This window comes from Apodemus sylvaticus, chromosome 18 (assembly GCF_947179515.1).
Source record: "Apodemus sylvaticus chromosome 18, mApoSyl1.1, whole genome shotgun sequence".
In the NCBI taxonomy this organism is placed as follows: Eukaryota; Metazoa; Chordata; class Mammalia; order Rodentia; family Muridae; genus Apodemus; species Apodemus sylvaticus.
In genome coordinates this window covers 53,562,504-53,634,592 of record NC_067489.1, presented here as the reverse complement: position 1 = coordinate 53,634,592, position 72,089 = coordinate 53,562,504, and the positions used below count along the sequence as shown (strand labels likewise).

Genomic DNA, 72,089 nt, shown 5'->3' with positions numbered 1-72,089 from the left:
AGGAAGGTATTCTGCCTGCTAGCAAAAGGACAAAGGTAAACGTGAACACAGCAATAAAATCTTTGATCTACAAGGCTGTCCTACCAGCAAGATAGGATAGTGCAATTGTGGCACAAAGCTTGTGGGAGTAACTAACCAATATCTGATATGACTGTAAGCTTACTCCGTGAGATAGTACTCATATCCAGCACTGCGTGGATGACCAAGAACCTGAAACTAGATAGTTCAGGAACTTAGAGTTAAACCAGATACTATTGTTTTATAAAAACAAACATAGGGACCTATCATGACGGCACTCCGGAAGACCCAACAAGCAGCTGAAAGAGTCAGGTACAGATATTTGCAGCCAACCAGAGGACAGAAGCTCCTAACCCCTGTGGCTGAATTAGGGAAAGGCTGGAAAAAAATTGAGGAGGAGGGAAACCCTGTGGGAAAACCAGCAGTCTCAATTAACCTGGAACACCAAGGCCTCTCAGATCACCAACCAGGTAGCATATACCAGCTGATGTGGGACTCCCAATGTTTATACTGCAAAGGACTATTGGATCTGGGTTCAGTCAAAGAAGATGCAGCTAATGCTGAAAAGACTGGAAGTTCCAGGGAGTTTAGAGATCTGGTTGGATGTGGGGTGAGGAGTGGGGGTAGGGGGGTGGGGGATACCCTAATGGAGACAGGGGGTTGGGGAGGAGTTATAGGGTATGGAACAATTGGAAGATGGACTGGAAGAGGGGAATAAAATCTGGAATGTAAATAAATAAATAAATAAATAAATAAATAAATAATGACAAAGTAAATATCTTGGCAAAGTGATAAAAATCTTTTTATTTTTATCTCATTTTCTCAAGCAGTCTCTCTCTCTCTCTCTCTCTCTCTCTCTCTCTCTCTCTCTCTCTCTCTCTCTCTCTCTCTCTCTCCCCCTCTATATGTCCTTTGTATATATCTTAAAGCTTCCAGTTTAGTGTCTTTATGGGATTGGTGAGTGATTGAACTAGTGGGTATCTGTTTCTTATACCTTTTCTTAGGCTCATGCCTTCTGTTTATTCGTCCATTTTCTATGTGTTAGTTTTTGTTTTATCTTATTTATCTTTATTATTATTCTTTAGAAGCCTGTTTGTTTCCTAATGAATGTCAGAAAGGGGTTTATCTGGAGAGAAGAAGTAGGGAGGAACTGGGAGGAGCAGAGGGAGAGGAGTACATAATTATGATATATTTTGAGAAAAATATCTATTTTCAATAAGAATTTAAAGAGATCATAGCCATTAATTTAACCTTTACTGTAGTCTATTATTCTTTTGCTGCATAGAAATAGCTTGCCAGATATTTACCTATTAGCAACACTGTATTTGTTGCAATTAACCGACCTCTAATCAAACTACCATAAATGATAATTCAAATTTATCATTTTCCATGCATGAAAAATCCACCCACCCTTAGACTAGGTCAGATTTGCAGTCCTCTTTGTTGTACTCTTTTGGTTGTGACCTTCTCTGAATTCTTTTGTTCTTCTATATCCATCTTTGTGTCAACTACTATCATATACACATAATGGTTGTTAATTATAGCTAACAAGAGCAACATTTTCTACAAACAATGAGCCATATTTTCTGAGAGTTAACTCTAACTGGGACAATTGCCGTGCCTGGAAACAAAGCCTATGTGGATTAATCTGGGGTGGGACAAACTACAGAACTATTGTGTTTTAAGTAGGAGAAATGTACAAGGTTAAAGCTGGGATAGAGTTGATCCTTGCAAGACTTCACGGCTATAGTACAACCGGGATGCTATAGTACAACAGGGAAGGTTCATCGTTAAAGGAAAATCTGGTAGAATAAACTCTGAGAATATAACCAACTATTATTCACAAGGTTCTTTGTAGTAGAGTCCATCCTTTGAAATTCTGAATAGTTGAATGAAAGACAGGTATAAAGTTCACTGTTTACCAAACAGGAAAAAATATGTCTGACTAATATATGGCAAATAGAATTCCTCCATCCTCTCTAAAAGTCAACATTTCATTCATTTTATAGAACTAGATATACAGACTTAAATTATGAATTAAGTTATACCATTTAAATACTACTTAATATATAATAAATGGTACGTCCAACTCCCAGTTCTATGGGGGAAATTCTGAGAAGCCTTGTAAAACTAATTCAAGAGGAAAGAAATCAAGATTATATCCAAACCAAGTTTTTGCAATGTTTATCCCGAGATTAAGATTGGGGTATATGTAAGCACACGTTTGACAATAATAAAATTAATTATCTTTGCCATTTTTCTAGATTCTATTCAGAGTCCTTTTCAGATCATCTAAGTCATTGGCTTTCTAGGTTCTCCTGCTTCCACGTATTCTAACATTCAAGGGCTATCATTCTTAGCTGAACAGCCATCTTTTATTTGTCTTTAGACTTTGTTACACTGCATGTCTTCAAATACCTATTAAAAGCATTTCCAGCTAAGAAATATGCAAATTGGATTCTGGTGTCAAACTTAGGAAATGACATATCTGCCTCTTGTTTTTCTAATCGTGGTCATGTGGTGTTTTTCCTACATACATACTATAATGTCCATATTTTGAAATGAGGAAACAACTATGAACTTTATTTGCTGAGTAGAAAGGGCAAATATAAATTTCATTTATATGGAGAATGTATGCATAGAAGAGCAAGGTCTTCCCTTTATTATAAAGACATGTAAGAAGCAAGATCATGACAAAGAGCTAGCCTTTGCCTCAGAAATATCTGAAGTCTGAACTGTTTTAAAGTGAATAATATTTCGCAAAAATTGATGTTTGTATTCAGCCTGGATTGATTTCTCCTCATTTTATCTCATTATATTACATTTTAACACAAGCCAGTGTGTGTGTGTGTATGAGAGAGAGAGAGAGAGAGAGAGAGAGAGAGAGAGAGAGAGAGAAAGAGAGAGAGAGAGAAAGAGAGAGAAGGAGGGGGGAAGAGGAGGAGGAAGGGAAAGGAAGAGGGAAAGGGAGGGAGGGGAAGGGGGAGAGAAGGGGGAAAAGGAGGGAGAAGTAGGGGAGAGGGGGGAGGGGGAGTAAGGAGAGGGAGGAGTTCTCTGGTGTGTTATTCCATGTGCTTTATTTTCTTATCTTCAGGACTTGAATGATTAACTGCAGTGACACAGATAGAATTGATGAATATTTAACATTTTCGTTAGTCATTTTCATTAGTCACCCATTCCAATCTGAGTTACCAAAAAGAAAGTTCATAGGGAGCTGAGACCCATCAGTGCTCTGAAATTATATTATAGAATGGAATCTGCCCATCTTCTTGGAGGGCTGACTTGGAAGGTTTTAGAACACGAGAAGAAAGAGCTGTCTGGAGATGATGACAATGCTTTTTCAGACTATGACTATTGAACTTCTTCCTTCACAGTCCAGATCAACTCACAAATCACATGCATTGCTGTATGCCACGATAGGACAAGGCTTCATCATGGGGAGGCCTGCTTCTCCTTCTCAAGTGCTATGATTATAGTTTGAAAAACATTCTTTGTTTCATTGAATATGAATCAACAGTGATTATGAAAATCTGTGTGCAGAGAATTGAATTCAAAAATCTATTCCTTATGCTTTTATGCTAGACTAAATTGTAAGTGCACATTTCTTTGACAAATGTCGAACTTTCCTCCTAGTATCTCTGCTTTAGAACCTATGCACCCATCTTACTCCACCGCCATTTTAATATTCTTCCATATGAAAGAATTTTATCCCCATTGCCCAGCTTCAACACATGGAAAATGGAATTATGAATACATGGGCAAAGGAAATAGCCCATGGACAAAAGCCAGAATACAGGGTGAGAAGCATGCCATTTGATAAGGGGTGGCTCTGACACGGACAAGACACTTACCTGTGAGCCGACTGGGGATGTCTGGCATGTCAGGCTAGAGGGCCCAGTTTCACACTTCTGGAAATAGCAGACAAGATTGTGAGTTGAGAAACTACCAAATGATAGGGGTAAGATAAATCACCTCAATAACAGTATTTGGAGGTTAATTAACTGTGGTAAAAACTATAGGCTTGAGATTTATTACAAGAAATGAGTATACAATGTTACAAAGCTTGACTTTGCACAGTGGATGTGGGTCAGAGAAAAAAATATTAGAAAAGTAATTAAGAGTCTAGTCCAAAAAGATTACTTTTTCTGACTTGATGGCCTCATAAACCTCAGTTGCATCATGTTCACCCCCATAAAATCCTAGGTGTCTGTGTTATTCCCATAAATGTACACTACTCCCTTACTGATTAAGATACAGGAAGAGGAAAAACATAACCATGTTTTTACATAACAGGTTGGTGACCACCAGATAAGGACAATGAAATTTGTTTAAGAAAATTGATACTCCAAACAAGCTCGCTGATAGAAACCTTCCTGTCTCCATACTTCCCGTGGAAAGAATCAGTGGAGCAGTCAGGATTTTATAGCTCTCACCATAAAAAAGATTTGTGTTATATTAATCTAAATTTAGATGGCTACTATGACTCATTAGAAAGGTTTTAGCCAGAGTGTGTCTAGAGAATTAGACACCTACATGGCCTTTATCACAGGGCTGCCTCAGTGAAAGTAACGTCATGCAATTCATAAGATAGCCTACCAAAACAATTCAGATTGCGAAAACATTGGAGACAAGTAACACTATGTTTGTAAAAAGGAAAGCAAAGTAGAATAACAATTCTAGAGCCAATCATTTGGGATTCAAAACATAATAAAGGTATAATTGTAAATGACTTTTACTTTGTATAAACCAGCAAAGTCATTGTTCTGTGTTGTAAATAGCATGTTTTAAAAATGCATTAAAAGTCATTTGAACTTACTCCTTGCTTATAGAGGAATACAAGAACCTAATCAGTGGTTTACTTTCATCAATTGAATCATCTCAATTATTAGTGAGTTTCCTGCTTGGGAACCACATGCTTTTAAATTAGGTACCATAATTCTGATGGTACTTCATGATGCATCCTTTTTACATGCACTAGTTCATAAACCCTTCCTAGAGCACAACTATAACTAGTCTCTCTTTTGTATGGCAATTCCACATAGAGTGGCTGAAATGTTGATTTACAGTAATAGATATGGAAGCCAAAATGGGAAAACAGCAGCACAGTCATGATAACCTTAGAAATACATGGTAAGAGAGACTTTTATGAGAGAGGAAATGTTAGGCATACTTGAGTTTCAGAGAAACTAGTAAAACCACTATAATCAGAAAAGAGAGGAAAGAAAGGAGATACTAGGGAAGAAAACTGTACATTACATGCTGAAAGCAGTCATTGGTGCTAGATCAGTGGGCAGAATGATCACCACACAACAAGATTATTTATGCCGCCAGAGATACACCTCAAACTTTCAGTGGAGTTACATGTTGATGAATATACCCAAGTTAAAATTACAGAAGTTGAAGTGGAGTGAGTATGCCTATCTACTGTGTAAAGTCCTGTAGTGTAATATAGTGTAACATCCATTTGAAGGTACTGCTTTCTTATGCTTATTAGTGTGTGATGAAATAGGAGTTGTGATTGCTTGTTGTTTCATACTCATAAGAGAATGTAGTATTATCATGCACATTGGCACAATCTGAAAAATATTAAAACTCAAAGTTCAATATATTGTTTTAGTTGGCTGTGTATTGTCAGGATGCCCCCAAAGCTTCTGGGCCAGCATAGGAAACTCAGTGACAGGTGAAGAATGAAAGTTGAGACAGGGCCCTCTTTTTCAGACACTGGGTCCTGGCCTCCAGGGATTGACATCATGGTTTATTCTTTTACATGCTTAAACACAGTGGAACTTCCAACTTACAACCTTTACCTATAAAAAGAATGAATTTCATTGGCTGATAAACAGAGCTCAGATCTAGGGCCTAAGAAGGATCTATAACAGAAAGGAGTGATTGTATGGGTGGAGGATGGAAAGCTCATGGGGCTTCTCTCATAGGAACATGTTCCATTCACTGCAGGCATAGGGTCTGAACAATGGTCAGAATATTGGGTGGATTCAGCTGTAGGATAGCTCCTAAAGGGCTAGCAAAGAATCACCAGGTTTATTGGTCACTTTTCAATCTGGCATTCCAGATGAATAGGTGACATTCATTTCCTTCTGTTGAAGAAAATAGGCCAGTGTGGTTGAAAAGCATCATTTCTCCAATGCTTATTCTCAGTTGTGCAAGTTACAATGTATAACTCTTTGGCCATCATAAAGCTAAAAACTGTTCATTGAAAGATGATAAGTCAAGAACTGTTTGTTTTTGGTCGTCCTACCTGTAACTTTTTCTTTACTTCTAATGAACTTATCTACTAAAGGTCCTAATAGTATCAGGAGCTACAATCTATGCTACAAGCTATGTATTAAAAGCTACATCTATGAAGTCTTACCAATTTGACTGCCTACATATGAGAAATTCAACTTAAACAAGGGAAATACCAGTAGACATACTTATATGTATAGGGAAAGCTCATGAGGCCTTTGACCCTAGACAAAGAACTATAGGTAATTTAGGAGTACTGAAAGAAAGAAAAACAGGATTCCTTGGGCAAGGACATAACAATTGGTTATCCAATTTTCTCTCTATACAAACACACACACTACCACCTTCACCACCACCCACAATATCAATAATGAAAGGAACAGAGGCCATGCATTCAAAAGAGCAAGGGGGATGGGGCAAAATGTGGAAATTTTTCAAAGGAGGAAAGGGAAGAGGGAAATGGTTATCATCTCCAACAGACAAACAGACAGACAAATAAAAGCATAAATATTTAAAATAGAGCCCTTACAGGTTCTAAGAGAACTAAGATTTATAGGATTCATAAAGCCCCTCCCCAAGGTTATAGACTCAGTAAAAATTGCAGGGGCAGGAGTCTCTGACCAGCCAAGCTATTTAGAGGAGACTCCCCTGAGGAGAACGGCCTAGAAAACACTCCTCTACCTGTTGAGGTGAGCAAGCCAAGTGCAGCATGCCAGAGCCCCAGGTTTCATGAGTCATCTCCCTGCTTCAATAGTTTTCCAGTGATGCAGCTGCCTTGGAATCATCCCTGCTTCTGTGAGTAACTTATCACCCATATTCCTGGAAACAGAACCAACACACTCGTTGGTCCACCAAGTCCTACCCTTGTGTAATAATTACTTCTGTCTGTAATGAATTGATATGTGTTTCATTTTTCCCCAGCAAGCATCTCATGCCAAACGTGTATATGTGTTTCTGGATAGGACGGTCTGAAACTATCCGAGAAACTATTTTAGAATGACTGGTTGAAAGGTTTAAATGTGCTAGTATAGGAAAATGCTGCCAAAGACTAGTAGATCTTTAGGAAGAGGAAATGGATGCAGCAAGTTACATTGTTTTATATTAAGAGACTTTCACACCCATTCTCATTCTTCGGTAACTAATACTGCAATCCACCTTACTATCTCTTTTTAGTAAATCTGCTGTTTTTACTAAGAATTGAAGGTGAACAGGTAAGATGGCTACCTAGCAGCCATGTTGGAACTAGTTAGTGATTATAGTTGGAAAAATAAAGGGAACAGGAATATTCTATCGCCCCAGCAGCTGCTTCTCCAGTCTTTAAGATGCAATTGCTCCACACTCCACTAAGCTTCCTCTGAATATTTTCTCCTACTTGGAACTGCACCATGGCAGCACCCACAAGAGCTGCAGCATCTAGTGAACTCTCGGGCAGCTGAGCTGTGGGCTAAAAGACCTCTTCTAAGAAATTTACAAAGCTGCACCGATGTGGATTTCATCAAAAGGCATGGAACCCCATGTATAGCAAAGGAAACAAAAGTCAATTAAGAGATGACAAAACCTAAATAATGTGAGATAATCTTTACCAGCAATATATCTGACCAAGGATTAATATGAGGAATAAAAATGAATTAAAAAAGTCAAAAAACAAAAACAACCAACCAAGATCTAAACATTGTAAATAAACACTTTTAAGTTGGTTTTTTTTTTCCAGGTGTTTGCAACATCAAGAAAAAGCTAATGTAAAGTACCCACATTACAGTGATTTAAACTAGTATTATATTTAAACTTAAAGACGAGAGAGGAAATTCAGATACTTTAGCTCTTCCCTTAAACCAATGCCTCATATTCTCTTTCCAAATGTAGCCTTGTTGCTCTAAAGTGAGTTTGCAAGTAGGGATCACGTTTCAAAACAATATACCATGCCACCTTTGCTTGTAGGTGGGGCCGTTTGAGTAGCCTTGAAACTTACTCTACTATAGAATGAAGTAGATATGAAACAGGTGTGCCTTGGTCATATCTGAATAATAGGTAAGACTTTGAACCATGGTGGAGCTATGAACACTACGTGATATGAACCCTTGAACCATTACCTTGAATGCTGCCTACAGTATACCTACATTGAATACTTTTCTTCAAAATAGTTACCATCCTGTTTTGTGAAGGCCCTGAGATGTGAGAATGCATTTCCTACAGTACAGTAGTCCTACATTATCCATGGCTTTAGTGATCTGAACATATTAAAAAATTTCAGAAATAAACAATTCATAACTATTAAGTTAGGGCCAGTTTATGTAGCATGAAAAAAAAAAAAAAACATTGGGTCTTCTCTCTCTTTTTTTTTTCTTGCTTGAGACATGGATAATGTTGTTCAGCATGTCCACGTTATATATGTAACAGACTCATTATTACTCATTAGCCATATTGGTTATCAGATAGGCAGTCATGGTATCTCAATGTTTGTGTTCATGTAATACTTATTTTATTTAATGTTTTTTATTTGAGAAAAATTAGGGTGGCCAAAAATTTCAATTTTTTTCTCAAGTCCTCAATTTATTTTCATGAGTTTGTATTAGTATGTTCTCTGTTCTGAAAAACCTAATTCCACTTATAGGGAAAGCTATTTTAAATAGTTAAAATTACATATAAATTATATAAGGATTTTCACTGAAAAATACAATTAAGGAAACAAAGACCCCCTACTCTGTATTCAATGTAACTATTTTTCAACTATTATATAGAGTTATGATATTAAAGAATTATCTAAAATGAAAAGGGAGACATAACAACAGATACTGAGGAAATTGAAAAAAACTACAAGATTCTACTACAAAGGCATATACTCAACAAAACTGGAAAATCTAGCTGAAATGGACAATTTTCTGGACAGATACCAGATACCAAATTTAAATCAGGATCAGATAAACGATCTAAGCAATCCCATAACCCCTAAAGAAATAGAAGCAGTCATTAATAGTCTCCCAACCAAAAAAACCCAGGAGCTGATAGGTTTAATTTAGAGTTCTAGTAGACCTTTAAAGAAGACCTAATACTGACACTCTTCAAATTATTCCACAAAATAGAAAGAGAAGGAACACTACTGAATGTGTTCTATGAAGCCACAATTACACTGATACCTAAAGCACACAAAGACAAAAGAAAGAGAACAATAGACCAATTTCTCTTTTTAATATTGATGTAAAAATACTCAATAAAATTCTTGCCAACTGAATCCAAGGACACATCCAAACAATCATCTACCACAATCAAGTAGGATTCATCCCAGGGATGCAGGGATGGTTCAATATACAGAAATCCATCAATGAAATCCACTATATAAACAAATTCAAAGAAATAAACCACATGATCATTTCATTAGATGCTAAGAAAGCACTTGACAAAATCCAACACCCCTTCATGATAAAAGTCTTGGAAAGATCAGGAATTCAAGTCCCATACCTAAACACAGTAAAAGAAGTATACTGCAAACCAGCAGCCAACATCAAACTAAATGGAGAGAAACTTGAAGCAATCCCACTGAAAACAGGGACTAGACAAGGATGTTCACTCTCTCCCTATCTGTTCAATATAGTACTTGAAGTCCTAGCCAGAGCAATTGGACAACTGAAGGAGGTCAAAGGGATATAAATTGGAAAGGAGGAAATCAAAGTATCACTATTTGCAGATAATATGATAGTATACTTAAGTCACCCCAAAAATTACACCAGAAAACTCCTAAACCTGATAAACAACTTCAGCAAAGTGGCTGGATTTAAAAATTAACTCAAACAAATTTGCAGCCTTCCTATACTCAAAGGATAAAGAGGCTGGGAAAGAAATTAGGGAAATAACACCCTTCACAATAGTCACAAATAATATAAAATACCTTGGTGTGACTCTAACCAAGCGAGTGAAAGATCACACCAGTCAGAATGGCTAAGGATAAAAACTCAGGAGACAGCAGGGGTTGGTGAGGATGTGGAGAAAGAAGAACACTCCTCCACTGCTGGTGAGATTGCAAGATGATACAACCACTATGGAAATCTGTCCAGCGTTTCCTCAGAAAACTGGACATGACACTTCTTTAGGACCCTGCTATACCTCTCCTGGGCATATGCCCAGAGGATTCTCTGGCATGCAATAAGAACATATGCTCCACTATGTTCATAGCAGACTTATTTATAGTAGCCAGAATCTGTAAAGAACACAGATGTCCCTCAATGGAGGAATGGATATAGAAATTGTGGTATATTTACACAATGGAATACTGCTCAGCAATTAAAAACAATGAATTCATGAAATTTTTAGGCAAATGGTTGGAACTGGAAAATATCATCCTAAGTGAGGTAACCCAATCAAAAAAGAAAACATATGGAATGCAATCACTGATAAGTGGATATTAATTGGCCCAGAAGCTCTGAATACCCAAGACACAATTAGCATATCAAATGACTCCCATGACAAAGTAAGGAGAGGGCCCTGATCCTGGAAAGGCTTGATCCAGCATTGTAGGGGATTAGCAAGACAGAGAAAAAGGAGGGAGGTGATTGGAGAATGGGTGGAGAGAAGAGGGTGTATAGGGCCTATGGGGAGGAGGAAAATGGAAAGGGGAAAGCATTTGGAATGTAAACAAAAAATTTAGAAAATAAAAAAAGAAAGAAATGTGAGATCCTTGAGTAGATTTTAAACTGCACAGAAGAGGCTGATCTACTGAGACCGTGCTGTGCTCATCCTTGGATTTGTGATAACTGGTAACAAAACAATAAAAAATAGAAATGGCAAAAAAAAAAAAAAAAAAAAAAAAAAAAGAATTTCAAGTCTCTGAAGAAAGAAATTGAATAAGATCTCAGAAGATGGAAAGATCTCCCATGCTCATGGATTGGCAGGTTTTTTTTTTTTTACTCGATATATTTTTTTATTTACATTTCAAATGATTTCCCCTTTTCTAGACCCCCACTCCCTGAAAGTCCCATCAGCCCCCTTTCCTCCCCCTGTTTTCCCACCCAACTCTTCCCACTTCCCTGTTCTGGTTTTGCCCTATACTGCTTCACTGAGTCTTTCCAGAACAAGGGGCCACTCCTCCGTTCTTCTTGTACCTCATTTGGTGTGTGGATTATGTTCTTGGTATTCCAGTTTTCTAGGTTAATAACCACTTATTAGTGAGTGCATACCATGATTCATCTTTTGAGTCTGGGTTACCTCACTTAGTATGATGTTCTCCAGCTCCATCCATTTGCCTAAGAATTTCATGAATTCATTGTTTCTAATGGCTGAATAGTACTCCATTGTGTAGATATACCACATTTTTTTGCATCCACTCTTCTGTTGAGGGATTCCTGGGTTCTTTCCAGCTTCTGGCAATTATAAATAGGGCTGCTATGAACATAGTGGAATATGTATCCTTATTACATGCTGGGGAATCTTCTGGGTATATGCCCAGGAGTGGTATAGCAAGATCTTCTGGAAGTGAGGTGCCCAGTTTTTGGAGGAACCGCCGTTGTCTAATTGATTGGCAGGGTTAATATAGTAAAAATGGCCATCTTGCCTAAAGCAATCTATATATTCAATGCCATCCCCATCAAAATTCCAACTCAATTCTTCACAGACTTAGAAAGAGTAATTTCCAAAATTATCCGGGATAGCAAAAATCCTAGGATAGCAAAAGCTCTTCTCAACAATAAAAGAACCTCTGGCAAAATCACCATCCCTGACCTCAAGCTATACTACAGAGCAATAGTGATAAAAACTGCATGGTATTGGTATAATGACAGTCAGCTAGATCAATGGAATAGAATTGAAGACCCAGAAACAAACCCATACAACTATAGTCATTTGGTCTTTTACAAAGGAGCTAAAACCATCCAGTGGAAAAAAGACAGCATTTCAACAAATGGTGCTGGATCAACTGGCAGTCAGCATGTAGAAGGATGCAAACTGATCCATTCTTATCTTCCTGTACAAAGCCCAAGTCCAAGTGGATCTAGGACCTCCACATAAAACCAGATACACTGAATCTCATAGAAGAGAAAGTGGGGAAGAACCTGGAACACATGGGTACAGGGGCAAATTTTCTGAATAGAACACCAATAGCTTATGCACTAAGATCAAGAACTGACAAATGGGACCTCATAAAATTACAAAGTTTCTGTAAGGCAAAAAATACTGTCAATAGGACAAAAGGGCAACCAACAGATTGGCAAATGATCTTTACCAATCCTACATCCAATAGAGGGCTAATATTCAATATATACAAAGAACTCAAGATAGACACCAGAGAGTCAAGTAACCCTATTAAAATTGGGGTATAGAGCTAAACAAAGAATTCTCAACTAAGGAATAATGAATGGCTGAGAAACACCTAAAGAAATGTTCAATATCCTTAATCATCAGGGAAATGCAAATCAAAACAACCCTGAGATTTCATCTCACACCAGTCAGAATGGCTAAGATCAAAAACTATAGACAGCAGATGCTAGGGAGGATGTAGAGAAAGAGGACCACTCCTCCATTGCTGGTGGGATTGCAAGTTGGTCAAAACACTCTGCAAATCAGTTTGGTGGTTCCTCAGAAAACTGGACATAGCAGTACCTGAGGACCCAGCGATACCATTCCTGGGCATATACCCAGAAGATTCTCCAACATGCAATAAGGACACATGCTCCACTATGTTCATAGCAGCCTTATCTGTAATAGCTAGAAGCTTGAAAGAACCCAGATGTTCCTCAACAGAGGAATGGATACAGAAACTATAGTACATTTACACAATGGATTACTACTCAGATATTAAAACAATGCATTCATGAAATTCTTAGGCAAATGGATGGAACTAGAAAATATCATCCTGAGTGAGGTAGCCCAATCACAAAAGAACACATGGTATGCACTTGCTGATAAGTGGATATTAGACCAAAAGCTTAGACTACCCAAGATACAACTCACAGACCATATGAAGTTCAAGGAGAAGGAAGCCCAAAGTGTGGATACTTCAATGTTTCTTAGAAGGTAGATCAAAATACCAATGGCACACAGCCAACCAATAGACTGATCATAGGGTCTCCAATGGAGGAGCTAGAGAAATGACCCAAGTAGCTGATGAGTTTTGCAGCCCATAGGAGAAATAATAATATGTACTAACTAGTACCCCCAGAGCTTCCAGGGACTAAACCAACAACCAAAGAGTACACATGGGACCATGGTTCTAGCTACATATGTAGCAGAGGATGGCCTTTTCAGACATCAATGAAAGTCTTTGGTCCTGTGAAGGCTCAATGCCCCAGTGTAGGGGAATGCCAGGTCAGGAAAGCGTGAGGGGGGTTAGTAAGCAGGGGAGGGGGATGGGATAGGGCATTTTCAGTGGGGTAATGAGGAAAGTGGATATCATTTGAAATATAAATAAAGCAAATTTCTAATAAAATAACAAAATAAAGAAAATAAAAGGAGAGCAAGACATTTAAAAAATGATTTATCTAAAGCTACTTATAGAACATAAATTTTAAGTAAATAAATGTTTAGCATAATGTCACAATATTTTGGTTTTATGTGGTATTTGATTTTAAATACATTTATAGTTAATTTGAATTTTTAATGCAAAGTATAACATACATTGGTATCTACACGTAGAAAATGTTTATCCATAAGTAAGAAGTTTAATTCGTAACTTCACTTTATAGGAAAAAATATGTAATAAGATAAGGCATACTGCATGTATGTAATAGTACTTGCTGATTGGTCACAAATGAAATATGCATATGTGTTTATATCTTTTTGTAATTCATTTTTACTAATTCTTCACAGATACTGATTTCTTGGTACATGTCAATATAGTAGGTGAAACTTCAGACATTCAAACATTCAAAGAGGATGCTGGTTCAATTCCCAGAACCCATATGGCAGCTCATAACTGTCTGTAACTTCAGTTCCCGGGCATCCAACACCCTCACACAAACATACACTCAAACAACCACCGATGCGCATTAAAAAGGGAATTAAAAAAGAGGTTAAAAAAGAACAGGGAATTTATGTCAATTAGAATACAAGAGTTTTATTGAAAGATAGGCACTTTTGAAATTGGTACAAACCAACAGAGAAATAATCTGGAAAACACATTTGTATCATTTCATAATAAGCATATACAATATATATATAAATTTACACCCACCCCCATTTTGCTATGACTTAAAAGTTTCATTCCTGAGGGTTTTGGAATTCATTACAAATTTTAAGTTAGGAAGGAAAAATAAATCATCTTCCTTGATTTGGGGCTGAACTGTGAATTTTCAGTGTTAGTAACAATGTCATACTCCCACACATCAGACTTGTCACTGGGACATGGCCACACTGGAGGACATTCCCTAACACTGTCCCACAAACACACCACTACTTCAAAGAGCTGAAATGTTGAGCTTGCAGATCATGTACAAGCTTTTATTACTAAATATTTCCATTGTAAAGGAGCTGGCCCCCTTTGAAGTGCAAACATACAAAGTGAATCATTTAAAATCTGCTTTGACTTAAATAACTATTCAAGTATCTCCTTTAAGATGACTTTCTGAAAACCATTAATATTTATGAGGCACTGTTATAAATATGTTTTCTGAAAGGCAGAATATCTCTTGAATATTCTTTGTGTTGTCTTTAAGATTATATAGGTTATAACCCAGTTTTGGTTTGCACTGCATTTTTGTTAGCTTATCAAACAGCTTTAACCATACATTCAACTAATCATTTTGAAAAATATTAACATCAGATATATGAAGGTTTCATCATATGGCATTTCATTGAAAAAGCTGTATTAGTAAAGATGCAGTCTGAGTGAGTCACTTGTGCTTATTTTCAGTTATGGCTGCTGTTTAGGAGGTTCATGGAGTTTTTACGAAGGATGGAGAGATGTCATAATCTTGAAAATGAATTCCTTTTGATGCTGTGATCTTCATAATGGCACCATTGAGAGCATCATCCTCAATGAGATTTATTAATCCATTGGCAATGGCTGATGGGCTAAAATGAAAGAGACATTTGTATTTTGAAATTAAAGAATCAAAGTAAATAACTTCACATTATTTTCTAAGACACTTCTGGTTATAAGAAAACATACTTTATTAAGGTATTGTTATCTCCAATTTTTATTCATTGAGATGATAAGTAAATTATATAATATATTTAGTGATCATTTGCGAATGTATTTGAGGTCATTAATTATATTGATAAAAAAAATCATGTTCTCTTCTGTGCTAGATTAGTGGTCATCAGACATACCAGACAGAAATACCATTGAGGGAGGAAAAGAATTGATTAATAGCATTTATGGAAGATCATTTTTTCTCATTTGTCAGTAGTTTTCAATTAGAGATAACTTCAGAATTAGGGATGGAGACTTTTGTCTACTTTCTCTCTCAGTAGTGGGACCCCATCTAGACCAGACCTGCCCAAGCCCTGTGTCTGCAGCCAGAGTCTCTGTGAGTTCGTATTTGTGCTGGTTCATCCATTCTAACTAAGACACAGTTCTTTGGATGTGTGTGTGTGTGCACGTGCGCGCGCGTGTGTGCATGTGTGTGTGTGTGTGTGTATGTGTGTGTGTATGTGTGCATGCGTGTGTGTGCGTGTGCGTGTGTGTGTGTGTGTGTGTTTGTGTGTGTGATGATTAATTGCTTTTATGAACGTGGTTGAAATTTTTGGGACTTTACAACATTTCACAGGGGTTTTATGTGCTTATTGCTTGAAGTTTAAGGATGTAAACTATACTTGCATTGGAAGGTTCCATATAGAAAGGAAATAGAATAAAGGCTCATCAAAGTAAATTCCATAATGCTTACATGTAATTCTATTCCTTGTGCCTAGTTTTCCTTTTAAAGGTGGTTCAACTCAAACTTTGAGGTATATACTATTTTCTAAAACTGAAACCTTTAAAAAACTGATTGCTTGTATAGATAATGCTTGGTTCCATTGTGGAAAGTTTTACTTACTCCAAAATCCCATAGAATTTCATCATAGCCTTGATCTGGTCCTTATATTCTATATATTGGCCCATATTTTCTTCCTTTTCAATGGATTCAAGGATGGGTGTGTTCACAAAGCCGGGACAAATAGCATTCAGTCTTACACCGCTTTTCATGAGGTTAGCAGCCATCTGCCAATCAAAAGTACACAGTCTCAGGCTTCAGCTTTTTCAAAAGTACAGAACAAGACAAACTGGAATAAAAATTCTTTAAAAGGCTAATCTAAAGCATATGAGTCAGATGTGCTCCGAAATATGGAACAGTTGCCAATGGGCAGGCACAGAAAGCATAAAGACATACCTGACGCACAGAGTTCCTTCACCATAGCTTGACTGAATTAATTGTTTGCAAAACAACACCACTAAAAAACTGCAAAACTTACAAAGTTATCTAAGGTGCTCTTTTTATTGAACTCTGTGAGGATCTGAAGCTAGGCAACTGAGGCTTTATTGAGGCAAACATCCTAAGAGAAGTTTTATTGCTTATGATTCAATATTTCTACAATATATAAAGGCAACTTTTCATTAAACAGAAATGCACATAAAACTATGTTAAATATTGAGTGTTTGACTAAAATGTTATGAACCCAGGTCTTTCATCATTTTACGGTTTATTTTTCCAGGAAATGTTAGTTCAGCACTTACTAATTCAGTATTTGCATGTAGCTGCTGTGAAAAATGAGAGCCAACTGTAGAAATATTCTGTCATAAAGTTAAATTCCTGCTTTGTAATGGTTGATCTTGTTCTAAATCATTGAAATATTTTCAAATAAAGCACTGGTCTCTAATCAATCCAAATTAAGAGTGAAGCCTGCTTTTCTTCTTGGGATGATTAGCACTGACAGTTCTCTTTATTTTTTTTCCTTGTTAATGAAAAACACTGCATCTCCCTGGCCCTTCCATCCTATCCCTCAGAGGTTTCCCAACTTTTATTTTTTCTGTGTTTATGTTTTGTAATACATTTTCTAAACAGGAGGCAAAATTCTATTTAAGTGTTCTGTTTAAGAACTCTCGACATTAATATTACAGAAACTGTATACAATTTTAAAAAGAGTATCTCTCCATTATTTATCCTGAAAATATTCATTAGTTTCATTTCTTGTCTATTTAACAATGATATATTCTTTATTTAGTCTTTTATATGATTGAAAATGTTTTTATAATAAAGATTTCAGTAAGCTGTGTTCTCCATCTTCCAGCCAGATATGTTGAATTTTGAACTTTTGTTCTTACAGTCTATAAAATTTGGGTTTCATTTATGAAAGCAAGGACGAAAAGAGTTTCTGACTATGATTTTCTCACCGCAGCTGAGCGTGTGAATCCGATTATTCCATGCTTTGAAGCACAATAAACAGGTTGCTGTGCGACAGGCATGAGCCCTGAAACAAAGAAAAAGTCTAAATAAGTTGATGTTCTGAAAAGTGAACTATATTATAAAGACTACGCAAATGGCGTTCTATGGTCACATCAATTTAAGATTAATCTTTAAAATACACTAGTGTGAAAACATACACTTCTGTACAATAGCAAAACGTAAAGCAATCTCAAACCAACATCCTCCAGAACCTTTTAACTGCAATGAAAGTTATTGTGAAGCTTCTTCCTCACAGCCATTGAAACCAAACAGACAAATTTAGTCAGTAATATATTCTGTGTCTAATGAGTTTTTTGCATTAACTTAATTTTCCCTTCGAGACCATCTTCCGGTACAACTCAGGCTGTCTTTGAACTTGTAATCCTCCTGGCTTAGCCTTGCAAGTACCAGGATTATGGATGGGTACCAACTTGCCTGGTTTAGATGATCTACTTTTAATTCTTATTAATTATGTAATTTCTCTCAGTCAATGACTAGTGACTGACCCTTTGTTACTGTGAGATTCATATCAAATGTCATATTAGTGTCAAATTATTCTGCTGAGATGTAACAGTCTCCACCCATTTAAGTAGTCACATAACACCACCACATAGTTGAGAGTGTCATGCCAAAGTTCAGCAATAAACGCAGACCTTAGCCACTCCCTGAGTGCCTTCCAGGCTTCAATTTATGAAGCATGTTTGCTCAAGAGCAGTTTAAATCCCTGAGCATGGTAGATCACACCTAGAACACAGTGATCTCAAGGGACTAGAACATGTTGGCCTTCTTGTTGTTTTGGGTCAGGAAACTTGCAAGTTAATTACTTGTATCAGTGGCAGTCAGCAAGAATTTACAATGTCACCATAGGGTACCCAGAGACGTTAGAGTATAAGATAAAAAGAATAAGTGGGCATGGCTAGATGATACTGTTTATACTCCTGCCTTACCTATTCATTAAAGGTTTATGGGACAAAGGCGACTTGTGGAGGACAGTGCTCACATCTTGTAGGAGTCAAGAAGTGCATCTTAATCACAGGTAAGCTAATCAGCACAGCCATGACAAGGATATGGATGTTGCTCATAAATATCAGTAAATGAGATGATGGATTTTTGTTAGATATGGAAAGTTGATATTATGATCTATAGTTATTTCAGAGTGTCACATATGAGTAATATATTCAATAGTGTTTTGTTGGCTGTGATCATTAGCAAGAAAAAAATACTTAATATCATTTATTTAGAAGTAGAACTATAAATGTAATCAATTTATTCCAAATAATTTGTTTGCTTTTGTATGTATGTATGTATGTATGTATGTATGTATGCATGCATGCATGCATGCATGTATGTATGTATCCATCCGCCCATCCATCTATCCATCTATCTATCTATCTATCTATCTATCTATCTATCTATCTATCTATCTATCTATCTATCTATCTATCTATCCATCCATCCATCCATCCAACCAACCAACCAACCAACCAACCAACCAACCAACCAACCAACCAACCTACTAACCAAACAACCTACTAACCAAACAACCAAGGTCTCACTATGTTCTCCAGACTGGTCTCAAATTTTCTATACAGCATAAACCTGGCCTTGAACTTTCAACTCTGCTACCTCAACCCTGCAAGTTCAAGTTTAAAAGTATGAGCTATCAAACCACAGTGGACTTCTTCCTATTTAAAAAAAAAAATAGTATTGGGTTTATGGATTTTATTTTAACATTCTTATTAAGTTTTCACTGTATCTAAGTTTTACAGCTTTACTGAGTTATTGTCATAAAATAAAACAGCGTATTCTTTTTTTCAGGTATATAATATTTGGTAAGTTTTGACATATGTATAAATAAAAGACGCTATGGTTACAATCAGGACAATGAACAAGCCCATCACCCATAATTCTTTCTGATCCCTGCCATCTGCCCTTCTCTTGTGACCCAAGAAACTACTGATATGCTTTATGGTAGTGTTTTTGCATTTTTGAGAATTTTATCTCTATGTTATCATTGAAATTTTATCTGATTATTTTGCATTTATGATAGTTAATGTTGAGATTCATTCATCATTACTATTATGATTTTCTAAAGAGAAATCCACTGAACAATATAGCATTTATCTATACTGTGCATTTACCTGGCAGTAAATATTTGGGTTCTTTCCTTTTTTATGGTAATAAAATTCAAAATAAAGAGGATTCTACTTTCCAGTTATGCACTGGTTATTTTAGATCATTTGATTAAATGGAGTAAATATTTTTCATCACCCAGTTGATATTTTTTTTTAGTTATTGCTTCTCAAGCTTTGCATGAGTAGAGTGGATTATTGATCTGCATTACTTCAGATAGATTTGTACTGGTATGGGTAAAGTGTGACCCTGGGATTCCATTCACACATTAGTTCAGTTTCTGTTTTATCTCTCTTTTTTTTTATTGAATATAATCTTCATTTACATTTCAAATGTTATACACTTTCCTGGTTCCCCTCTTCCCCAAAACCCCCAAGCCATCCTCCCACTCCCTGTCTCTAAGAACGTGCCTCTTCACCTAACCCACTCCCACCTATGCCCCCTCGATTTCCCCATGCTGGGGCATGAATTGAACCTTCATAGGACCAAGGGCCTCTCCTCCCACTGATGCCCAACAAGACATTCCTCTGCTACACTTTTGGCTGGAACCATGTGTATCACTTGGAACCCTAGGGCATCTGGTTGTCCAACATAGTCGTTCTTCCCATGGGGCTGCAAACCCCTTCAGCTCCTCCAGTCTATCCTGCAACTCCTCCATTGGGGACCCTGCCCTCAGTCCAATGGTTGGCTGCTAGCATCTGCCTCTGTATCTGTAAGGCTCTGGCAAGGCCTCTTCAGAGACAACTATAACAGGCTCCTTTTGGTATATACTTCTTGTCGTCCATAATAGTGTTGGGGTTTGGTGACTTTTTATAGGATGAATCCCCAAGTAGGACAGTCTCTGGGTGACCTTTCCTTCAGTCTCTGCTCTATACTTTGTCTCCATAATTGCTCCTGTGAATATTTTGTTCCCATTCTCAGAAAAACCAAAGCCTCCCACTTCGGTCTTCCTTCTTCTTGAGCTTCCTGTGGTCTGTGAATTGTAACTTGTTTATTTTGAGCTTTTGGGCTAACATACACTTATCAGTGAGTGCATATAATGTGTGTTCTTTTGTGATTAGGTTACCTCACTCAGAATGACACTTTCTAGTTCCATCCATTTGCCTAAGAATTTCATGAATTCATTGTTTTTAATTGCTGAATATACTGTGTAGATGTACCACAATTTCTGTATCTATTCCTCTGTTGAAGGATATCTGGGTTCTTTCCAGCTCCTGGCTGTTATAAGTAAGGCTGCTATGAACATAGTGGAGCATGTGTCCTTATTACATGTTGGAACATCTTCTAGGTATGGAGTGGTATAGCTGGGTCCTCAGGTAGTACTATGTCTAATTGTCTGAGGAACCGTGAAACTTATTTCTAGAGTGGTTTTACCAGCTTGCAATTCCACCAGCAATGAAGAAGTGTTCTCTTTCTCCACATCATCTCCAGTATCTGCTGTCTCCTGAGTTTTTCATCTTAGCCATTCTGACCCGAGTGAGGAGTGAGGTGGAATCTCAGGGTTGTTTTGAAGGAAAATGCAAATCAGTTTCTGTTTCCATTTGGCTTGATCTCTTCTTTAGTAGCAAACACAGTTGTGCTTTGCAAGCCTTTGCTCCTTCAGGCTAGGCTCCTACTCCCTCACATATACTAGTATCTGCTCCTAGCTGCTCTCCTTGGCTAGATCTGGAATCATGCCGAACAACTCCAGACTTGCCTCTGACCCTGTTTTTGTGGATGTTCCTGTTCTGGATGACTTTATCGGCTTGTACAGAAAATACAGTCTTCCAGTCTCTTTTTTAGTTTCATGTGCATGTGTCTGTGTGTATGTACACACACACACACACACACACACACAAACACACACACACGAGAGTGGGGGTGGCAATTATTCTCAAGTTTAAGCTCTAGTTTTCGAGAAAGACTTCTCATCTGTTTTGCATTCCTGACAGCTTTGTCTTAATTCCTGCCACCTCTCCTGCCAGGTTTCTTTACCTAAATTGTAGGTGTACTAATTTAAATATTTGGCTTGCCCTGAATTCATTTCCAATATATACATGAGTGAAATTAAGCCCAAACAACCATATCCAAGTTAAAAGTCTTATAACCAATGGGATAGACTAGTACTACATAAAAATGTCGCCTCTAAACTTTATTTTATTATTTAGGTATGACATCTTCTTCCTTTTTCTAGAACCTGACAACTTTCGCATAGACTGGGAGACTACATATGTATATATACACATATGCCTGCTAAAGAACTGTTAACTAAATATACTTAACAAATCTTAAAACTCAACAGAAAGAAATGAACATATATATATATATATATATATGGCAAAATATATATATATATATATATATATATATATATATATATATATATATATATATATGGCAAAGAGGTATATGAAAATATGTTCAACCTCATTTTATTATGAAACTGCAAACTACAGTGTGGTAATCTCCCATTTCCAGTGTTGTCTCTCGTCCTCTTTGTACACACTGTTGTTGAATGACATACTCTCAATTACTTTACCCTTGTCACATGTACATAGGTAGCCACAAATTATTTTCATACTTAAATTTTAGTTCCTTTGGCAGAAATAATTAAAATAGCCCAAATACAGACATTAACAGTTGTGAACACTGACGAGACAGAACAATAGGATTTCCTATTCATTGCTGACAGGAAGGTAAAATGGTATAGACACAATGGAGTGAGCCTGGCAGTTTTTGACAAGATGTATTTTTACAATACAAATGTTTCTTGGCACTGACCCAAAGTAATTAAATATTTATGTCCTCACAAAATCCTGCACCTGGATGCTTCCAGTGGTCTTATTTGCAATTGCCTAAAGTTAGACACAAATTAGATGTCTTTTCGTGAGTGAGAGAATAAATAAAGCAGTGTACAATGCACTCAGCACTAAAAGTAAATGAGGTATCAAGTCATGAGTAGACGAGGCAGAATCTAACCTGTGAAGGAACAATGCTCAACTGCAAAATTGACATACACTATGATTCAAGCTATGACTTCTTATAAAAGGCAAAATGATGGAGACTGTGAAAAGGTCAGTGTTTGCCAGTGCTGGATAGGGGAGGGATAAATGGGTAGCATGGAGGACTGCTATCAAGGCAATGAGTGGAGTATTACAATAAGGTAATAGCCAATGTAAGTCATTGTTTATCTGTTCAAGGGTAAGCCTTATAAGGAAGTCATAGTACCATTCTTTCCTTCATGATTAAGGGAATGCTAAATTTCAGTTAAACTTGGTAAAAATAAAGACTGTGCTTCTCATTCACTTCATGGGCTTCTTAATCTAATCAAACATATGTTTCCATGGTGGTGGTGGTGCTGGTGGGGGAGTAAATCCTAATATACGCTATAAACATTAAGTGATAGTGTGTGAGAATATAGTCATCTATTATAACAAATGTACCACTACAGTAAAGGTGCAGATAGTGAAGGAAACTGTTACTTAATGGTGCTAGGGATGTATGGAAATTCTCTGTATTTTGTGCCCAAGTTTGTTTTGTACCTAACACTTCTCTATACAAAGTAGCCTGCTGAAACCAATGTTCTTAGTTTCACTTAATGTGAGACAGAATCTGGCCATTGTACCCCAGTTTAGTCTGGAACTCATTTGACCCAGGCTAGCCTTGAATTCAAGACACTCCTGCTTCACCATTTTGCATGGTGGGATTATTATACAGCGCCACTTGGCCAGGTAATGATATCATTCTAATTAAGTGTATTAGGAAAGGGCTCTACGACAGTGGATTGGATCATGGGTGTCAGGCATACTGATTTTAGCTCTTCAATATAGAATTATGATCCCATGAGCCATATCAACTTTGCAGAGACAAGTGTTCCATACAGTAGTGCTTTCTTATGCAAGCCAGGATCCTAATAATAGCCACTGTCGGTCTACAATAAAGCAATGCACAGAATATGCATAATATGATGTTCCACCCAAAATAACTATCATAGTGAGGGTTAGTCTTCATTATCAACTTGACTAGACCTGGATTCATCTAGAGACATACTTCCACGTGTGTCTCTAAGGCCGAGTCAATAGAGGTGTAACTAGGAAAGTTTGAATCCTGGACTGAGTTTTGACAGAGAAAAGGGGAGAGAGAGAGTGGAAGACGGAGGAGAAGGAGGGGGTTAATGAGAAGAGTGACATGGAGGGAAGGAGGGATGGAGGGAGGGAGAGAGAGAGAAGAAAGGAGAGGGAGGAGGGAGGGGTGTGTGAAAGGTTTGGGGTGGGGGTGCGAGTGCCAGAATTCTGCTTTCATTGCCTCCTAATCTGCCCAGATGTCAAAAGGCTCTATTCTTACAAGGATGCTTCCTACCTCCATGCCATAATGATTTAGATCCCTTAACTGTGAGTTAAAGAAATCCTTCTAGACTCACATTGTTTTAAGTCAGTTATTTGGTCACAGCCATAAGAAAATTATCAAACATAATTACTGTTTGTTATCATTTTTATGTCAGTAGATGCAAACACTCATCATTTTCTCTTAAGATGAAAAGTTTGGAGCTGTTGATTTATTGACCTATTTACCCATTCATTGGCTTGCATTTTAAAACAAAACAAGTTTCTTTTTTTCTGAAGTGTTACAAACTTACTACATCATCCTAATTAGCAAACCACGGACTGAGTTAGTTCCATCCTCAGTTCCCATGTGGCTTTTCTCTTTATTGTTAGGTTTGCTGTGAGGTTATATTTGAAGGTGTGATATGGCAAAAAAAGTGACAGAGTCTTTTATAACTATTACATATTTTATAGTAAAAGATCTTTCCAAGATGATAAATCCGAGAGTACATTCTAGTGATTAATTTTCAGAAATTTGCTGTTAGAGCTTCCTAAATGTCCAGTCCCTACTCTGGTATTATTATAAGAAACAGAGATGGACTTTAAGCAGCCAGTATCTCTAGTTACACTGGAGGCTAGCTTCATGAAGTGTTTACCTGGAAATAGAGTGTCAGGATCACCCAAAGTCCTATTCCTAAGTAAAGCTTGCAGTAATGTTTATACACATTAAAACGAGAATGTATTTTAATGCACAGCTCTAGAAGAAATTTATTTCTCATACTATGAAACAGTTAATCTGATCACATCTTAAAAACATTTAAGTTTACTTACCAGTCCTTTCTCATATACGTCTTTTAATTATTTTATGACTAGCAAAATTGATTCTAGTCTTTCTGGGCTATCAGGGGGAGTTTTAGCAGTGCTGGTCAGCAAGTAGACTCATATAATCATTTTGGCAGCATTCATCTGAATGACTAAATTCCAGATAACAGGAACAGTTCATACATTTCATGACATTCACTAAAATATTGCAAGATGAATTTTCTTTTATTATCACTGATTCTTACAATGTTTTTCATGTGACATGGTTCCTTTGAGATTAGTGGTTTCACTGAATTTTAAAGCTAATTCCGTGAATTATCTGAATGACTGAATCTGAAGCTTGTTTTGGGGAAGGCTCTATGGCTAGTGAGCTATTGGAATCCTCCTATCTTTACCTTTCTACACTGGGTTTACAGGCATGGGCAGCCATACTTAGCTTCTTTGCATGAATGTTGAGGATTTAATGGTCTCACTCTCTGAGCTATCTCCCCATTCCAAGAAACCCACTTGACTTGTTGGGGTGTCTTATCCCAGCACAGTTCTCTGTTGTTCATGCCAACATTTTTTTTTTATGTGCTGAAGAATGAGTATGACAAAATGAGTCTTTGTATGCCTTGTTTAAACAAAAACTCCTATGGAAGAGTCTGCACATTCAACAAAGACCAGAGTCCCTTCCCAAGATGCAGATAAAGCACATTCGTTCCTGCAGCCAGGTTCCCCTGGCTCTGCTCCTTAGAGCCATTAACTGCATTTGAAGCTGCGTCAGTGGGAATTCCTCTCATGAGGTTCTCTACCAAGCCAGTATGACAGCTTGAGGCTTTACCATCACACTGAAAGACTCTGCAAGTCGCTAAGGAATCATCATGATGACCTGAATATGGCCGGCAACTCTGCAAGCACTAGAGTGACCAAAAAAAAAAAAAAAAAAAAAAAAAAAAAAAAAAAAAAGATCCTGTAAAGGAAACTTGCAAAACAAACAGGAAGCAAATGTTAAAGGCACTTTGAGTGGGAGAAATCATCTTCTTCCGAGAGGAGCCTTTCAATTGCTTATCCATAGCAAGTGGTCAGCCCTGATCACACAGACACAGGCAAGGCGATACAGGATGAGTAGCTTATATTTAGAAATGATATGCATGTAACAACAATTAATGGAAAAAGAGGCCATGAATTTAAAAGAGAGCGAGAAGGGGTAGATGAGAGGGAGGAAGGAAATGGAGGAAGGAAATGGAGGGAAATGTTATAATTATATTATTAATAATATAAAATTAAATTAAAGAGTATTTTCTATTTAATAATTTTTCTAAGATTTTTTTTTTTGGTTTGATGACCTCAATCTATGTACTGTGAATCAAGGTCATACAGGTTTTGATAGTTTCTGAGAAAATTATAAAGAATAAGGGCTTCTCCCTTACCTCTTATTATTCTAAAATTCTGTTTGTATGTGTGTGTGTGTGTGTGTGTGTGTATGTGTATGTGCAAGCACAGTGTGTGCATGCTTGTCTTTGTGCTTGAATATCTGCAAACACACACACATATTCACACATGTATGCAAACACACACACACATCCACACATGCATTCAAACACACACATGCACACATGCATACACACCCTCACATGCACACATGCATACACATCCTCACATGCACACATGCATACACACCCTCACATGCACACATGCATACACACACACACACATGCATCAACGCATGCACACACACACTTCTTATTCATGCCAGGAGACTGCTCCTCTACTGAGCTATATATTTAAGCCTTTCTTTAAGAGTCTCAGATGAGCTCAGACTGTCTTCAAACTGGACCTCTTCCTGACTGCTCCTCTCTCATGTTGGGATGAAGTTGTGTCAATGAAAGCTCTGGGTGGGAAGTGTGAAAGTGAGAGCAGAAGTCTGGTTAGGGAGAAGAAGAGCGTGACACCAAGCGTGGTAAGTGCGGAGGCTGCACTGTGTGTACCAAGAAAACCAACACAGCGGACAGAGAGAAGCCTAGCCCATTGCTTAGCTTTTTGAAGCAGTGTTACATGTTAGGATGAAAATCAAAGAGAGAGGAATTTCGAATGATGTGATAATCATTATGGTAATAGTGCCAGAAAGTTAATTAAAAATTCAAACTGAATTTATCACTGAATTTTTAACAATGCATAAGGAAACATGGTACTGTTGACCCATATGCCCCAAGCTCCCCTGGCTCATTTATTTTACAAAGATTCATGTGTGTGTGTGTGTGTGTGTGTGTGTGTGTGTGTGTGTGAGAGAGAGAGAGAGAGAGAGAGAGAGAGAAAGAGAGAGAGAGAGAGAGAGTGGGAGGATGAGAGGGTTGGGGGAAAGGCAGACAGAGCAGCAATCCAAAGCACATGTGTTCTTTCAGATGCCTGCAGAGGCTAAAACATCTGGAAGTGGGGTTGCCTTTGACAGTGAGTTGCCTGATGGAACTCTCCTTTTATGCAAGAGCAGCAAGGGCATTTAGGTGCTGAGTCACCTATATGTAACATTTGTTTAAAAGTAACATTTGGAACATGGTCTTGCTCATTTACATAGCAATATATTTGCTCATATACATAGCATATTTATTCTTCATCTTATTGCCTAACCCAGGCAGAACCTGAGCTTTGATCTTTCTGTCTTAAACTCTTGAGTGCTGAGATGATAGGCCTGACCCATGAGGATATACTTATAGATTATCAATCATCCCAATTGTCAATTGATCACAACCTCAGATTTCATATGTGTGCAATTTCAAGAAAATGGGAAATATCCCTTTATAATTCGCTCATCATTTACATAATTTTCTTATAGTTTCATCTCAAAAAATACTGTAAAATCAACTTTTTCAATTTGTCTTTAGGGCTTAGCCCTGCATACAACTAAGATTTGTATCCTTCTAAAGCATGCACTGCTTTGAAGTATGGTTCGTGCTCTCTCCTTTTAGTGTATCTGAAGAAGTGAACCATTGCCATTTATAGGTAGATAGCACAGGAGACAAAGTAACCCAGTTATCCTTAGTGCTTTATAGGATCAGCTTTGTAATCATGTGAGGCATGCCATTCTGATTTTAAGCAACCCAAAAAATAAGATGTCAGTCTCATTTCAGAGTTCCTAAAGAAGGCTATTTATAAATATACCAGTGGTAGCTTTATAGTGGCTCAAGGGTCACCTGATAATGACTCTTGGAGGAATTAAGAAAATTCTGATAACCAGGGGTTGACTGAGTCATAGATAGCTCCAAATACTACTGCTGGCCATTCTTGCCTCATTGATACCAGAGGTAGAAAGAATGGCTGTGATGTATGTGTGTGTGTGTGTGTGTGTGTGTGTGTGCGCGTGTGTGTATTAATAATTCTTATCCTGAAGTTACTACACTGAGACCAATCAGGTAAATTAGGTACTCCTATTTTTATAGTTTAAACTTGCTATCAATAGTAATCAGACTTCTTAAATTTTATGACTTCACTTAGACCCTTCCTTCACGAAGCATTGATAGATTTTTTTCCTTAGAATTCTAGTTGCTTGTATGTTTGAGAGGGGGCCCTGATGCTGGCTAAACTGACCTCCAACTGTCAGCTTTCCTACCTTTGCTTTACCAAGTGCTGGGGTTATGGGTTTGAAACAACATATCCATCCCCAACTGGAGTTTTTACAGTACAGTTTCTTGACTAAGTTGCATCAGATATTCCTGGCTGTTATTGAAGAACACAATGTTTAACTGATATTGAAGTATTTTGCTCTGAATAAAAAAAACACGTTTGGATTGCTTGTCAAGTGGCAAAAGACAGCTGTTAGCTGAAAGCATTTTTCTTATATGTATGACTAGAGTATATTTTCCAGATTTTCACATAGCTAGATGAACCATGGGATCTAATTCTACACTGTAATGTGAGCACAGTGTGGCCTGCCAAGGCTTGAGTGGCGTCAGGGTGGGGGTTAGAAGAACTGTAATGTGTTCTTCATGTTCCTTTCTTCCTTCTACTGTGCAGAAAGGAGTCTACTCATTACAGAGCAAATCTAGAAGCTCCATTATCAGCTTGGCCTTCCAAATTGCTCGTATAGAATAGGTACCCAGGAATTCTGCAAGAAAGCAGTCTGAGCAAGCTGATGGGCTAGCCAGTAAGCAGCAATTCTCCATGATCCTTCTTCCAGGTTCCTAATCTTTATAAGTTCCTCCCCTCACTGCTTTTGACCATGAACTGTTATATGAAAGTGTGAGCATGATAAACCATTCTTTCCCAAAAAGAATAGGCACCAGGTATAGGGATCTTGTCCTTGATAATGTACAGCTGTTGACCAAACCTATTATATTTTGAAATTAGGGTGTGCTTGGATATATTTCTTTTAACAGCTTGGCAGAAACCATCTAATACAAATGTCATGGTTTTAAATTACAGACTCCTACTAAATTCACAAGGGAGTAGAGGTCACCTCATATCACATTATTATTTTTTACTGTGTCAAAAGTTATTTTACATGTACTACTATTTGGAAATGTTAAAATTACCTTTGAAAAATAGTAAGTGGGAACACACATACACAAATACAGACACAAACACAGAGACACACACAAACACATACATACATATATACACATATACACAGAAACACACATTCACAAAACACATATGCACAGAGAGACACATATACACATATATACACAATGACATACACAGATTCACATATACACACATACACACAAACACACATATACACATATATACACATGCAAACACATAAAGACATATACAAATACACATATAGGCAAACAGATATACATATATAAATACACACACAAACATACAGAGACACACAGATATATATACACATATACATGCACACACACAGTCAGACACAGACTCACATAAATACACATACACACATACAAACATACACACACAAACACACACATATACATACATGTACACATAAAGACATGTACAAACACACACTCATGGGCAAACAGACATAAACACACACACACACACACACACACACACACACACACACACTCTAAAGCAACACCCAGGTGGGAGAACTTTGAAAAGTATCAGGTGCATTGTTCAAACTTTTTGTATTATGTATAGAAAATCTAAAGAATCATTAAGAAAATAAACAATTCAGACTCAATCCAATCTTGTCTTGATGATTCATAATATACCTCACAGATTTACTTTTGTGGTTCAGATTCAATATGAACAATTCCTGCTCAAATAGGAAATTCTTACCTGCTAGTGAAGACATATTGATGATGATGCCACCGTGACCTCCATTTTGCTTACTCATGTAATCCAAACCAAGGTAGGTCCCACTGATAACAGAAACCTAATCCAGGAGCATAAATGGAAAAAGTGACACATCTTCATCATATCATTACCACATGATAAATATGCCCCCATGCCAAAGACATTGCTAAGTCTGGCATCTAGGGAGATCTTCAACAATCAGTGAGAGCTTCCTCATGCTCTAAGGTTTTTATTTGATCACAATTTGCTTTTGGCTTGCCTGACATATGTGTAGCTTATCATATTTCTACATACTTTAACTTAGTTGCCAAATGTGATTCTTATGATAAAGATTTACTCTCGTCATGTTTTTTTCTTTTGAATCAACTCCCACCAGTCCATAAAAATTCTATTCATTCTGTTTTCTTTTCTACATGTTAAAGACAAAAAGTTTCTTCTCAGTATGTGCTTCTCATATTGAAGCAGTCTACATTCACTTACACTGTATAATTGTCATGGTTCTTGCATTGCAGAAGAATGGACAAAGTTGATTACACAGACACACACACACATATACACACACATCAGTATATAAAGAAAATGACAAGTAACATGATACTGTGTGTTTTTGTGTGTGTATTTCATTTTCTGTGTTGCTCATTGAATCTAATTTTACATTTTATTATTATTTATTATTTATTATTATATGTAAATCAATAATAACAATTTCTCATAAATATATATTTTGTATATCTTCACCCTAATTTTTCCCCTTTTTCTTCCTTCCCTTTCTGCTAATCTTCTTCCTCACGTTGCTTAATGTTTCTATGTCATATAAATATGTATATATGTATATACATATATGTGCATACAACCCCCTCACATATATTTGTGTTTCCATAAATAATCTAGGATTTCCCAATAAGAGAAAACACGGTGTTCTTTCTGAGCTTGGTGTATTTTCCTCCAAGGACATAAATTCCTTCTTTCTGAATGAATCCATTGCATTTATGTATTACATTTTCTTTGTTCATTTATCTGTTGCTGGGCACCTGTGCAGGTTAACTGGCTATTTTGAGTAATGTTGTAATAAATGGGTAGTGGCAGATATTCTTGTGATCTGTTGACTTAAGAATACTTTGTGTATACAACCAGAAGTCATAGTACTCCATCTGGTAGCTCTACGTTTAGGGTATTTTGTTTTGTTTTGTTCATTTTGAGAAATCTACATAATGATTCCCATCCTTGTTTCTTTGTTGAGTGAATAGAATAAACTTTTATTTCATCTATTTAAATTAAAAACAGTATTGTTTTTATTCAAACCAGTATGCAGGGTCTATGGATGGCTGCTTCTACTTTGGATAGGCCCTTTTACTTTCAAGTTTATGTACAAATGAAGACTATTCAATGATAACTTATTATATGTAGCAGACTACTAAAAGAGAAGGTTTCACATATTCTTAAAATCATATACCAACACACATTTTCAAATATGTTTCTGGTAGGTTATTAATTCATCAATTGGTTTGACTTTAGTAATATATGAATATTAAATATATGTATACTTTAAATATTTGAAAACAAGATAGATGATGTATTTGTATCATTATTTCATTTATTTTTGAGATTATAAGTTAATTAAAGAATTTTTCCCTTCCCCTTTTGTCTTATATACTACTATGTAACCTAGATACCCTCCCAACTCTCCTCAAACTCATGGATTTTGCTCATATTCATCTAATTTTTTTTGTACAGTGCAGTGTTAAATTGACTGTTATAGCTAACCAGGACATGTGACTCCAAAACTTGATCTGTACAATATAGTAATTCAATATTAGCAATAGTCATTTAAAAAAAGCCTGGCTTCTTTTACACTGTTATTCCACATACATTGTTTCCCTTTTATTGAAATAGACTTCTTCTCACATAATTAATCCCGACTACAATTTTCTCCTTCCTCTATTTCTCCAAGTTCCCTATCACCTTGTCCTCTATCCAGATCTACTCCTTTCTGTTTCTCATTAGAAAACACGATTCTAAGGGAATGTAATATAATTAATATAATATAATGATAAACAACCAATATATTGAAATAGGAAGAAAGAAACAGAAGAAAAACCCAAGAGACAGCACAAAAACGAGATACAGACTCAGAGACCCACTTACTCAACAGTTTATAAAAACAACTAAACTGGAAGCTATAATAAAGACTGAAAGAATCTGTAGGGTAAAAAAAGAGATGTGTATATACACACACACATACACACACACACACACAAACACACAAACACACACACCTAGAATAAAATTAAGATATAATGTAAAAAATAAAATAAAATAATAAAATAAAATAAAATAAAATAAAATAAAAGGTCTGACATGACACTGTGAGACAAGGAACCTCCGGATGCCCCTGAGTTCACTTTCTGTGGTCATCTCTATTTATGTGCATGCAGACGATCCTTACAGGTAATCATGTCTTCAGGGAGAGTGCTTTGGCAACAGAAAAAAAAAAAAAACCCTAAATTGTCCTTGAGTACGTTCTTATCAGCACAGTACAAGGGCTCCCTGTTCCCTACGTCCTTGTCAGCATTATTTTATTTGCTTTCTTTTTGACAGTCATTCTGACTGCAGCGACATGGTGGAGTCTTCGTGTACTTTTTATTTGCATTTTCCTGGTGACCAAGAGTGCTGACTCTTCATTTTCTGTCTGTGGGTTATATTTGTCCTTCATCTTTCAAGTAGTATTTGTTCATTTCATTAACCTGTTTATCGATGATGTCTTGTATTTTACTTTGTGATTGTGGTTTTCTCTTTGAGGACTTCATATATTCTGGCTCCTAATCTTCCATTAGAGCAGTGGTTTTCAAACTTCTTAATGCTGTGACACTTGAATACGGTTCCTCCTGCTGTAATGACCCTCAATCATAAAATTATTTTTGTTGCTACTTCATATCTATAATTTTCCTACTGTGATTATTCTTAATGTAAATATCTGATGTGCATGATATCTGATATGCAACGATTGTGAGAGGGTTGTTTGACCCAGACAGGGGTCATGACTCACAGGTTGAAACCACTGCATTGGATGAATAATTAGGAAAGCATTTTTCTGATTCTGAAGGCTGTCTCTTCACTCGTTTGTTTATTTTGCTCTGAAACTTTTGACTTACACATATTCTGTCACTCATTACTACTTGTTCCCAAGGAAGCCTTTTTCATCGAGTTCTTGTGTATGTGTGTATCTCAAAGAATTTATTTAGTGTCTTTCTTTTAATTAGCGTTGGAGTTTTAGGTCTTAAGGTCTCAGATGTGTTTTGCATTGGCTTTTGTACAGGGTGAAAGGCAGAAATCTAATATTACTCTTCTGCATGCATACGCCCAGTTTTCTGAATATCACTTGGTGAAAAGCCTTTTTTTCTCCATTGTTTGTCTTTAGCATCTCTATAAGAATTAAGATAGTTTCAGATATGTGGGCATAAAGTGACTTCTTTATTCTTTTCTATTGATCTACACACCCGTTCTGTGTTATTTTCATTCTGTTCTTTATTACCATAACTCAGTAGTGTAACTTGAAATCAAGTATCATGAGACCTCAACTATCATTCTCAGGACTGGGCTGGCTATCCAGGGTCTTCTGTGCTTTTCACACTAGGACCCAGGTTGGCCTAGAACTCACTGTGTAAGCCAAGCTAGCCTTGAATTCAAGTTGGGTTTCCTGCCGTGTCATCCAATGTGCTGGGACTGCAGGCATAAACTATCTATTTTACATTTGTGTGTATCTTTTTTATGTACCACAGAAGAATGTGACCTACCTAGGACTAATGTAGACACTGGCTGATATAACTGAGTCTGGGAAAATCCATTTTTCCTTATAGTGTTCTGTGAACAAGAATACAGCCCAGCTCTGGCTAAGTGAGACTAGAGATTGGAAAGTTGCAGGAAGAGGTGAAGAATTGGCTCTGGTGAAATTTTGTTTTTGTAGTTTTAAAGAAAGATATAAAGAAATGGCTACATTATCCCCTTGACATCAACACCATAAATCCAGCCATGCTATGAGCATGATAACTGGGACACCAGGATCAAACATGGCAGGTGGGTGAGGTGAAAGAGGACCGGATTGCAATGACTGCACTGATTGTCAGACCGTGTCCTTCGGTCTGGGGGCATCGGGTAACTCTTTTCTAGTTCTAGTTTGAGAGATTTTGTGCTGTGCCACGTGGACATGGTTTCTGGACATATCTAATGTTTATGTCCTTCCACGCTGAAATGGAGTCATCCTCATAGTCTAATGTTTTCCTACTCACATCCTACAGTGAAGACGCTTTCCACTTTTATTCTGACTTTTAAGAATTTACTACAACAGAAATAACTCAAGAGGAAACTGACATGTTTCCTCTTCTCTTTCAGCTCATGCTTTGAAAAACAAAAATTCACTTTTGACAGCTTAATTCTTGCTTTATACAGCAATGGATAGAAAAAGGTCAATAGTCTGAAACTGAGAGTCCAGGTTAGTGTGTGACTTCTTTTCATATTAAAGCATCCTTTGTTAGCAAGTGCTGGGGACATGCCCCCTTCCTAACAGTGTTTTACAACAGCGAAGTTGAAAATTTGACTCATTTAAGGCATTTTCCAGTGGAGTTCAAGAATGAATCAATTATCACAGTTCCCCTTTAAAGGGGAAAAAAAAAAAAGAAAAGAAAACCCTATTGGATTATAGAAGAAGGAAACAAATATGTAAATGTCTGAAATTACTGAAACAAGTTAGATTCTGTTAGTTTCTGCCTAATTCTTCAGCAAGTCTGAACCAGGTTCTAGTTTACATTTATAAATATAATGTAAACTTTATTATAATATTTAAAGCTTTTGCTGACATACTGCTTCTGTGTTTCCAAAATCTACAAGATGAAGAAAGGTAAGAAATGTATAAAAGTTTAAGTTTCAATTTTAAAGTCCTTTAAAAATATATTTATTTCATTTTGTATGTATCTGTCTACAAGTATATATATGTACCGTGGAGGTGACTGGTACCTCTGAAGGTTTGGTGGAGGGCATCACCACCAGATCCCTGGGACTGGAGGTATATAGAATGGTAAGTCTCTTGTATAATGCTGGGAACCAAACCTATATCCACTGTAAGAGCACGCCAATGCTCTTAGCTCTTGAGCTATCTCTCCAGCTCCCTAGTTTTAAATCTTACAAAAGAAGATTCATTTCCATATTTTCTAGGGAGGTTAGGGGATGGAATATTTTCCTCAACCATGTAAGTTTAAGAACTAAGTTTTTAAGCAAAAGCATTGATGGAAGAAACATCAAGTAGTACTTACTGTTTGGGCTGTACATAGATGGTATTTTACTTCAGTATGATAACAATATTTTCCTTGTTCCAGATTTTATAGACACACACAAAAATATAAAAATTTAGAAAGACCATAGAACAAAATGTTTCTTTTAAGTATTTCTTGGATTTTAGCAATAGTTTCTGTTATGTAATGAATCACTGAATCAATATCTAGATAAAGTTATATATGTCTACATTAAATAGAATATTAATTAGGTCTGTACTATTATTTAAAATATATATTGAATGTAGCTAAAATTCAGTTTTTTACTCCAAGAAAAAAAAACTCTTTAAATAAAGAAAAGAGAAAATATTTAACTGTTGAGAAAATGATTAAATTGTAATGTTAATTCAATACTTTTGGTTGCAAAGGGACAACTTTTATACATAATACTAAAATTAAAATCATAACCTATTCCAAGTGCTAGAATTTTTGGCTAATTTCAGTATTCTATAGTTTACACCAATGCTTTTCAATTCAACTGTACTGGGAATAATTCTCTATTAATAAAGAAAAATTGACAGGTGGTAATATCCTAACTGTGTGCTTCCTTTCTTACTAGCCATTGCATATTTGTACAGTATATATACATGGTACATATACATGAACACTCAGAAAGATAATTTTTTTCACTACTGAAATTCCCAATGTGTTATTTCTTTATTTCCCTTTATTGCATTTCTATCCACTCTCAGGTAGTTCATAGTCTATGGATTTTTATACAATGTAATGAGAATGTTCTGGCGTCTGAATCATGCAACTTTGCTTTTTAGGGCCCATGTATTTTCTCTAGGCCAGTTCCCAAAGAATATTTATAGAGATGATTATTTTTCTGAAATCCCCTTCATTGTTTACTTTTTAATGTCTAAGTTCTTTTTTTTTTTTTAGTCTTTCCTTGTCTTAGTGCTAAACATGTCTATCACGTTGCTAGAGATATTTGTAATTTTGCAAACTCTGCTCAATATATTTCAACAACTACTCTCATTGTTATAGAGTATCAGTGGGGGCAAGTAGATACTTGTTCCTTTGTCTGGGGCCAACAAAAGGAAACACATTAAGAACAATGCTTCTTTAAGCAAACCTAAAGAGAGATGATTAGTTCACCCTTTAATGAGACTGTATTTTTTGCATCCCCAAATTCCCACCCCAAGTGCATCCCCCAGAAGCCACCAGGAGGTTCCACTGGGGATAACCGTGTCTCTGAGTCCTGACTCAGAAAGAAGTACTTTCCCTTTTCTCTCATCCATGTTTCTATTTTGGGTGTTGGCTAGAGTCTGGTCTGCTTTGTCTCATACTTTGAGGTTTTTTCACTCTTCCTCCAATGTTACTCTTCCCCATCATTTGTCTGGTGTCTGCCATATGGCAAACACCTCCTCCTGGGCTTAACTCAAACCCCATGGAGATTGTCTATTTCTTAAGTTCTCATTGATTAATCCATAATCAACTTATATATAAAGATTTCCTAAGCAGCAGCATTTCTACCTGTTATCTCAATCCATTTCCTTATTAGAGGCATGATCATGGCAGAGGAATACACCTTGTATGAAGCAGAGATGGTGCACAAACATGTATTCAGTCACTTAGAGTGGAAATATGTTTTATTGAATGTCTATGTCCTAACACTGGGCTGTCCTCCTCACAAAGATTGTGATCCATTTAAGCTTAACTGTCCTTAGAGTCAATGGGGTTTCTTTCACAAATAGTGAAATTCAAGGTCAGAGAAATAAACTGAAGAGTTCATGAATTGTTAGATTTGAAAACTAAACTTAAATTTTGACTACTTCCAAAAGTGCACCTTCCCTCCTGGAGGAGTGAAAACTCATATTTCTGGAAAGAAATCCAGCAACAACAGCTTTCTATTTTGTTTTTCATTTGAATATACTAAAAGGTTCAGTATATGTTAATTATATATCTAAATTAGATTGTATTTCTCATCTGCAGGGAAATGAATAGTTTGTTTACTAAAGCTCAAAAATGTTGAAATAATCACACTATAGAATGGCTCTACCAATAATCAAAGTTATACCAGCCAGATTTGATCAATAGGTATTGATCTATTGCCAGAATGAGCTTTTGTAGTTCAGCACACACTCACTCCATTTAGAACATTTTTGGTGAGCTCTGGGGAGCTGGGGTGGGAGGTGGGGGTGGGAAGCCAAGGCTGCAAATGACACTGCTAAATGACATTATAAAGGAAGAAGCTCAAAAAAAGACTTGTGAAACAATAGACCGGACGATGTCTGAGTGTGTTCCTTGTATGTGAAGGGCGATGACATCAGCAAGATGAAGAATAAGAAAGGAGAAATCCTAGTGAATAAAGGAAGTGCAAGAACACATGGACAGTTTGGCAAATCACCAGAGTTTACTTAAATACAGAGATGCACTCAAAAGTGTTAGGTAGTGATTCTTAAAATCATGCATCTAAAAACAATTCTAATACAATTATATACTGTAGAGTTCCGTGAGAATGGTAGAAAGAGAATATGCTGTACGGTGTTTCTTAGTAGGATGCATTGGGAATGGAAGTACACAACAACAGTATAATGTCTGTTTAGTATATATGAACAGTGAACTCAGTCCTCAGTGGAGGGGGCAAAAAGGAAATGGTATAGGAAAAAGAAGGGGAGAGAAACCTAGGTCATGAAGTTCTTTACCGCAGAGGTTCCTCTCTGATATGGGAGCTAATGGGAAAGCATTCAGAAGGGAGAAATTGCCCAAGATCAAGGCAAAGAAAATGCACCTAGTACAGACTTTTTTCCTTTTTAGAGGATAATGTGAACCATAGATAAATATTTGCACTAAACTAACTGTGATAATCAAGTTGGAGAAACGGGTTAGTCCAGTGGGTTTGTCTGTCTTGGGTGTGCAGCTACAAGAGAAGTAGGTTCTGTATGAGTTAGCAAAGGTCATGGCAGTAATACCTGAAGCTAAGAAGATAGATTATTCCAGCAGGTTCCATGAACAACCCAGGATGGCTGAATTTCAATGTGGGAGAACACAGAAGATTTAGTTGTATAGAAAGAGGTTTAATAAAAATTCCCAAGTCTTCTTGAATTTCCCATTTACAGTTTAACATGTGTGTGTGTGTGTGTGTGTGTGTGTTTAAACAGCTCCCTTTAAAAGCACATATGCCCCTGTTTGGTGAATTATGCAAATTCAAAATTCATAATTCAAAAAAATATGTTGTGACACTAGCTTTGTTGTTTCATGTTCTCTATATTATGCATTTTCATTGTGTATTGTTTCTGATTCCTGGTTTTTCAGATAAAGGACACAATAACTGTTCATTAGAAATGCACTGAATCTAGGAGGCCATTCTCAGGTGATAATAATATCCACAGTATTTCTGATAAAACTTTTAAAGACATTAGTGATGTTGAAAGAAAATTGCTGGTATATAGTCTGTGTTTTCTTATGAGGATATGTAGACAAAAATAAAGTCCTTGTGTTTAAATGTGATTGGAAATTGGCATAAGGTTATAGGAACATACTCTTAAATTTTTCCAGTTTTCCAGTCTTTGTATATTCAAAACCCTTTTTTTAAATCAAGTAGCAAATGAAGTATGCTTTTAAATAAGTTCTTAGCAGAATAAAACTTTACAGCTAACCAATTAATTTGCAAAAGGAATAGGAAAGTAGTAGAACACAAGAGCATTAAAGTATTAAAGCAAATACTCATAACAAATAAAACAGCCATATGAGTTCCTTCTGCTCCAGACCCCCCCCAAAAAGGTAAAATAAATGAAATACTTTATGACTAAGAATCATTTGCTTGCTTTAGTATGGAATCTCAAGCACACCTGGTACCCTCAGGCCTCTGAAGAGAAGCAGGGTTTTGAGTAGCTTGAAACTGGAGTCACAGGGTAGCTCCACAGAGCTGCCACTGGTGTTCTGGGAACTTGTATCTTCTGTGAGAGCAGCACACACTCTTAACTGCTGAGCCATCTCTCTAACTCCATTTAGTTCCCGTTTTTAAGCTTATTATCTCCTAGAAGAAGAAGTTTTGAAGACATTCATCTTGCACATGAAGTGGCTATCTTGTACTTGAAAGCTGCTGCTTTGCACATTTGTAAAAATAATCTGAGCTAGGCAGGGCATAATTTTATGGGAAATTAAGTTACTGAATACATATAAAATCCATCTGACATTTTGTTTTAGCTAACACACTTCTTATGTTTTATTTTTGATCTTGTTTCCTTGCAATGCTGGAGAAAGGTTTGGGCTTCATTAAACATTAATAGCTTTATGTTTAATAGCTTTGTTTATGAGGGTGTTCATAAAATGTTATAATCAACCCATTCCTGCTACATTGCATGCATTGGAAACTTCACCTTAAAATTTTACTTATACTCTACTTCAGACCTAACTCATCCATCTTCAAATGTTGTGGAAATCACACACAGACACAGCCTCAGATGACACAGACACAGACACAGACAGACGACAAAGACAGACACAGACACAGACATAGACACAGACATAGACACAGGCACAGGCACAGGCACAGGCACAAGCACAGACACAGACACAGGGAGAAGAAGTGAGGGAGACTAGGAAGGGGGGGCGAAGAAGGGATGGAAGGAGGGGAGGGAGGGACAGATGGAAGGAAGAAAGGAAGGAAGGAAGGAAAGAAGGGAGGCAGGGAGGTTGGAAGCAAGAGAAAGAGAGGGAGGAGAGAGGAGGGAGGGAGAAATAGGGAGGGAGGAATGGATTTCAGTCTTACGAACTAAAAAGTTCTATTGTCTCTTTAACCTTGTTTTCTGATCTATTTCCCAAAATTTAAGACTTGTTTTTTAAATAAGCAAGTTGAGTCAGAGTTTAGCAATCTCAGACAGTGAATATTTTTAGCTTTGCAAGCCATAAGGTTTTTGTTACAACGTTGAGTTCTGCCATTATTACAAAAAGCCAGGCACAGAAATACATAACAATGACCGCAGGGTTGCATCCTAATAAAAATTTATAGATATTGAAATTGAAGTTTCCTTTATTCATGTATTTCTTGTTATTAATCCTTCAACCACTTAAAATGTAAAAATAATTTTTAGCTTGTAGAACATCTGAAAACCAGTGGAAGGCCATTTGGGCCTATGGGTTGAGAATGCAGTGAACTGTGTTTCTCCTTCTCTCTCTCTAATACTTTAAGAGAGATTCTCATAATTACAAATATCAAATATCTTCATATTAATAAAATGTCTGATTTCTAGCTCTCTGTAACTTCTGATTTTCTCTACGGAAAGTTATTATTGTTCTATGAATATAATAATAATATTTTATGTGTAAAGAAGTGGTGCTAAATACTTTTAGACAATAAGTGAGCTTAATATAGCTTACCAAATTAATTTGTAGAGTCTGTTCCCAGTTTTTCTCATTGTTCACTCCTGCATTATTGACCAAAATATCCAATCTTCCGAAATGGTCTACAACTTTTCTAAAAGTATCTAACAAAAGAAAAGGAGAGATTTTCATTTTCCTTATATGCATTGAAACCATTTCCCGTAAGAGGAAATGAATTTTATTGGTTTTACTTTATGATTCTATTCTACTTTATTATTGTACTAGAGGAGGAATTTAGGACTTCTAGGAAAGAGCTTTATGATATTCCAGGCAAAGAGTTCTACTATACTCCAGTCTTCTTTTACCTATTATTCTGAGTCAGGGTCTCACTAAATTTCATAGATTGTCCCTAAAGTTGGAATCTTCATGCTTTAGCATTCCTAGCTGAAATTGCAGGCTTGCATCATCAGGTTCAGCTAGATCTTTATCACCTATTTGAGCATGTGATAAGAATTAACGTCATAACCTGGTTCTCAGTAAGTGGTCTCTGGACGAGTTTTGTTGCCTAGAGTTACCTGTGTGTTAGAAACACAGTCTAGTCATTGCATGCCTACTAAATCAGAAACTTACTTCAACAGATCCTTAGATGACTTGAACTCACACTAAAGTCCTATAATCAATAAATTGATGAGTAAATACTAGAGAGGTGAGCATCCCAAGTTAGGAGCACTCCTGAGGTCAGTTTGGGCGGCTATTATCTTTCTCTTCCTAACAAGTAATTAGAACACTTTGGTATAGACTATACGTTTTTTGTGTTTGTTTGCAGCAAGGGTCAAGTCCAGGGCCTTCCACATTTTAGAAGAGTGCTCTACTACAAGGCTATGCCTCTAGTCCTTCAAATATCCCCTCTTAACACTTTATATGTGAAGCATTAAACTAACTTAAGTACTCGTGCATTTAAATCCATTATGATCGTATTTCAGGAATCTTTGATGTTCTAATAAGTAAAAGCTGATTTTTTTATTCAGTTGAATTCATTGTGTCAATATTGCTTTCATGTTTACTATTTCATTCTTCTCTCCTATTATAATTGCTACTTTACAGTATGGCTTTGTATAAAATGGTGGTCAACTGGGAAAGTTATTAATAGATTCCCAGACCCGAATCACACTCATTTCAGTGTCAACTGTATACCAAAGTCTTGAAAACCCTCTATAGCTAGTTCAAATTGGGCTCTATCTAACCTTGGGAAACTCTTAAATACTTTTAGAGATTTGACAAGTTCCATGGTCATTTCACTCTGACTCTAGTACTTCAGACTGTAGCCAACTATATTTACCCTTTCCTATGGAAGATGTGTATTCTCAGGCCTGCAAATGAGCAAACGGGTTCTTTGAAATTGACAGATCAACCCAAATTTTATCTTGACTGAAATAAATTCACAGTTATTAACAACCATAAAATATACTTGGGGAGACAATTATCTTGAAAGGGAATTGTTAAACACATTGTCAAAGTTTTGCATAAGCCTCATTTCATACTTACTGATCCAACTGGAAAACAACAATAACAATGATATATATATGTATATATATATGTATATGTATATAAATAATGATATTATGTACATCTCATTTGCATTTTAGTGGGATTTTAAAACCATTTCTTAAGTCTTACATTGGTTCTAGCAAAGGTCTAGGTTTTGTGCACGTTCCTCTGTAGGGACACCCCAATTTTGTGGGAAATTACGTTACTGAATACATACATCTGATTTCTCCTTAATCTTCTTCCCTCCTGGATATCACTGGTTAGACTTTTACCGAAGTGTCCTATACCATCTGCTGTCTGGCCTCACATTGAGATTTCAGCTCAAGGGACTTGAAAGTTTAGCTCGTCTACCATGTTCAGGCTCTGGTTCTCCTTATGATTTGTCTGAACGTTCTGTGCTGATTTGCATAGTGACATGTATCGATGGGTCCAGGAACCCTTTTGAAAGGCTCTGTGTTTTTTTATGAATGCAGTGTACCTAAACAGTCTTAAAAGATGCGGGGTAAGCTTCAGTTCTGAAGTTTTGAGAATCCTTCCTTTTGTGTGTGAGGGTCTCTAAACAAGGATGGCTGTCTTATGATTGACAGGCCCTCTGGGCCATCAACTCTGTGCTTGAGGTTCCTTTGCTATCACTTAGATTTAAGAAATATAGTCATAGCCCTGATAATATTTTAAACACTGGCAGGATAACACGTTAAATACCATGGGTGAAGCCATATAAGTTATCTTGACTGGTCCCTATTCCAGCAGCATGAATGTTGGGACTGGATGTGACTGCCTTTGACCTTAAATGGTATGCTATCAATACAACTATCCTCTGGCAAAGAATGATCTATTGTGACTGCTCTTAAACACCTCTGCTACTCCTGCAGGCTATCTCTGCTATGGGACAGATTAGCATTTTCAGATTTTACTGATATTCTTTTTAATCCAATTACTCTTTATCTTTAGGCCCACAGCCTTCTATTGGATCAGTCCATTTTTATTCATTAATACTCTTAGAATATTACATTTATGCTAAGATGTAAGAAAACCAAGATCTCAGTATTCCATTGATAGAAACTCTAGAGTGAAATCCAGTTTCTTTTCCGACTTTCCACTAAAAAGGTGCCTACCGATTTACTTTGTTTCTTTGAATAATGCCTTTTGAAACATCTTTTTTTTATCTTTTCTATATTTTCCCGGAGAAATTATCTTTAGGAAAATCCTTTGAGCCCTGTACACAGCCAGTGTTCATCGCTGGTGACAATATTCTTCCTGATGTTTGACAAGTAGATGGATCTATTTTAAGAGATCACAGAAAAACAGGAAAACATTGGGGGAAAGCGATAGAGCCTTTTCTTCTTAAATTCTAATGCCACACAGTTATTATTTTAAGTGCCATCTTAGAAGGGGGAAACCCAGAGCAAAGATCCGGCTAAAAAGCAATTGGTTTGCCTGTGACCGTGACCTGGAACTTGGAGTCTGAAGTGTTTAAGAAAAAGGCACGCTGAATTTGATTGTCATTGGTTAAGTCTTCCAGCTCTCTGAGAGCTGCTTGCCACAATTCCTCAGCCTGTACCCTCACTGGGTAATTAACTGTAGCAGCACTGTCTGCGAATACACGCAAGACTTGATTACATTCTGTGCTGCCAAGTGACTAAAACAAAAGGATTTCTTAGGCAGTCCTGTCTTCTCTTAGTTTTTATGGCCATTGGGTTGTCAGAAAGAAGCCCAGCATTGGAGCAGCTGAACTATCCATTGGAGCTAGAAGGTCACAGCTTCCCCGGAGAGAGCGATGCTGGCTCCTAGCCTTGTCTGCTCCTACCTGGAAGTCTTCAGGTTGCTGCTTGCTCGGGGTGTGTTCCCGAGTCTCTAGGGATTGATTCCCCGTGTCTTACCTCTCAGTTGTTTCTGGTCAGCCACGTCGCACTGGATGAACAGTGTCTTCTGAGGTTCGAACTGCTCATCCAGGGTAGCTTTACACTTTACACCTGCCTCGAGATTCCAATCCACCAATGCTACCTACAAACAAGAAAAGAGGGAGCAGGACTTGTATGAAGGAAACACCGGCCACCAAGCCACAGACACACAAGCAATGAGATAAACAAGACGCTCCCTTCTTAGACCTCAGACTGTGCTTATCCAAGTTCGGGTTCTCTGCCAGCGGCACTGGAGGTCGGCTTGCGAGCCTGGGGCTCGGCACCCCGGGGGCACCGGCGGCGGCTTGTGGGTGGACACTGAGAAGTTCTTACCTTGGCGCCATGGAGCAGCAGAGCCTCGGCGAAGGCTTTGCCTATGCCTTGTGCCGCGCCGGTCACCAGGGCCACTTTGCCGTTCACGTGCATGGCGGGTCGCGTCTCTGCGGGTGGTGGGCGAGCTCCTTGTCTGGACGCCGCCGCTGCAGCTTTTATGGCCCACTCGGTGCGCGTGTGCAGCGGCCCTGGGAGCTCTCTTGCCAGTGGGCGGGGATGAAACTGTCAAACCAGCGCCTAGGAAACCGTCGCTGTGTCACCTGCCCCTGAGCACCGGGTCGACAGGAGGTGATCTTTGCCTTCTAGGCTTTCAGCTGTTGCAGATTCCCCAGCAGGGTTTGCTCTCAAGCCCCTGGCTGTGCGAAGATGATGAGCGAACAGAGGAAAAGCTGAAAGGAAGGAAGACAAACTTTCTGAAAAAGTTTCTTGAACTACTCAAAGGCTAAGCTTATAGGAGAGGAGCGAAGAGGCTTGGAAACTTGGATTTCTCCTCACATCCTCAGTAAATATTAAACTACAAGCAAGCAAAAGAAGGATCAAAAACAAATTTTTAGGGATGTTGCTGTGTGTGTGTGTGTGTGTGTGTTAAGCTTTTTCATAACTTTGTAAAGGAATAGTGTTTGGGATTGAAGTGAGGATAACACTTTTATTTACTGGTGTTTTGTACAAACAATGAGAGTTTAATTTTGCTCTGATCCCCAAATCCTGAATCATGTTTCAACGCCAGAGTTTTAAGAAGCGTCTTAGAGTTTCTGTTTTAGATCAGTGTCAATTGTGTGTCATCTTGAATTGTCCTTAGTTATGCCTTCACTTATACTGTCAACAGCAGTGGTAGCCTTGCACATCGCGATTTTGATGGAAGCTCACCTACTGGACCACCTTGGCCCTAAGGCTCCGCATACAGATTTGGTATTGTGGTCCCCAGACCTGCAGGAACTGGAACCCCGACGTTGTGCCAGGGTGACTGTTTGCCAGGACACAAGTCCACTGATTAAGCGTCGTCTCCCTTTCTCACGTTCACCGCGGCAGGCTTCAAAGTGCATTCTGTCAGTTTAATTCATTGGCATTTATTTTCATACACAAAGAAATCTGAGCATGCCGGGAAGCCCTAGATTAACAGCAGAATGAGTTCTTTGTGTACTTTGCCTGCTTATAGAAGGAAACCTTGGTGAATGTGCCTGGTTCCTCAGGGAAGTGTTTGGGGAGGCTGCAGAAAACACAGAGTTGGTGTGAAGCCAACTGGTTTCAAAGTTGCCTTGAAAGTAGATCTTGAAAAAAAAATGCTGAGAAAAGAAGATAGGAACATATTTATATCCAGCATTGTACTGAGAAGAGGAAGAGGCTCTGTATTTTAATTGTTTTTCTTTATTCTTGAGAATTTCATGCATGTATAACAAGGAAATATGACTTGCTCCCTCCAAGTTTCCTCATGTGCCCCGACAACCCCAACCCCTCCTCTTTTTTTTTGTTTTTTGTTTTTTGTTTTTTGTTTTTTTTCAAGTAAGCTGCTAAGTTTGGTTAGTCCAGCATTTGGATGTGGGACTCGGCAGTGGAACTCACCACTGGCCATATATGAGGCTTGATGTTGACTGAGAACAGCAGAAATAACAACAGCAAAAATAAATAAATAAATAAAAATTTAAAAAAATGAAGAAGAAGAAAAAGAAGAAGAAGAAGAAGAAGAAGAAGAAGAAGAAGAAGAAGAAGAAGAAGAAGAAGAAGAAGAAGAAGAAGAAGAAAGGCAGGGCTGAAGGCATGAGGGCATGAGAAAAGAAACACATCTTCACCAGGAAGGATCTGGCCAGAGCTGGAAAAAACAAAAACAAACAAACACACACAAAAACCCCAGCTATTGAACTGTGAGTGAAGCTGTCTGAAGAACAGCAGCTTTGCCGCCTTTTAGCAGAGAGAAAATGTTCCAAAAACCAAGTAGTCCCTAATGCCTAATGTTCTGATGCAGATGCGTGCACAATTTGGCACAAGGTTTTGAATCACCTAGAGCAGTAATAGCCAGTATGAGTGAATTTAAAAGCCACAGCACCTGGTGCTGAAGTGTTAGGAGAAAGTGGCTGATGAAGGGAGAGAGGTCGTTTTACTGTCAAGGGCATCATTACACTCGGGCTGGGTAGTCATTGGCGAGATTAGAAGGAGACAAAGTTTTTCTTTTAAAGAAAGGACAGGATTGATTTAGACTAACACGACTGGTGCCAAGGAGAAAAGAAGAGGGGTTTGGGGGTCTATGGGCGAGATTGAAGGTGACCCGGAGGGTGTTCCTCCCTTTATCTTGCCTCAGATTCCTTATTTGTTAAGTAAGAATTAAGCAATGCATGTGAACCATTACCACAGGGCCTGGCACAGAATAATAGCGCAATAAATATTAATCTTAACAAATTGTTTCTAGATTGTTCATAAATCATACACGTGAGAGAGGGGAAACAGGGACTTTTAATTTTTAAAGCACATAAGGGGACCAAGGTTTCAAAATCAGTTCCCCTTTAACCCTCCCTATCAATTCCCACCACCAATGGCTTTTTCAAACCCGTCCTTTGTGATAGCAACAGCACTTAGGCTGCTGAATCGATTTGATTTGCCCTTCAATGTTTGCTTCTGTGCTCAGACCAGAAAAAAGTTCTAATGGCATAGATTGACTCATGTTGCCCCACTGTAGTGATTAAAATTCTTTAACTCCAGGGTACTGACTATGACGTAATCAACACTGCGCACATCCAGTAGCCCCTTACTACATTCCCAGAAGCAGTATCAGTTACAACACACTCCAGTCTCCACCCTCAAAGCCTTGCCCTGCCAGGTTTGCTCACCTCCACATCCTCCTCCTGTTCTCACCTGCTTTCATCTCCAGCTACCAAATCCCTGTCCCAGAAAATCCAGTTCAAGAATGACTGCAATGAGTTTACAATCTGAGTACCGTCACAGAAGCCTGGTTCTTTTTCTTTGTCTTCCAGTATCTGACCCAGTGTGTGCATGTTTGTGTGTGTATGTGTGTGTGTTTGTTTGTGTGTATGTGTGTGTGTTTGTGTGTGTGCACACTCTCATGTATGTGTATGTGTGTGTTTGTGTGTATGTTTGTGTGTGTGTGCACTCTCGTGTGTGTGTGTGTGTGTGTGTGTGTGTGTGTGTTTGTGTGTGTGCACACTCTCAGGTTTGTATGTGTGTATTTGTGTGTGTGTACACTTTCATATTTGTGTGTGTGTGTGTGTGTGTGTTCAGTACAGGCTGGAAGAATAAAAGCAGAGATAAGCAAGAGTTATGCTAGGAGAAGATGGAAAATATTTCCTAAATGCTGTGATTTCAGCTACTGTGGTGATTTTCTTTACATATTAAGATCAGAAAAAAAAGATATTTTTTTAAAAAAAGATTTAAAATGTTTAATATATTTTATAAGAAAGTTACATTTTTGTTTTAAAATATCTACTACTCATTGTGTATTCTTTTCTAAAAAACAAAAATACCCAAACATTTTTTATTCTGTAAAGATGTTTTGACTCCCCTGTGGATTTTGATAAATGTTGTTTCCACTTCCCTGTGAATTGTGTGAATTGCATAATTAACTTTCATTTACATGAGCCACATTTGTCTACCACCCCAGCAAATTGCTACTAAAAAATGTGATTCATGGCTTGAAAGATGAAAAATCCAAGGTTTATCACTAACATAACTTTATGAGAATATTCTCAGCTTTTAAGCAAGATCTGAAACCAAAAGACTATGAAATTTAAGAAAGGATAATTATTCCCTAGGGAAACACAAGTGTTGAATATTTATCATTTACTAGGGATAGGGTCAGGTAGACATCTCAAAGTAGCTAATAGCTCAGACTTCCTGGGGCCACATCCAACACCTATTGTCGTATGACCTATAGCAAGTGATTTAGAATCCCCACCAACTTCCTCACCAGCAAAATGAGAATAATGGGGTACTTATTTCATAAAGCTGTGGTGAAGACCATAATAACTTCAATAAATACAATTCAAGGGCACAGGCCAGGGACCAGAGTACAACACATAAACGCTATTATATTTAAGTACCATACATGTATAATTGCATCTGTTATTTACAGCCAAACTCTGAGGTAGTTATTATTGTGAGTTATTTTCCAGATGAGAGAAACAGGTTTGGGGAGTCTGGAGAACTTGGCCCAACACCTGCATCACTTATCTAGGAACCTGAAGGAGAAGGCTTTGACTTGGGTCTGGCTAATTTTTCCAGTAGAATTTAATTTTTTTTAAATAACGATTTTATTTTGATAAAATTACCATGCGTGCATCTAATCGTATCTAAATATGTTTGGTTAGTTTCATTTGTTCAATGTCAACAATGGAAAATGTAAACAATTTATTCACTGAAATAGACAAGCAGCAGTAGCGCGGCAACATGAACATCAAAACCAAGAAGGCAGTTTGGGGTAACTCTGACGTCTTGGCTCTTCTACCTACAACCATCTGACTTTCTAGAATTCCTGTACTGGAAACTTAATTCTTAACGTCGTTTGCTAATGGTATCTGGAGGCAGCACCTTTAGGAAGTAATTTAGATCCAAGAGGTCATTAGGTAGGCCCTAGCCACTACATTAGTGTCTCTGAAGGAGAGCGAAAGAGATCACACTTGCTCTTTACTGTTGAGTGCTTCATTATTGTCTACAAATTCTGCCTGCTTTAAATATAATTCTGCTTGTAACCTTAGACTTCCAAAAGATGAGGTGAATAAATGGCACCCAGATTGATTTTGTTACAGCAAATTGGACATAAATTGGACACAATTTTAAGCTATTTTTAATTGGTTATTTTATTTACTTACATTTCAAATGTTATCCCCTTTCCCTGTTTCCCCTTTGCAAACCCTCCATCCTCTCCTCTCCCCCCTCTTTTGTGAGGGAGCTCCCCTACCCACCCATGGACTCCCACCTCACTTCCTTAGCATTCCCCTACACTGGGGCATTGAGCCTTCACAGGACCAAGGGCTTCTCCTCCCACTGATGCCAGATTAGTCAATCCTCTGCTACACATGCAGCTGGAGCCATGGGTCTCTCCATGTTGCTGATGCCAGGAAGCCCTTGCCAACAAGAGCCTGGTAAGGCTGTCCCCTGAGAGGTTCTGCCAGAGCCTGGCCAATACAGATGCATAAACTCACAGCCAATCATCTGACTGAGCATGGGAACCCCAATGGAGGAGTTAGGGGAAGGACTGAAGGAGTTGAAGGACTAGACCTCCTCATCACTCCCAAGAACTTCCAGGGACTAAACCACCAAATAAAGCTGTCTCCTTTTCAGTGTCTGGTAAATTCCCGTACTTTTGTAAGATACCTCACTTGGCCCGTTTGTCAACTTCATGAGGTAAACATTACTTTTATTTTCATTTATAGATGAAGAAGTTGAGCCTTAGGGAAGACAAGTGACCTAACCCCAAATCACCATAAAGTTTGGCAATGAATCTGGGTCCTTATTTGAGTCATACAGTCCCAAAGCTATTGTTTTTCTGTGATGCTCAGTTGCCTAATACCCCAGTTTCTGTGTTTTTAATTTTTATTTTTTAAATTGCTTTCATTTTTAATGTAGCCTCTTATCCCCCTTTCTAGCTATGAGAGAGTTTAACTCAGCATTCCTGAGCCATTGAAGGGAGAATAAGTTGTCGTTCCTTGATTCATCTACTACTACGCCTGGCACTTATTTAGCGATAATGAATCAGTTACAACAGGTTTCTCACTTGATGGTCACATTTCTTTCTGGGCTATAAAGATAGTAATTAGTTGCAAACACTAAATGAATGACTGAGCAGATCACAGCAGTAGATTTCAAGTCCAGAATACAACAACTGCTTTGCTAGACTCTCTATAATGATGGTTCTCAAGCTGTGGCTAGAGACCCCCTTGGGGGGAGTCAGATGACACATTCACAGGGTTGCATAGCAGATCTCCTGTTGCTCAGATATTCTATTCATTACTATCCATGAGAGTAGCAAAATTGCAGTTATAAAATATCAATGAAATAATTTTTTTGGTTAGGGGTCACCACAACATGAGGAACTGTATTAAAGAGTAGCAGCATTAGGAAAGTTGAGAACCATTTCTCTGTAAGAAAGTACTATAGATTTCGGGAATATCAGTAGAATTTTACATTTTGCGGTTCTGGAGGGTCTAAGTTGAAAATCAAAATCTGAGAAACTTGATTTCCTCTGAGGCCTATTACATAAGAGGTAGCTGCCTCTTACAGTGCATATGTTTGGTCAATGTCTTCTTTTGTGTCTCCATATAAGGAGATAAGGGAGATTGGATTAGGATCTGACCTAATGTTTTCATTTTAAGTTAATCACCTTTAAAGGGCTTACCTTACAAAATATTTTAAGAACCAGAGGTTGGGAGGCATTGGAGAGAAACTGTCTTCTAGAGTGGGCAGGGTGCCATGCTCCTTACAGTAACTGCTCAGAGCAGCTGCAATGTTTCTGCACAGATCCAGCAGGGAGCAGAAGGGGACTCACACTCCCCACCTCTAAAGGAGGAGATATGGACAGGTAATGAAGCCTAGGAGAGAGAAATTCAATTTTCGTTAAGGATGAGGCCTGTTGGAAGTTGAATCCCTTCCAGTTTACAGCCCAGTAGCCAGAAGCATATGGGGAGCACAAAATGGCCTTGACAGGTTTAAAAAAATAAAAGAAAACCAGAGAACATAAAATTAGGGTTAAGGGCCTGGTGGTGGTGGCACACACCTTTGATCCCAGCACTTGGGAGGCAGAGGCAGGCAGATTTCTGAGTTCGAGGCCAGCCTGGTCTACAGAGTGAGTTCCAGGACAGCCAGGGCTATACAGAGGAACCCTGTCTGGGGGGGGGAAAGGGGGGGGGGGAAGGAAAAGAAACTACAATTAGGGATTAGGGAGGGAGTGGATCTGGGAGGAGGTACAGGGAGAAATGAGATATGAATAAATCAAAATACTTTGTATAGAATTCTCAAAAAATTAATGAACCATTATTTTAAAAAAAAATAAGCAAAGTCCCTGTCTTTAAATATCATACTCATGTTCCACGTTTCTGAGATTTAGCCTTCAAATTTGTTGGAAGCAGGCACAAAATTCCTCACATTCCTCCAATATGGAAATAGAAGTCTGTTTAATAATTCAAATATGTATTGGGAAACCTTGTAGTCTCATTAATGATTAAACCAGCATCGTGGTTGAAACTAATGAGGCATTTCATAATCCTATGAATAGCAAGTGGTAAGAACTAGAAGCTTTGGGAAACAGAAAAAAAAAAACCCTGAATGGTCAAAATTACTCTTACCCAGTGGTTGCATGGTGATTATCTGCTCCCAAGAAGCACAAGAAAAAGCAATCTACCTCTTATACGTAACCTTGAGAAGAATCAGGATAATTTCTTTACCTGTTTTTGTATTGAATGACATCTGTTGCAAACAATGACTTGGCAGCATCAGTTAAGTATATCATCCATACGTCATTTGTACAAGTTACTCATCAGGTATTTCTCAAGCATCAAAACACTAACCCTCGCTAGCTTCTGAGGTCTTGCGAGCTCCCTGGGGAAGTGAATGGTCATTTGGAAACAGACATGTGTGTGAGGGCTTTCGAAGACCACCTCAACCCAGTAAGGTGGGGGAAGCGAGTGACCTGTGGAAGTGCTATTTGTGTTTAAACCAGAAGGATGATAGTAAAGATGTTAGTAAAGATAGAAAGGGGGCGGTACAAGCAGGGGACTAAAGCTACAGTGCTGGAGAGAGTGAGAAGACTGTTTTTAATGAAATAAAACAGAAGAAAAAGCTAGATGTTGAGATCTTGGTGGGGGATAAGGGAATGGCAGAAGAGGATGCTGGGGAATTAAAAGGACCAGAACACTGAGTAGTGTAAGCCAAGAAAGTGTATTTCGGATTCCCCCTTCCCCCCACATGGCTGAATATCACTGAATAGTTTTTAAAGCCAAAGAACTTTCTCATATTGGCTGTTTGCAAGTTTATCTTAGGGAATGAATGGTTGTCTAGGCAAAGGCAGCAGGGTCACTTACTGACTTACTCAGTTGCATTGCTTATGAAACATACAGTACTGGGAAGAAGCAAAGTAATTCAAGCAAAGTAATGGAATACGCCAACATGATGCTGACCACAAAAATTGACTTGACAGGACCGAGGCGAGGAGGAACATCACAAACTCACATCTGCATTTGCTGCCTTTGAGTTTGTCATATTTTTCACAATAATGAAAACAGTATGTTGTGCATAATACAGTAAGCTTGTACATTTGCTCTTTAGATCTAAGGAAGAAAACTTCTTTGTGCTTGGCTGAGCTGTTCCATCTTTGGGTAGTAATTTATTCCTTTTGAACTGTTGGGCAGTGTCCTAGAAAATTCTCTTTGGATTGGCACTTTTTCTATTTGGCAATTCAACTGTCTTGGTTAGAGATGCGTAATCACATTAGTCTTTTCAAATTTCACAGTAGATGAGGAGAAAGAAATGCATGTTTTCCACACTTAAGGCATTGCATGTAGTATTTTCAAACCTTTTTTATGCTTGGTAGAAACAATGGCTTCATTCATTCCGAGGGTGTACTGGAACCCTTATCATACAGGAAGATCTCTGAAGGTCCTAGAAAAATTGACCCGTAGCTCAGCCTCCTCAAGTGAACAGCCAACAGAATATGATTCTGTTGTTGATGGGCTATTAATAATATGAGAATTTTCTCTGCAGATATCAATGTCATCCTAGTTCTATAATAGCCAGCAATGGAGTAGATTTTCAGTATCCAATTGCCTAGACATTGAAGAAATTCCTTGAAGTTTGTTTCTACCATTAATTCTTCAGATTTTGGAGGCAGGAAATTCATAAGTTAAGTATCTAAAAATTATAATTAAGGTCTTCAAATACAATTTTGGTTGTACAATTTAGAGAGAACAAAAGACATTTAGAACCAGAAGCTGTCAGGAGCTATAACTTGGTGTTCTGGCAAATTTGCTGACATTTACATAATCAAACATTGTTTTCTCCCCCAATCTATTAGGGATTGGCTGCACTGGACCAGGTTGCCCTCTTCTGATCTCTCCTACTCATCTTTAGTCTCTGCTTTCACCTCTATCCTGTGTTTTATGATTCATGCTTTCCATGTTGGAGGATTTGAAATCCTCCAGTGGCCAGTGAAAGGAGTGAACACAGGTACTGGGATTAAAAAGGGCAGAGTTTAGAACTCAGGTTGCACCTGCCCATTCTGCCTACCACCTCCTTTCTGATCTTGAAATACTGATGAAGATCAGTGACACCTCGTAACAACATAGTTAAAGCAATAGAACAATATATGGCAATTGGAAGCATTTACTATGAGTCAATTTAAAATGTGTGCCTGTTTCATTGCATCAAGTAACACTAAATGCAAACATTAATATATTTGTATGTGTTATATGACAAGATTTTTTTTCCCCTGGGGAGACACAATACACACATCTGCCCACCTTCGATAGGGAGCCAGCAACTGACCCAAGTGCAGATACCATCAAAACCAACTAGCTAAAGCAATGTGTTTTATAGGGATTCTTTACAGGAACGTGAGTGAAGAATTACCTAGGAGCAGGCAACTTAAAGACAGTTGCATCACCAAAGCCCGCCCCCCAAGCATGTGAGTGACAGCCCACAGAAGCTGGGAATCTGGAACACACCCTCATAGCCTTCAGGCAACTCAACCCGACTGTAAAAAAATGCCTTTTCTGAGTGACTCAGTTGATCTAAACCCTTTCCAGGAAGCTGTTCCCAGGCAGCTGATCTGGTCTCAAAATGTTCTTTGCAGCTTGTCTTGTCTGACAGTGACTCCAGCCTTTTGGCTTGTTTACTCTTGGGAGGAAAGTGCCTAGAGAATCTGGTCAGTTTCAGGGCCTTACCGAAGCTATTTTGAGTTGTTTACCCTCTGGTTTAAGGAGCTTCGCTGTAGCGTGGAATATTTCAGTCTCAGAGGAAATTGCTATTCAACAGAATACAAGGAAGCTGAGCTTTATGTAGGGCACCTCTTTAGGTCTGTGGCTTATGAAGAGTCACAACATACCCCCCCACACACACACACACCTCTTAGGTTTACTGTTAAAATAACAAAGAACTTAAACATGAGTGTCTTTGAGCTGGAACTGATTTGGACTTAAGAAGCTCAGTCTTCAAGGTGATTTAATGATAAGCAACATAGTGAAGCATGCTTTACAGTTTATTTACTACATGTTGTGAGCATTCTGTCTTGGGCTTGGAACATGCTGGGTCTTAATGAAACTATCTTTAATCAGAACTTCCTGTTATCCTCTCTTTGGTTCATGGCTCACAATAGGCCACTTTTAATTGAGGGAGTCTGGGTAAATTTATTTGTAAAGATTATTCTTAAAAAAAACATTTGACCTTTAAAAGCATATATACACATCAGAATAACTCAGTTATTCATTGGAATCTCAGCGCTGAAGCTTCTGAGAATTCTACCTTTGTGTAAAAATACTGGCTTGCCATTAGAAACAATGAATTCATGAAATTCTTAGGCAAATGGATGGAGCTGGAGAACATCATACTAAGTGAGGTAACCCATCTCAAAAGATCAATCATGGTATGCACTCACTAATAAGTGGATATTAGCCTGGAAAATTTGGGAATACCCGTAACATAATCCACACATCAATTGAGGTACAAGAAGAACGGAGGAGTGGTCCTTGGTTCTGGAAAGACTCAGTGTAGCAGTATAGGGCAAAACCAGAACAGGGAAGTGGGAAGGGGTGGGTGGGAGAACAGGGGGAGGAATGGGGGCTTATATGACTTTTGGGGAGTGGGGGACCAGAAAAGGGGAAGTCATTTGAAATGTAAATAAAAAAATATATCGAATAAAATTAAAATACATGGAAAAAATACTGGCTTGCTTGCATGTTTGCTCCGCTTTAGAACTGTTTTTCTAATTGACAATTTTAAATTTTATGTATGTATAAATCATGGTGCAGAGGGTGGAACCCAGGGTCTCAGGCATTCTAGCCAAGGACTATGTTGCAATTATACCCCTAACCCCCAAAATTTTGTGAAAATACAAGTGATAATTTATTATGTAGGATAAAAATAAACATTCAAGTTAATGATAGACAAATCTCTACTAGTAGGTCCTACAAATTTTACCTGGAACTTTGTTAGTAATCTTAGATGTTTTGTAGTATTAGAAATAACAAGAAAGAGCCTTAGACTAGGAGGAAAAGAAGAGAACAAGGCAGAGGAGACAAAGTAAAATGGAAGAAGAAATGAGGGAGAAAGGAAGCAAAGAGGGAAAGAAGGAAAGACAGAAGGGTTGAGATATCGATATTTTCAAAGACAGCACCTCATTGTTTGGCCAGGGATCTGAGGCACATTGGAGAAACAGCATCCCTAACTATATAGAGCTGATCACATCTCTTGTTTGGTAGGTAGATCAATTATGATTAAGTCAAACCACATCTTCTACTTGATTCCTAATCTACTTACTATACTATTCCTTAATTTATAGTTAAATTATGAACACTTAAGTAATCTGATATGGAAGCTCACCAAACCAGTGTCTCCGTAGATGCTATTCATATTACAAGTAATTTTATTCCAACTACAAAAGTTCCTTGTATTGCATAAGCTTTTCTTCCTCTTGCAAGACGATAATGCTCTGTTATATCCCACTTAGATGCTTAAAAGAGATTTTGTCAGGATTTATGATGTAAAGATACTGACAGAAAAGAACATTTATTCAACTGAACACATTAATAGGCCTATTTGGTACTATGTTACTATTTCCAGGACATTATTAATTTCTACTAGACAACAGAAATATTTTATATTTGTTATTTTTGTAATGAAGACAGCATAAGAATTATCCCTGATAGCTAGAAATCAATGTAGAAACCAGAGAGTAATCCATACCTTTCTACCACAGATGTTAATTATTTGACAGATGGCAGAACTAGCCCAAAGGAAATCGAACAATTTCAGTTTTAGTGGTGGCATTACTAATGATGATCAGTTTCAGTAACTATAAATGAATAAATTAAAACAATTAGTAATTCAGTGCTTTTTTTGTATACTTCATTAAAATTGCACCTAGAAGTTATATTAACTTTTTCTGAGAGGAACCCTTTGTACCGCAAAGTTGTGAATATAAGAAATCAATGGGATCTACAGTAATTCAGTTACCCAGAAAAATCTCACATTAGACTAGGGTAGGCTAACATATTTTAAATGATCACTTTGTATCTTTAGAGGTTTATGTCATTTATTATCCAAAACATAATACATGGTATACCTCCCTGTGAGGGTGGACAGTTATTTCATTCCTATGTCATTTATTATCCAAAGCATAAAACATGGTATAACTCCCTATAAGGGTGGACAGTTATTTCATTCCTATGTCATTTATTATCCAAAGCATAAAACATGGTATAACTCCCTATAAGGGTGGACAGTTATTTCATTATTATGAAAGTGAGGATTAGAGTCTCTGGTAACGCCTAACACTGAGGATTATCTATATTGTACATTGAGTACCTCAATATTCCTATTTGTCAAACAGGTACTAGAACTGGCACTGGTATTTCAAAATTGACATTATAAGAACCTGTACTTCTTTGACAAATAGGAATATCGTAGGAGATAGAGAATATGAGATACACAGTCATGGAAGCTTTGACTCTGATGGTTAGAGCCCTCACAGTGTTAGAAGGTACTATTCAGACTGCTGGAAGAGATTTGTCATCACCAGTCTTACTGAACTGTGCCCTCTGTGAACAGCAATACCTAGCTAGACAAGTGGCAAGTCTCTAACAGTGGTAGCAAAGGAATTTTTTTTTTTGATGACTATATCACATCTAGCACTCAGTAAAAAGTCCATGGATGTGAAGGCCATAGTCCTTAGAATGTGGTGGAAGCTTCTATTGTTATTTTTACTAAGATAACATGTGATCCCTAAATTGCCTTTTGAACACTGCTCTTCATGGTAATATATTAGTGGTAGGTACTGTCAGCTTTGGTCAGAGAGGATCTTTTATCCCCTTAGCCAGTGGTGACTACAGAGATTCACAACTGGTCGAAGTACTGAGAATAAATGTCTATTGGCATGGCCAACCATAAATATGACATTGGTATCATTTCTTCATGATTCAAAGAACAGTTTAGAAGAAGCAGCCAAAAGAATCTTACGAGTCAGGCACAGTGTAGTGTAGAATGCTGTTGCTAAACATATTATTTGCATGTAATAAAAGATACTGGATTCGGTAGAGCTTTGAATTGGTTCATTCTCTGGAAGTGAAAACATGGGCCATGACATCTTGAACTTATGACAGCTGTGATTGCAAGCACAAGCTATACATAAATTTAGGTATATCAACCCCACCCCTCCCCCCCAGCTACGAAGAAGGGAGGGGCTCATGAGGTTCCACCCCTAACTGAGGATTTACATGTAGTTAATGGTTGATGGACATTTTCTAGTAAGGTATGTCTGATCCTGAAAACAAACCCTCACCTATGCTTCTGTCAGTAACTCTAGGAATACTCATTGGGTCACCACCACAGCAAACAACAACCAGGTTCATTCACACACAATCACATTAGAAATAGCAAGTGTATTTGCCCATAGTCACAAGGCATAGGATTTTAATTCTCTATCTTTAGAAATTTAAATTCCTTCTAAAGTATAAAAAGTAAATGAAATTTTTGGTTTTAGTAACTAGAATATTCCTTTTAGTATCTAATACATTTCCACATTTTCCTTTGAAGATATACAATATGATCAAATTGATTCATAATAAATATACAGTTATATTTGCATGTGATAAAAGATACTGGATTCGGTAGAGCTTTGAATTGGTTCATTCTCTGGAAGTGAAAGCATGCAAGAGATTAAGCTGGGAAATACATGTGAGGCTGGTACAGTAAAAACATGAATAGCCTAGAAGCTCCATGTGGATCATGCTGGTAAGCAGTAATGAGACAGTGCAGTTGGTAAGTTCACTTGATAAATGCTTTTTAGTTATTTTCTTTTAAATTATTTGACACTTTAATACATTATATAATAAATTATAGTCATTTCCCCACCTATTGTCATCTGTCAATCATATTCATTCCACTGCACTGCACATCTTTCTTACTTCCATGTCTTCTCTTCAGGAAAATCCACTCAAGCTACAGTAGAGTTGCTTGTTCAAACAGAAGTTTAAACTGTTCTCTTTTTTTTATAATATCTTCAAAGTCAGAGAAATATATTTAAAATATTACAAGGAACTGTCCTTTTTTTCTGGCTATTTGAAGGTACTTGTCAATATAATGCTGTATCATCCCAAAATATTTTGAGCCTGGTGATAGTGCAGTCTCTTTTATACAAACTCAAGATAATCACCATAATTCAAGTTTAAGGGGAAAATGTTTCACAGAAGAGTTGCACAAAATAGAAAAAGACTTATTTTCTTTCACTTCCATGTTCTAGATACCATATTATTATCATTTTCATACTATTAGTAGCAGTAATTATAAATGTACTGGTACACACAAAGTTGTCAGTTTGTTGTATTTTTGTAAACACATATCATTTTAAATATTTTTGTTCTTTCTAGATGATAAGTCTATATAAAACAAAATGAACACATTGATTTATTTGTAATTCAATTGTCAAAATTCTGCCAAAATATTCACATCTAAATGCAAGTAAATTTTTATTGTGTCTATATAATAGTCAATAAAATTATATGTATTATATGTAATAATGTTATATATAATAGTATATAATAGCTAATAAAACATATTTTATGAGTTCTATTAGTTTTGTTTGTGCTAAGTAAGGTTATTTATAAGCTAAATTTATAAACAATTAAAAGCTAAGTATAAAAAACATTGTATAGATGTTATATACAATAAACATCTTGTATACAGTAAACAATATTTAGAACTCTGACATAATAGCAGTTCTAAATATTAGAATTAAAATACTCATATGAGCAACACTTATGACTGAATAATTTTTACCATTTCATTCATTATTCATGAATTTTCCATTATGTAACCCATTTCAATTAATCACTCCATCCCTTCATATCTGCTGTCTACCCTTATATCTCCCCCAAATAAAATAAAACAAAACAAATGAAGAAACAAAATCTCCTTGTGGAAGCTGGAGTTGCATCACTGTGTCTCATGAAGTATACCCTTTGTCCAGACATCTTTAGTTGCAAAAGTTCATTGCAAATAGTCTTTTTTCTAGTAGGAGGCGACCGGCTTCTGCATCCGATCAATACTGAGTCCTCATCAGGAATCCTCTTGGATATCCTGTTGTTGCCCTGTGCAATTGCGATCCATCCTGTTTTGGATCAGCAGGGTGAGCCTTTCCCACCTCCCGCAAGCAGTTCAAAGATAGGGTAGATAATGAGGTGGGTCATCTCAAAACCTTGGATTTGTGTCTCGGTGATGGCTGACTTGGTCAGCACACTCCCCTGAATTCCTATTACCAGGGTAAGATCTCCAGCACTGTTCCTGCTAGCTCACCCAATACTGCAGCCAACAAAAAACAGGGCCAGATAGTCCACTGTTATGCTCTCAAGGCTGGCTTACCTACAATGACACCACCAGGGCCAGCTCTACTGAGTTTCCTAGGTAAGGTACAGGGCCCACTCTCTGAAGTGCTGCAGCCAATGAGAGGTGGAGTCAGCTCTGCCATTGACTTTGGGTATCCACATGGTCCCAGGTGGCAGCCAGAACATGGATGTCTGAATGGTCTCTGGTGGTGATATGAGTCATGGACATTGACACAGAACCCCACTGCTGCGTGACCATGAACCCAGCCAGATATGGCTCTCAGAGGCAGCACAGGCTGGGACTTCACCATGACCTCAGGTAGCTGGTCACAACAGGTGATTCCTCTCCACTCACATGTCTGTCGTTCTACCTCTCTTCAAAGTGCTCAAACCATTTTCCTTCTCTTTCTTTCACGTCTCTCCACCACATATCTGCACACTGTCCTTAGGTTTAGATGTCGCATATAGCCAAGGTCTTCCAGCTTTACACATTAAATATAGTTTATCAGCTTATCAGTTATACTTCAATATAGCTTTGAGAGAAAGTTTAAAGTCCACAATTGCCTGTTTAGGAACCAGAATATTTATTTGATGACTCTGAGCTGTCTCCACCAAGATTGGCTTGGGGAAACCAGGAAGAATAAACAGGCAAGCTGGAAATACTTGCAACAATAAGAATACTCTCTCTCTCTCTCTCTCTCTCTCTCTCTCTCTCTCTCTCTCTCTCTCCCTCCCTCCCTCCCTCCCTCCCTCCCTTCCTCTCTCTCTCTCTCTCTCTCTCTCTCTCTGTTTCCTCCCTCTCACCCTCTCACTCTTATTCTTTTGACTGTCCAATAAATGTCTTTGATGTTATCACAGGAGTAAACAAAATTTAATTTGCTTTGAAAATGATGTATATTCCAGGGAAAACACCAGTATGAAGCGAGACTCTTTGTCCAACTTAGCCATACCCTGTGGCCCATCTATGAGCATGCTTTCGGGAGTATGTTTTTCTTACTATGATGCAGCCTCTTCCAGATCATCTCACTCTCTCAACGTCTTTACACTAGTTTCAACTTCATCCCAGCCACTGTAGCCTTACCATCAGCGATACCCTCAAACAGAAATTCAGGCATCAATATACTTTTTTTCTGGTGTGGTACCTTGGGAACAGTCCCTCCTGAGTCATTGTGGGTGTTTCCTCTAGAAAAAGAAAAGGCTGTCAATGTATGAATTCCCCAAAGTTCTCACAGTGGCCTCTCAGTCCCCAATGAGCCTCTCAGCAGCAACACCCAGGGCACAAGCTAGTACCATAAAAATATGTAGTATTTTCTTAGGCAGTTTTCGTCAGCAATGCAAATTAGATAAAAACTGAAAGTGGCTTAAATTATTTACCAGTAATTCTTCAGTCCAGGCCTTGATCAAAATTGTGTCTTAACCGTGCTTTAACTAAGTAGAGGGGAAAGACCTATCCTCTTCGGAGGCATCACATTTTCTCCTAAGTAAATAAATAAACAAATAAACAGAAAGAGAAGAGAAACCTCTGCTTTGTTATTACAACGGGTGATCAACACTGGAAAGGACTTGTGGTGATAAAAAATAAGAGCCTGTTTACCACAATGAGCAGTGATTTAAACTGGGCAAGTAACTAATCTTCCATGTCTAATGTATTGCACAGTTCTTGAAAGCTTCTCACACAACATGAAACTTCCGCAGAAATGTCTCCATTGTGGATGTTCAGACAGGCTCAATCCAGGTCAGTAGACAGTTCCCGCACCAGGACTCTGTCTCATCAAGTCCTTAGACTGAATGCAAATGGCTTTCCCCAGAGTAAACAGGCCAAACATAGATAAACCCAAGGCTCTGCCACAGAGATTTCCTGTATTTCCTCCACTTTCAGGAATCCTCGCTCCCCTGTGGACACTGGGGAATGTTAAGCAAGGAGTCCTGGCATGGAGAAAGGCTTCCTTGCCACTTGGAATCTGCACAAAGGATATAGTGTCCGCATTTCCTCTCCCTTGTGTTTGTTCTGATTCTAGGTCAGGTGTTCAATGAAGCAAAATCATTGCCAGCATGCCTCATAAATGCACAGCTCTGACCAAGCTAGGATTCCTTGGTACTCTGGTTAAGCATGTGTCATTCAGTACCAAGACACACAGCTTACAAGGATGACCTCTCTGGATGGGCAGACACCAGTGTGACACTATCTAAGAAAGCAGAGAACATATCTCCTTGCCCATGGCTCCTTGTCAACAACCCAGACAAGATATTCAAGGGGAGAACTCCAGAATCCCACAGTAAACCCCATTTCTTCTTGACCAAAACCCATTCTTCTTACAAGTTAGTAAAGGTCCACAATATTCTTTAAGGTCACACAGGCAATTTCTTCATTTATGGCTGGAGAAAGCCAGGAGCTTTGGGTGGACCCAGAAGAGCATACTGGAATTGCAATTGCTGTTCAATGCCATTGTTGTCTACAAGAGAAGGAGGGTCCCCAGAGAGGAGGCTGACTCTCAGACCAACTTTGCCACACTTACCATCATGAGGCAGACTCATAGGCCAGAGAGTATGAGGATAACTTATTCCATTGTTAAAGGCTGCTTTTTTCCCTCCTATTGATTTTTAAAGAATTTGAAGCTAAATAAACAGAATTGAGGAATCTTAGTTTGGATTCAGAATCGCATTGGTTTTAATGTGAACGAAAGCCAGGTTTGAGCATCTTTTGAATCATCTCTTTTTGTCAGAGAGAAAATAATTTCATTTGTACCAATGTGATTCAAGGATGGGAGGAAGCATGGAGAGCATGCAGCTTGTTGGATACCAATCTGTAATAATTATTTATTTACATTAGGTAAACTCCTATAGGTTACAATGGCATTCTTCTGAAAGCCAACTCTTAAATGCCATAATGTCACATTTCATGGTAATATACACAAAGCTTATATGTTTCGTAGTCATTTTCTTTTCAATTTCAAAGTTAGAAGGATGCAAATGTCCCAGAGGAACTCCAGATCTTTACACTTGTCAAATATATTCAAATGAAAGGGAAACATAGTCTAATTAGACTTGTGCACATATTTGGTAGTGTGTCTCTAAGCAACAATGAGGATTAGGAAACTGATTAGACTGCACTGCACACTTAGAAAGTAACCCTGTATTCCTTCACTTACAGAGTAATTGTTCATAATTCTGAGTCACTTGAGAAAGAAATCTAATACACATGTATTTCTATTTTTACATGTATTACATTAACATGGAAATGGAGGTTCATAATGCTTATATTAGTCACATTTTAAGAATCAGTAAGTGCATTTTGGATTTGATTATCGTTCTTCTGATTTCACATTTCCATGACACCATCCTGAATGGTGCTGTGACCTTCTTAATATTTGAGTGGTTCTTTCACTCTGAGAGTGAAACCTATTTTTCTTTTAGAGCATATAATTAAAATGTGTAAAATTCTAAAGTAATTTTTTTCTTATAGAGGGAAAGAATTCTATATGCTGATTGGTAATTCATATAAAATTTCTAGGTGTATTTGATAGTCACCGTTTGACATTTAAACTTGTTTATTATCTTGAACTCTGTTTGATTGTATTTAATTTGTCCATGAAAGGAGTAGAGTGCATAATCAACCACAATTGTCATCAACTGTAATTTTGGCCTTTTCAAAAATAGCTTCTTTTGAAGTCTGAGATGCCATGTCCATAGTTATAAAAGAATGAAGTATAAAATTATAAAAGTTATAAAACAAGTTTGTTTCAAATGTCATAAATAGTTATGGAAGAAGATCTAGTTGTTAGAATGAGTTATTGCTTAACTAAAACCTCAGGCTGAAGGGGACACTGAATAATAAAGTATCATGATATGATCTATGTTTCAAATTAATTATTCTGGCTGTTATGAAAAAATGGATGTAAATGGCAAATGGTACAAAAAGCATCAATTTAAAAGTTAAAAATGCACAGCAACATATATATGTATGTGTATGTATATGTGTATGTGTATATGTATGTGTATATGTATGTGTATGATGTGTATGTGTCTGTGTATGTGTATGTATATGTATATATATATCAAATTATAATAGCAGTAGTTAAGAAAAGAAAGTGGATTGACATGAAGACTATTCACAACTAAAGAGGACTTACTAGTACTTAGAAGAATAATGTGGCATGCTACTGTTAGTGTATATTAAGTTGAGTCAGAGAAAAATATTGAGAGTAATTTCTGATTATTAGAAATGAGGAAAGTAGGAGGGCTGGAGAGATGTCTTAGTACTTAAGAGAAATAATGACTCTTCCAGAGGACTTGCCTTCACTTCCCAGCACGCATGTGGCAGTTCACAGTACTGGGTCTCAGTACTTAATCTCAGGGGATACAACTTCCACACATGGCCTTCTTGGATACTACATTACTGTGGTACATGGACATATAACCAGACACAATGCTCATATACATAAAATAACAAAATAAAATATATAAATTAAAAATGAGGAAGCTACAAATGCCTACATTAAATTCTCTTCACAAATTTGAAATAGTGCTTGGGCATCAATACTTATCAATAATATATTCTTACATGTTTCTGATTCTATTAATTGAAAGAAAGAATAACTCTTGGGGGATATTGACCTAGTGCTTAGAATGTGATGTGATGTGCAGTGCCAATTATTCCACAAATGTTAGGACCTACAAATGGTTAGGGATCATAATCTTATCAAGTGACTGACAGCATAGCAATTAAGGTCAGAACAGAGCAGTAGAAAGTGAACAACAAAAGATCTAGTCTAACTATCTTCTGAGAGGCTCTGCCAGTGCCTGACAAATACAGAGGGAAACACTCTCAGCCAACCACTGGACTGAGCACAGGATCCCCAATGGAAGATCTAGAGAAAGGACCTGAGGAACTGAAGGGATTTGCATCCCCATAGGAGGAACAACAATATGAACTCCAGTATTCCCAGAGCTCCCAGGGACAAACCCACCAGCCAAAGAGTACACATGGAGGGACCCATGGCTGCAGCTGCATATGTAACAGAGGATGGCCTTGTTGGATCAATGAGAGGAGAGACCCTTGGTCCTGTGAAAGCTTGTTGCCCCAGTGTAAGGGAATGACAGGACAGGGAAACAGGAGTGGGTGCATTGGTGAACAGGGGGAGGGAAGATGGAATGTCGGGGTTTCTGAGGGGCAACGAGGAAAGGAGATAACCCTTGAAATGTAAATAAAGAAAATAATAAAAAATAAAGGGTTCTAGTCCAACATGCAAAGAACTTAGAAGTTATTCCCTTCCTAGAACCAATAAAGACACAAATACACTGTAGAAGCAATAACTTTTCTCATGGCAAAGAGGAAATGACGCACCAGAGAAAGACTACAGTTCCCAAGACAAAGTGGCAGGCAAATACAGACTCTTACAACTATTGGGAGCAGAAGCCACTGCGCTTGAATCCCCAAGGGAAGCAAGCCAGCATAGGAAACTCTAAACAGTAACTGATGGCTAGCTAAAGACTACGTTTGGAGATTCCCAGAGTTTTGAACTTTAGCTCCATAATTTCTAGCAGGTTCTCAAAGCATCAAGTCATTCATATATGTACACGGGAAAAGTGGCCACTTCGAGTTCTACCAGAGTTGTTTTTAACAAGGTCAGTGATCCGGAGAAACTAAGGAGAATCTAACTCTTAGGCTTTCATCAGAGCATAACATACTTGAGGGAAAGGAAATACTCAACTCTAATGCAGTGTTGCTGTCCTGTACCATCTACAGGGATGGAAAACTGAAACCCAAACAACAACAAATAAAATAACCCTCCAAACAAACAACAATAGTAGGAGCAAAATACACAACAAAACCAAACCCCATAGACAAATAGATGAGAAGCAGTCATCAAACAGTACAAAGTCATCGCACAACAAGATCTAATAATAGGACTACGGAATGCTTCTCCTGACAAACCATATAACAATATTGTAAGATCTAATTATAGGACTGTAGAATGGCAGACTCTCTATAATGGTATTGTAAAGATCTATTGATAGGTCTCTTTACCTACTAAATCATATCCAGCTCTCAAGAAACAATTACAAAGGAAGGAAACAAACACACTTTGAAGAGAGAACTAAGTATTAATTAGAACCAGACTCCAAAATAGCAGGGATGTTGGAACAAGCAGAATAGTAAACTCAGGCAACTATAATATCTGTGTTAATGGTTTTATGTATGTAGTAGACAGTGTGCAAAAATAAAAATGTTCTAAACAAAGATGAAATTGTAAAAATAAATTACTTCCAATTGCAAGAAATTATAAGTGAAAATAAATATGAATTGTTATTTGTATCCATGTCCAATTATGTAGATTTTATATTTATATATAAATACAAATACAAAAATAGTACAAACTCTATGGATTAAAAATATAACAGAATTGGAGAATGCTATTAATAGCAGTAAGTTATATAGAGAGGTAAACTTCTTAGAGTCTAAAGAAATCTCGAGACTCTACTACTGCCACTGTCCTGAACCAGTGTAATCACTAACTCATTCTAATACTTGCTTTTAAGTGCAGCTCTCTCCCCTCATTAGATAAACTTCTTTTTGCAGCAGATGGAGACCATGACAGAAATCCACAGCGTTGTTGGTTAAAATGTAGAGAAAAACATATCCTGGGGCTCTCAACAAAACTAACATACCTACAGCACAACCTCTACAACTAATGCTTGGGGAACATCATGGAAAAGGGATCAGAAAGCCTGTAGGAAACAGAGGACCAGGAAATCTGCGGTGAGATTTTGTTTCCTAGAAATGACAGCAGAACTCTATCTATCATACCTTAAGAGTAGAGCTGCATAAATAAGACCAAAACTAATGGCACCAGATGTTGGCATCCCAGTGCAAATGTGTCTCCACTCCTAGGTGAACAACTACAGGTAATTAATGAGTGCTAAGGGAGGAAGAGATAGTCTTTTCTAGGGATGAGCCCTAAAATTATTTACCCAACACTGAGTAATCAGCTTTAGTAACATATACATACAAGCAATACAAAATGGACTTGTTAGGTTGTATCTATCTATCTATCTATCTATCTATCTATCTATCTATCTATCTATCTATATATCTATGTGTGTGTGTGTATGTGTGTGTGTATACATGTGTGTATAGCCTCTGTCTTTAAGTACTATTGTTTTACGTACTATTGTTTTACATATATTGTTTTATACATATACATATGTCTATATATACATATATGTGTATACACACATATATATGTACATATATGTATATATGTATATGTGTGTATAGCCTCTGTCTTTAAGTACTATTGTTTTATATATTTGTTTTATTTGTATAAAACAAATATATATATATATATATATATATATAAAGAGACCATCAATTTGAGGGAGGATGACATGGGAAGGGTTGGAGCACACACACACACACACATACACATATGTACATCACATATGCACATAAGGGATTGCAAAAACTTAGGTGAAAAAAATAAAGGCAACAAGAACAGTAACAGGTATCGTAGATGTCATGCAGGTGTGACTCCAAATATCAGTAAACTTAATGTGAGTAAAGACTGTCAGGTGGACCAAACAACAAATAAGTAAGCAGAAATCCATTTTATTGTTAGCTGAAAGCTTCCTTGAAATATAAAGAGGGAGTAAAATATAAGTCACATGCTTATGCTGATTAACAAAGCTATCACAGCTGTATGATTTCAAGTGAGATAGACTTCATGGTAAGAAAAGTCATGAAGGTCAAAAGAGGCTTTTATGATTAAAGGTCACCATGACATCAGAGCCTTCAATATGTCTCCATTCAACAATAAAAACATCAAAACACATGAGGGAAAATCTGGAAGAACTGCAAAGACAAAGAGATGAATTTTCTCTTACAGTCGGAAACTTCTATGCCACGCTATCAGAAATAGACCAACAGATCCAGCAGTGAGAAAATCTGCAAGCAGAGCTGAATTTAACACTGCCTCAAATCAACAGGGTGTAACTAATGTTTACAAAGAGCTGTATCCAACAAGAGCATGGTACACGTGTTAGCCAAAATCATGTTTAACGCTCTCCAAGAGACATTGCAATTTTGGGCCAGTAAACAATTGCTGATTTAAAAATGAATAAAAAAAAATCACACAGAACCTTTCTCAGACAACCTTGGAACTCAGCTAAATATGAATAGAAGGGTGGATGGAAGGTGAGAGTGTTCAGTTACTGTTAGAGCAAACAACTATTTAAAAATAACATACGTATAGGTCAAAGAAGAAATCTCCAGAGGAATTAAAAAATTCTAACTAAATGAAAACAGAGCTTATCAGAAAATGTGGAATGTGGTGAAGGCAACACTTGGAAAGGAGATGAATAGCCCTGAGCACACGGACAAATACTCCCTGACGCATGATGGGTAGACGCAGTTTATCATCACTCTTTCGGGGAGTGGAAGCAATCTGCATTCAGTACAAACAAGACTTAAGATTCAGAATTTTCCTCCTTCCTAGGCTGGTGAACTTGTCTTGGTTCTTGGCAGCAGTGATGAGGAGAGAGGGTGAAAAGATATTTTAAACAGAAACTTGTGCCCTTTGCACGGGCTCCCAGACTACTGAAAAATGGGTGCCAGTGAATATAATTTCCCTAGGAATTTCATGATCAGAGAAGGAAAAGACTGAAGACTTGGTTCCAGGCAGGAAACGAACTTGCCTCTCAGGAAGAGATTCCACAGAGCTCTACTAACTTTTAAGATCACCCTACAGGAGAGCCTAGAGCCAAAACACACCGTAGGTGGCTATGGGAGGGACCACGTGATGACCAGTACTGCCTGCAGCTTGATTATCCGTCCATCTGCCTTGACGTCTATTTAGAACTGAACCTCATGTCATTACCCCCAAACCTAGGGCTCTTCAGATTCCTTTACTTGTTCCTCTTCCCAAACTGTCTACATTGGATTAATTCTCTCTGTTATCGGTTTCTTTAATTAGTATATTGGGGATGCATGGCTGGTCACAACTTGTTGAGGCTGGCAGTGCAGGAGCTTGTACTCAATCCTTCCATTACAGTGTCTCTCATTTACTGCTTGATCTTGAGGACAACCATTTGGACATTGACAGTGTACTGCTTTGCTAAGCTGCGATGGTGTTGCATAGAGAAATCACATTTGTTCTGGGTGTATATTCATTTTCTCACATGTATATCTAACTCATTTGTCAATGTATTAAACCTTGCCTGCTCCACTTTTCTTGTCTGCTTTCCAGTTTTGGAATAGATGCTGCTTTCCTAAGGCAGAGAGGTTTTGCTATGTTTTATTTTTGACATATCCCAAGTGTCCCTAAGAGTCTGCTTTCTCTTCCTACATGAATATATTCACCTGGCCAAATAAAGCTATTTAACTGTTTTTTTTAATGGCTTTAGGTGTGGTGGTACATTATAGTTATTCTAGCTAGAAAAGCTGAGGCAAGAAGGTGATGAGCTTAAGGTTGGCTTGAGCTATATAAGAAGCCTCAGAACACAAAACTAGGGGCTGGAGAGATGGCTCAGCGGTTAAGAGCACTGAATGTTCTTCCGAAGGTCCTGAGTTCAAATCCAGGCAACCACATAGTGGCTCACAACCAGCCATAATGAGATCTGATGCCCTCTTCTGGAGTGTCTGAAAACAGCTACAGTGTACTCACATATAAGAAATACATCTTTAAAAAAACCCCATAAAACTAAACACATAACAACTCGGGTTCCTGTTTTAGCCTTCCATGATGGTGGACTGTAATCTGGAAGTCCAATAAGCTCTTTCCTGAAGAAGTTGCTATATCTTCAGAGGCTTTATCAAAGCAACAGAACAAAACTAACAAAAGGATGAACCTCAAAGACTATTGTTCACCATGAACCAGTGCATGGTGAACCAGTGCATGGTGAACAATAGTCTTTGAAGCAGTCGGTTGGAGAGGGAGAGAAGAACAGTACTGCATTAACTTTTGCTCATTCTAGCCCATTGTGGTGATGTAGCTTGGTTCTCTTAATGAAAATTTAACCCTCCATATTTATATTCTCTGTCTCTAATTCCTCCTTCCTTTCTGATTTTTGTCCTCTTCCCTCTCTCCCTCCCTCCATCCTTTCCTCCTTTTTTTCTTCCTCCCCTTTTCCCTCCCTTCTTTCTTTCCTCCTTTCCCTTCCTTCATCCTCCCTTTCTTTCTGTTTTCCACGTATCTCAGACTACATTCAATTCACAGTATAGTCAGGTGAAATAATCATGAACTTCTAATCCATTTGCCTTCACTGTCTGTGTGTTGGAATTACAGTTGAGTAGGACACTACCACACTCTGTATATGCGGTGCTGGGATCAGAAGCCAGGGTTTTATACATACCTAGACAGGTACTCTACTGACTAACTTTATCCCTAGTCTTCTATCCAATCTCTTTATGGAACATTTTTCTTATGCTAAATTTTATAACCCTACACTGTGGTCTTGATTTTCATCTAACAGTTTTGTCTTTGGGGGATTCTTTGTATAATCTTCTTTTGATTACTGTTTGCTTCATCACCTAAAGGTTGATGGTTTTGAGAGAATGCAATCAGACCTTCCATACATTGTATAGACTCCCTCGGTATTATATCATTTTAAGGAAAATGTAGGTATTCATCAACTTAAAGCCTACTTTTCCTATCCAGAATTCTCCTAAGTGTACCACTCTCTCATTTTTCCTTCCAACTGTCCTCAGAATCAAGTAATCCCTCTTGCATTTTATTACTCTGTACTCTTTGGTGCTATTTCCTTCTTTCCCATTTCATAGATCATGGGAATTTCCAGTCTTACCATTCAGTGATAATCTTTACATGGTCTTCTCTAACTCAGCCACACCTTCAGACTTCAGTTAATTTGGAGGCAACTTTTATTCAGAAACAACCCAACTTGTCTATTTACTGCAACACTAATTCTCTTAATTTATAGTTGCTTCTTTGTCTCTTCACTCAAAAGTGTAATATTTTATTAATTTTTTTCTTTTACTAATAATAGATTCCATTTTTCACATAATAGACTGATATTACAATTCCTCCCCATCTGATGCTCTAAGTTCCTCCCTACCTTCTCTTCCATCTGGATCCATTCTGTTTCTGTTTCTCATTAGAAAACAAAAAGGCTCCTACCCAATAAGGATAAAAAAATAACAAAATGAAAACCAACACATTGGGATAGGACAAAACAAACAAATGGAAAAAAAAAGAACCCAAGAAAAAGCATAAGACATAGATACAGAGCCAGAGATCCACTCATTTGCATACTCAGGAATCCTATGAAAAAAACACTGAGCTGGAATTTGTAAGATATATGTAAAAATATGTATTGTAAAATATAGAAAAATACACACAAAATAAAAGTAAAAATAACATAAAATTAGAAAGAAAGAAAGAGAGAAAGAAAGGAAGGAAGGAAGGGAGAAAGAGAAAGAAAAAAAGTTCTGGTACAACATTATAAGACAAAGAACCTCCAAAGATGCCATTTAATTTATTTTCTGTTGGCCATCTACTGCTGGGCATGCTGCCTACCAGAAGATTTGTTTGCTTTCCCAATGAGACTTCCTTGGATGCAACTAAATTTTCATGTGCTAGTGATTACCAGTTGGAGATTGGGTTAGGGATAAGGTCATGTGTTCACTTCTTTCAACTCTAGGACACCCTCTGGTGCAGACCCTGTGGTGCAGACATTGTACTTGTTGCCTTACTCTCCCTGAGCTCATATGTGCTTGGATCCTGTTGATTTAGAAGGCCTTGTTTTCTTGGGTCCTCCTTCCCCTCTGGCTGTTACAGTTTCCTTGGCACCCCTTCTTAAGAGACCTGAAGGGATATTTTGATGGAGACATCCCTTTTAGGGCTGAGTGTTCCAACACCTCTCACTTTTATGTAATGTCTAGCTGTGAGTCTGTATTTGTTTATTTGTTTCCATCTGTTGTAGCTTTTCTGATGATGGCTAAGCACAGCACTGATCTATATACGTAGCCGAGTGACATTTTATTGCTACTTGTTTGTTTTTGTTTTTAATAGATTTTACCCTAGATTCCTGGGCTATCTAATATCACATTATTAGGCAT

At 37.6% G+C, this 72,089-nt stretch overlaps 1 protein-coding gene across 1 annotated transcript; it reads right to left on the bottom strand.

Moving 5' to 3' along the window:
• Window positions 1-14,273: 14,273 nt before the first annotated feature.
• Window positions 14,274-44,816, bottom strand: Hpgd (15-hydroxyprostaglandin dehydrogenase). Its single transcript, XM_052162614.1, has 7 exons — window positions 44,487-44,816; window positions 44,133-44,256; window positions 40,762-40,868; window positions 30,092-30,188; window positions 17,555-17,631; window positions 16,221-16,384; window positions 14,274-15,255 (listed from the first exon to the last, which is right to left on the bottom strand). Exons 1-7 carry the CDS (start codon window positions 44,577-44,579, stop codon window positions 15,117-15,119), a joined length of 801 nt encoding a protein of 266 aa, XP_052018574.1. The 5' UTR covers window positions 44,580-44,816; the 3' UTR covers window positions 14,274-15,116.
• Between the last annotated feature and the right edge of the window lie 27,273 nt (window positions 44,817-72,089).

Coding starts and splice junctions, on each gene's coding strand:
- Hpgd (XM_052162614.1), bottom strand. CDS start 44,579: ATGCACGTGAACGGCAAAGTGGCCCTGGTGACCGGCGCGGCACAAGGC. Junction 30,189..40,761: donor AGACTCTACAAATTAATTTG/GTAAGCTATATT, acceptor CTCCTGGATTAG/GTTTCTGTTATCAGTGGGAC. Junction 15,256..16,220: donor AAATTCTATGGGATTTTGGA/GTAAGTAAAACT, acceptor CTTTCATTTTAG/CCCATCAGCCATTGCCAATG.